This window comes from Bombina bombina, chromosome 4 (assembly GCF_027579735.1).
Source record: "Bombina bombina isolate aBomBom1 chromosome 4, aBomBom1.pri, whole genome shotgun sequence".
NCBI lineage: Eukaryota > Metazoa > Chordata > Amphibia > Anura > Bombinatoridae > Bombina > Bombina bombina.
Window position 1 is genome coordinate 1,172,557,332 of NC_069502.1, and position 72,089 is coordinate 1,172,629,420.

At 40.8% G+C, this 72,089-nt stretch overlaps 1 protein-coding gene across 1 annotated transcript; it reads right to left on the reverse strand.

Annotated features, from left to right (window-relative positions):
- Window positions 1-13,912: 13,912 nt before the first annotated feature.
- On the reverse strand, window positions 13,913-38,255 carry YPEL5 (yippee like 5). Its single transcript, XM_053712640.1, has 3 exons — window positions 38,119-38,255; window positions 18,787-18,963; window positions 13,913-14,811 (listed from the first exon to the last, which is right to left on the reverse strand). The coding sequence occupies exons 2-3, from the start codon at window positions 18,925-18,927 to the stop codon at window positions 14,587-14,589; spliced, it is 366 nt and encodes a 121-aa protein (XP_053568615.1). The 5' UTR covers window positions 18,928-18,963; window positions 38,119-38,255; the 3' UTR covers window positions 13,913-14,586.
- Between the last annotated feature and the right edge of the window lie 33,834 nt (window positions 38,256-72,089).

Genomic DNA, 72,089 nt, shown 5'->3' on the forward strand with positions numbered 1-72,089 from the left:
AGCTGAAGTCTCAAGCTGCAAAAACTACTGCACGATTTAGGCCTGAAATTAGGCCCCTCCCAACCTGTACTCACTGTGTACTCACAGTGAGAGGGCCATAAAAAAAAAAAACTATCCCTAGGCACAATCTAGCCAGCCATGTGGAAAAAACTGGGCCCCAATAAAGTTTTATCACCAATATGTAGAAAAAAACGTTTAAACACTTCCAGCAAACGTTATCTTATTTTCAGAAATGTGAGAAAGTAATAAGAGTTTCCATCAACTTCATTGGTTCCTCTGCTGGGTCGACTCCGACGCTGTCTGCTGAGTGACGTCTGCCTTAGCGTACCGAGTTTACGCTTGTCTGACGGGCGACTTTTGGTTCCGTCCTGTTTGTCTGGGTACACGTTTGTACCGCCGCTCTTGTGAGTAACATTCTGTGTGGGGGGTCCGCTGTTTTTGTTCTCCTCTGTTGCTCAAGACGATACTTGTCCCATGAGGCGCCTCTTCTATCTGTCATCCACAGGTTCCCGACGTAATAAGAATATTACCTTTTACAGCAAGCATGATACTAGTCGTTATTAAATCACTGTAATCAGGCTTACCTTAAATAAATCCGTTATTAACAGCATTTTCTAGCATATTCATTTCTCTAGAAAAATTTAAACTGCACATACCTCATAGCAGGAGACCCTGCACGCCATTCCCCCAGCTGAAGTTACCTCATCTCTTCAGTTATATGTGAGAACAGCAATGGATCTTAGTTACAACCTGCTAAGATCATCAAAAACCACAGGCAGACTCTTCTTCAACTTTCTGCCTGAGGCTAAAACAGTACAACTCCGGTACCATTTGAAAATAATAAACTTTTGATTGAAGATAAACTACATAAATTCACCACATCTCTCTAGCTACTTCCTATATTGTCGAGAGCTGCAAGAGAATGACTAGTAGTGGCAGTTAGGGGAGGAGCTATATAGACAGCTCTGCTGTGGGTGATCCTCTTGCAGCTTCCTGTTGGGAAGGAGAATATCCCACAAGTAATGGATGATCCGTGGACTGGATACACCTTACAAGAGAAAATAAAATGCAATAACACTTACTTTGCATTTGAAATGAACAGTACAATATTTTCTGACAAAGTTCAAAGTTAAAAGGGACATTAAACACTTTAAGATGGTAATATAAAATTATAAAACTGTATATATAAAATAAAATACACATAAATATATGTGTGTATTTAAAAAAAATTCAACTGCAATATATTTTCATTATTTATTTTGATCCTTTTTTCTGTAATTTCTTCTGAAATTGTGAGCTTTTCAGTTCCTGTAAGAAATGAAAGTGCAGAACACTGTCATATTACACACAGCCATTGGCTGCACACTCTAGTGACCTGTTTATAACTTACTCTAATTGTTCACAGCAGAGAAAAGAACCTGTTATAAAATGGCAGCTCCCATTGTTTTATAGACACTAAAACTTTACACTTATTTTGTCAATACAGGTGGCCCTCGGTTTGTGCCGGTTCAATTTCCGCCGTTTCAGAATAACGCCCTTTTTTCAGTCATGTGACTACTATTGAAAAGCACTGAGAAGCAGTGAATTGATTAAAATAAGGACAGGCCAGTAGGAGGAGCTGTCCGCTTGTGTTACAGCAAAGATATGCAAACCAAGCAGGTCTGAAATTAATCAGTGTACACAGACCAGACCTATCGAGCAGCTTTCAAAGGAACAAGATCTAGCAGCCATGAGGGAAACTTTACATCTTCCTGCCCAGCTGCTTGAAGGTCAGGGTGCCTAAAAAAATCAGTCCAGACTGGAATGCATAGAATATCTGCAGACTGGATATTAACTAACAGTGTATGCTACTGTTTAAATGCAGAGACCTTACTGCTTTGTTTGCAGAAAAATGCAAGTAGAAAAAAATTTTTGTTCATTAAACTTAGTTTGATTATATATTCTGTGTTGTGTGAATATTTGATACCGTTTATAATGTTGTTTATCATTTATAGTCTTCATTTCAAAGCTTTAAAAATAATGTATTATAGGTTATTTATGTCAATTTTGAGAGGGGCCTGGAACCTAACTCCCTCACTTCCCATTGACTTACATTATAAACTGGGTTTCAATTTACAATGTTTTCTATTTACAACCATTCCTTCTGGAACCTGTATTTAAACAACTAATGAAGCTTTAAAAAATAAATATACATGTTATTCTCAGACTAATCTTTTCTTTGAATACATCATTCTATCTAGCATTTATTTAGTGTTTAATGTCCCTTTAATCCAGTTTTCCCTCTCCCAGTATCATGACAGCCAATCACACAATGCATCTACATATATACTGTGCACTTTTGCACACGAGTAGTAGGAGCTGGAGCTTAACTGATAATTTAATTTCCCTCTGTATGAGGAGAGTCCATGGCATTACTCCTTACTGTTGGGAAATACTGAACCTGGCCACCAGGAGGAGGCAAAGACACCCCAGCCAAAGGCTTAAATACTCCCCCTACTTCCCTCATATCCCAGTCATTCTGCCAAGGGAACAAGGAACAGTAGGAGAAATATCAGGGTATAAATGGTGCCGGAAGAGAAAAACAAATTTTGGTCCATCCATCGGAGTATACGGGCGGAGGCCGTGGACTTTCATACAGGGGGAAATCAGGTAAGCATCATTCCATACTGTTGGGAAAACTATACCCAAACTCTAGAGGACACAATGATAATGGAAGGGGTAAAGAAAAATGCAGACCCTAATCTGAGGGCACTACAGCCTGTAAAACCTTTCTCCCAAAAGCTGCTTCAGCTGAAGCAAAAACATCAAATTTGTAGAACTTTGAATAAGTATGTAAGGAGGACCAGGTAACTGCCTTACATATCTGATCCATAGATGCCTCGTTCTTAAAGGCCCAAGAGGAAGCCACCGCATAAGTGGAATGAGCCGTAATCCTCTGAGGAGGTCTAAGACCCGCTGACTCAAAAGATAAGCGTATAACACTCTCCAACCAAAAAGATAAGGAAGTTGAAGAGGCCTTCAGGCCCTTACGCTTCACAGAGTAGATAACAAAGGAGGAAGAAGTTTGTCTAAAATCCTTAGTAGTTTGAAGATAAAACTTCAAAGCGCGAACCACATCCAGATTATGAAGTAAAAGTTCCTTCGAAGAAGAATTAGGAAATAAGGAAGGAACCACAATCTCCTGATTGATGTTTCGATCAGACACCACCTTAGGTAGAAAACCCAAGCAGGTATGAAGAACAGCCTCATCAGTGTGGAACATCAGATAAGGAGGCTCACATTGCAAAGCCATTTCAGAAACTCTGTGTGCTGACACAATAGCCAATAGGAAAAGAACCTTCCAGGACAACAATTCAATGTCAACTGAATGCATAGGTTCACATGCAGCCCGTTGTAAAAACTTAAGTACAAGATTCAAACTCCAAGGAGGAGCGTTAGATCTAAACACAGGTCTGATCCTAATCAAAGCTTTAACGAAAGATTGTATGTCAGGGAGCTCTGCGAGCCACTTGTGCAGTAAAACAGAAAGGGCCGAAATCTGTCCCCCTCAGGGAACTGGCAGAAAGGCCCTTCTCCAGACCCTCCTGGAGAAAAGTAAGAATCCTGGCAGTCCTGACCTTATGCCAGACGAAACCACGCTCTTCACACCAGAACAAGTCATCTCTCTACACCTTATGGTATATGCGACCAGTAACAGGCTTACGAGCTTGAATGAGTGCGTCAATAACCCTCTCAGAGAAACCTCTCTTGGCTAAGACTAAGCGTTCAATCTTCACACAGTCAGCCTCAGAGAATCTAGATTTTGATGAACAAAAAGACCCTGTTCCAGCAGATCCCTGTGACCAGGAAACCTCCATGGAGGAGATGAGGATATCCCCACCAGGTTCACGAACCACATCCTTTGCGGCCAAGATGGAGCAATCGGAATCACTGATACTTGCTCCTGCTTTATGCGGGCCAATACAAGAGGGAGAAGTGGCAACGGCGGAAAAAAATTAAAATGAGATTGAATGCATCTATTAGCTCCGCCTGAGTATCCCTGGACCGCGACCCATATCTGGGTAGCTTGGAATTGAGCTGGGACGCCATGAGATCTACGGAGTCTCCCATCTGTTGCAAATCTCTGCAAATACCTCGGGGTGGAGAGACCATTCCCCTGGATGAAAGGATTGTCTGTGGAGGAAATCCGCTTCCCAGTTGTCCACACCCGGAATGTGTATCGCTGACAGTGAGCAGTTGTGGGCCTCCGCCCATTCCAGACCGAGATACTTCCCTCATTGCTAGGGAGCTCCTCGTTCCCCCCCCTAAAAGGTTGATGTAAGCCACCGAAGTTATGTTGTCCGATTGGAATCTGATAAACTGGGACAAACCCAGTAGTGGCCAAGCCTTTAGAGCATTGAAGATCGCTCGAAGTTCCAAAATGTTGATCGGGAGGAGGGATTCCTCTCGAGACCACAGGCCCTGTGCCTTCCTGGCACCCCAATCAGCTCCCTATCCTGATAGGCTTGCGTCCGTAGTCACAATCTCCCAGGATGGTCTCAAGAAGGATGTCCCTTGAGACAGGTGATCTGGACACAGCCACCAGGAGAGCGATTCTCTCGACCGGCTGCCCAGAAAAATCTGTTGAGACAGACCCAAATGATCGCCGGCCCACTGTCCCAGCATGCACAGCTGAAGTGGTCTGAGATGGAACCTGGCACAAGGAATGGATGTCCATATAAGACACCATGAGACCAAATCAACTCCATACACCAAGCCACAGAGGGCCTCAAGGAGGTCTGGAGGGCAAGACAGCTTGCAACGTCTCTGGTCTGTAAGAAAAATCCTCATGGATATGGAATCTATTACAGTACCCAGGCATTTTACCCTGGTACTGGGAGTAAGAGAACTATTTTCTAAGTTTATCTTCCATCCATGAGATCGAAAAAGTAGAAAATCCTTTGAATGGACCTCTACCAGGCAACAGGAGGGTGCTTGAACCATGTCGTCGTCCAAGTATGGTGCCAATGCTATACCTCTAGTTCTGGCCACTGCCAGTAGAGACCCCAGAACCTTCGTAAAAACTCTTGCAAGTAGCTATACCAAATGGAAGTGCAATAAACTGGAAGTGTTGGTCCAGAAATGCAAACCTTAGGAACTTGAAGTGTTCTTTGTGTATAGGAATGTGAAGGTAAGCATCCTTCAGATCTATCGTGGTCATGAACAGACCTTCCTGAACTAAGGGAAGGATGGACCTTATGGTCTCCATCTTCATCTCCAATAAAGATTTGTTTAAACACTTTAGGTCCAGAATTGGGCGGAAGGTTCCCTCCTTTTTTCGGGACCACAAACGGGTTTAAATAGTATCCCAGACCTCTTTCTGCAAGAAGAACCGGTACAATGACTCCCAGGGAGGAAAGATCCCTCACGTACCCCAGAAAGGCTTCTCTTTTTTCTGGCCTTGAAGACAGGTTTGACAAGCGGAATGAGCCCCTGGGTGGATGAGACTTGAAACCTATCTTGTATCCCTGAGCGATAACCTCCAGGACCTATGGGTCTTGCACGTCCAAACCAAGAGTCTGCAAAAAGCGATAGTCTGCCCCCTACCAGATCCATAGCCGGATCGGGGGCCGCCCCTTCATGCCGACTTTGTCTCGGCGGACTTCTTGTTTTGTTTGGACTTATTCCAGGACTGAGCCGGCTTCCAAGTTCCCTTGGATTGATCGGGCTTTGCAGAGGGCTGCTGACGTTGGGATTTATCTGAACGAAAGGAACGAAAAATTAGGACCTTGTCCTTTAGGTTTGTTCTTTTTATCCTGTGTGTAAAGAAAGATAATTGAGTCCAGTCCACCTCAATCAATTCAGATAAGGAGTAGCACCAGTAGGTAGCCGCTCCCGCAACCGCCGGCTGAAATAAATATCCTGTATGTTGAAACATCTTTCTTAACAGAGTTTCTATTTTCTTATCCATGGACTCCTTAAACGACGAACTATGATCAAGCAGGATAGTAGTACGCTTAGCAAGCGTGGAGATAGCGCCATCCACCTTGGGGGTGGAACCCCACAACTCCAATAGAGAGTCCGGAACCAGGAATAATTTCTTAAAGGAAGAAGGGGAAAAAAGAAGAACCAAGTCTTTCCTATTCATTCTCAATAATGTTCGACATCTTTACGGGAACCGGGAAGGTCTGGTCTGTGGTACAACCCTGTCCTTGTAGACCTTATCTAATTTAGGAATTAAAGGTTCCTCAGGCAATTTAGGCTCTGTGACCTCTAAAGTAGCCAAAACTTCCTTTAGTAGAAAGCATAAATGTTCAAACCTATATCTGAAGTCCGCAGCTGGAGGCTTAGCGTCAGCCGATTCCGACCCAGAAAGAGCATCATCTGAAGTATCAGAGGCGTCTTCATCAGCGGATAATCTAGTATCAGATAAATCCAACAAGCTAGTAGATGACCCCTGGGAAGGATAGCAATATTTGACCTTTCGCTTGTGCTTAGCAGGGCGAGGTAAAGCACAGAAGGGTGCAGACACTGCCGTTTGCAACTGCTCAGCAAAATATGGCGGTAAAAGGGCCCCTCCAGATGGAGGATTAGGAGTGCTACGGGAAGCTGCAAGTGTTTTAGGAGATGACTGTAGGGTGCACACCTCATGGGACAGAGACTCCTCAGAGATGGACGGCTCAGTGGTACTAAACATATTAACCTTCTTTGACATTTTTACATTATCAAGGCACGTGGAACTTAATTGAGCAGGCAGGTATACCATGGCCTCCTCACAATATAGACAGGTATTAGAGGGTAATACCTGTCTATATTGACACCTTTATACCCCCAATGGCTGAGGCACTCACCACCTCATCCTATGACCCAGGCCCAACAGAGAAAAAATGATTTGTCTCCTGTAAACTGCACAGTCAGAAAAGAGGAAACCCGGTCACGTGGTGCGCAATGCAGGACCGCCCCTGCTATAGGAAAAAGCATGCCAAGCCTTCCAGGCTGCACAGCTTACCAAAACGAAAGTAAAACCTGTACGTTCCAACATCTGCCTGAGCCTCATCTCACACATGTTGCAGCATAATCATAATAAAATTAGGTGATTAAATCCCCCTGTTCAATAATCCCTCTCCGGAGATATTAACCCTTGATTACACAGAGATAAAAGGAGCCACACTGTGACCCTGTCTTCTTGCGCTAGCGCTATCATATGTATATAAAAAACAAAATTTATGCTTACCTGATAAATTTCTCTCTTTTGCGATGTACCGAATCCACGGATTCATCCTTACTTGTGGGATATTATCCTTCCTAACAGGAAGTGGCAAAGAGAGCACCACAGCAGAGCTGTCTATATAGCTCCCCCCTTCACTCCACCCCCCAGTCATTCGACCGAAGGCCAAGGAAGAAAAAGGAGAAACTATAAAGGTGGATTAGGATATAGAGAAGGAACAACAATCTCTTGATTGATATTCCTTTTAGTAACCACCTTAGGGAGAAACCCAGGTTTGGTACGCAAGACCACCTTATCAGCATGGAAAACAAGATAAGGCGAGTCACATTGTAATGCAGATAATTCAGAAACCCTTCGAGCTGAAGAGATAGCAACTAGAAACAGAACTTTCCAAGATAGAATATTAATATCTATGGAATGCATGGGTTCAAACGGAACCCCCTGAAGAACATTAAGAACTAAATTTAGACTCCAAGGCGGAGCAACAGTTTTAAACACAGGCTTGATTCTAACTAAAGCCTGACAAAAAGCCTGAACGTCTGAGACATCTGCCAGACGCTTGTGCAATAGAATGGACAGAGCAGATATCTGTCCTTTTAAGGAACTAGCCGACAATCCTTTCTCCAATCCTTCTTGAAGAAAGGACAAAATCCTAGGAATCCTGATCTTACTCCATGAGTAGCCTTTGGATTTGCACCAAAAAAGATATTTACGCCATATCTTATGATAGATTTTCCTGGTGACAGGCTTTCGAGCCTGAATCTATGACCGACTCAGAGAAACCCCGCTTTGATAAAATCAAACGTTCAATCTCCAAGCAGTCAGTTGCAGAGAAATTAAATTTGGATGCTTGAACGGACCTTGAATCAGAAGGTCCTGTCACAGTGGCAGAGTCCATGGTGGCAGAGATGACATGTCCACCAATTCTGCATACCAAGTCCTGCGTGGCCACGCAGGCGCTATCAAAATCACTGAAGCTCTCTCCTGTTTGATTCTGGCAATCAGACGTGGAAGGAGAGAGAAAGGTGGAAACACATAAGCCAGGTTGAACGACCAGGGAACTGCTACAGCATCTCTAAGCACTGCCTTAGGATCCCTGGACCTGGATCCGTAACAAGGAAGTTTGGCGTTCTGACGAGACACCATCAGATCCAATTCTGGTGTGCCCCATAGCCAAACCAGTTGAGCAAACACCTCCGGATGGAGCTCCCACTCCCCCGGATGAAAAGTCTGACGACTTGGAAAATCTGCCTCCCACTTCTCTACCCCTGGGATATAGATTGCTGATAGATGGCAAGAGTGAGTCTGTGCCCATCGGATTATCCTGGAAACTTCCATCATCGCCAAGGAACTCCTTGTTCCCCCCTGATGATTGATATAAGCTACAGTCGTGATGTTGTCCGACTGAAATCTAATGAATCCGGCCGAAGCCAGCTGAGGCCACGCCTGAAGAGCAATAAATAACACTCTTAATTCAGGAATATTTATCGGTAGGAGGGCCTCCTCCTGAGTCCACAAACCCTGTGCTTTCAGGGAATTCCAGACTGCACCCCAGCCCAGTAGGCTGGCGTCCGGCGTCACTATAACCCACGCTGGCCTGCGGAAACACATTCCCTGGGACAGGTGAACTTGTGACAGCCAAAGAAGAGAGAGAGTCTTGTCTCTTGATCCAGAGTTATCTGAGGAGATAAATCTGCATAATCCCCATTCCACTGTTTGAGCATGCATAGTTGCAGTGGTCTGAGATGCAAGCAAGAAAACTGAACTATGTCCATTGCCGCTACCATAAGTCCGATTACCTCCATACACTGAGCCACTGACGGCCGAGGAATGGAATTAAGAGCTCGGCAGGTGGTTAAAATCTTTGATTTTCTGACCTCGGTCAGAAAAATTCTCATGTCCACCGAATCTATCAGAGTTCCCAGGAATGGAACTCTTGTGAGAGGAATAAGAGAACTCTTTTTCACATTCACCTTCCACCCATGAGATCTTAGAAAGGCCAACACTAAGTCCGTGTGAGACTTGGCTAGTTGGAAAGTCGACGCTTGAATTAGGATGTTGTCTAGATAAGGCGCCACTGCTATGCCCCGCGGCCTTAGGACCGCCAGAAGGGACCCTAGCACCTTTGTGAAGATTCTTGGTGCCGTAGCCAACCCGAAGGGAAGAGCCACAAACTAATAATGCCTGTCCAGAAAGGCAAACCTGAGGAACTGGTGATGATCTTTGTGGATAGGAATGTGTAGATACGCATCCTTTAAGTCCACGGTGGTCATATATTGACCCTCCTGGATCATTGGTAAAATAGTCCGAATGGTCTCCATCTTGAAGGATGGAACTCTTAGGAATTGGTTTAGGATCTTGAGATCTAGAATTGGTCTGAAGGTTCCCTCTTTTTTGGGAACCACAAACAGATTGGAGTAGAAACCTTGTCCCTGTTCTGCTTTCGGAACTGGGCAGATCACTCCCATGGTAAAAAGGTCTTCTACACAGCGTAAGAACGCCTCTCTTTTTGTCTGGTTTACAGACAATTGAGAAAGATGGAATCTCCCCCTTGGAGGAGAATCTTTGAAATCTAGAAGATACCCCTGGGTTACAATTTCTATGGCCCAGGAGTCCTGAACGTCTCTTGCCCAGGCCTGAGCAAAGAGAGAGTCTGCCCCCTACTAGATCCAGTCCCGGATCGGGGGCTACCCCTTCATGCTGACTTAGTGGCAGCAGCAGGCTTTTTGGCCTGTTCACCCTTGTTCCAAGCCTGGTTAGGTCTCCAGGTTGGCTTGAGCAAAGTTCCCCTCTTGCTTTGCAGCAGGGGAAGAGGAAGCGGGACCACCCTTGAAGTTTCGAAAGGAACGAAAATTATTTTGTTTGGTCCTTGTCTTATTTGACTTATCTTGGGGAAGGGCATGACCCTTTCCCCCCAGTGATGTCTGAAATTATCTCTTTCAGTGCGGGCCCGAATAGGGTCTTACCTTTGAAAGGGATGGTCAAAAGCTTAGATTTTGATGACACATCAGCCAGACCAGGACTTAAGCCATAACGCTCTAAAATGGCAAAACCTGAATTCTTTACCGCTAACTTAGCGAGATGAAAAGCGGTGTCTGTAATAAAAGAATTAGCTAGCTTAAGAGCCTTAATTCTGTCCAGAATATCATCTAGTGGGGTCTCCACCTGAAGAGCCTCCTCTAGAGCCTCAAACCAAAAGGCAGCTGCAGTGGTTACAGGAACAATGCACGCTATAGGTTGAAGAAGCTTGATGAACAAAGATTTTCTTTAGGAGACCCTCTAATTTTTTATCCATAGGATCTATGAAAGCACAACTGTCTTCAATAGGTATAGTTGTACGCTTAGCCAGAGTAGAAATAGCTCCCTCCACCTTAGGGACCGTCTGCCATGTGTCCCGCATGGTGTCAGATATGGGAAACATTTTCTTAAAAACAGGAGGGGGAGCGCGAACGGAATACCTGGTCTATCCCACTCCTTAGTAACAATGTCCGAAATCCTCTTAGGAACCGGAAAAACATTGGTGTAAACAGAAACCTCTAAATATTTGTCCATTTTACACAATTTCTCTGGAACTACAATAGGGTCACAATCATCCAGAGTCGCTAAAACCTCCCTGAGCAATAAACGGAGGTGTTCTAGCTTAAATTTAAATGCCGTCACATCTGAATTTGTCTGAGGGAACATTCTTCCTGAATCCGAAATCTCTCCCTCAGATAGCAAATCTCTCATCCCTACCTCAGAACATTGTGAGGGAATATCGGATACGGCTACTAAAGCGTCAGAAGGCTCAGCATTTGTTCTAAACCAAGAGCTACTGCACTTCCCTTGCAGTTTAGATAAAACCTCTGTGAGGGTAGTATTCATAATTGAGGCCATATCTTGCAAGGTGAAAGAATTAGACGCACTAGAAGTACTTGGCGTCGCTTGTGCGGGCGTTACTGGTTGTGACACTTGGGGAGAACTAGATGGCAAAACCTGATTTCCTTCTGTCTGAGAATCATCCAATGCCAAACTCTTATAAGTCAAAATATGCGGTTTGCAATTTATAGACATATCAGTACAAGTGGAACACATTCTAAGAGGGGGTTCCACAATAGCTTCTAAACAAAATTGAGCAATGAGTTTCCTCAATGTTAGACATGTTGAACAGGCTAGTAATGAGACAAGCAAGCTTGGTAAAACACTTTATTTAATGGAAAAAAAACACAATTTTAAAAAAACAGTACTGTGCCTTTAAGAGAAAAAAAAAAAAAAAAGGCATACACAAACTGCAAAACTGCTTAAAATTACTCCAAACTTTCCGAAATTGTTACAGTATATCCATCAAGCTTTAGAAAGATTGCGCCACAAGTATTAAGGTAATTAACCCTCAAATGAGAAAACCGGATTGAAAAGTGTTTAAAACCCGGTAAAACCCTTGTCAGCACCCAGCCACAGCTCTGCTGCGGCGCCTACCTGCCATCAAGGATCAAGAATGTGGAAATAAAGCTTTGATTAGGCCCTTAGAAGTGCACCAGGACCCTTCTTTTGTAGCTTGCTGCTTGCCTATGTAAAACAAATGCGCAACTGAGGCACGAAAATAGGCCACGCCCCTCTCACTCGATGTTGCTGTAAACACAGTACTGCCAAACACACAAACGTTTGTCCCAATAAAACATACAAACTGAGTGCCCATAAGATTAGCCCTATATGCAAGCTAGTAATACCCCATCTAATTCTAGGATTACTGCTTTCCCTTCCCCTAATGGGGATACTGTCAGCCTTTCTGTAGTTATCCAAGTCTCTGCAGAAAATAATGACTGAACATACCTCATTGTTGTATAGCAAGAAACCGTTCCTCACACTGAAGTTTTCCTGTACTCCTCAGCTTCTGTGGGAACAGCAGTGGACCTTAGTTACAAATGCTAAGATCATCATCCTCCAGGCAGAAATCTTCATCTATGTCCTGCCTGAGAGTAAATAGTACAACACCGGTACCATTTAAAAATAACAAACTCTTGATTGAAGATAAAATAAAACAGTTTAACACCTCTTTCACTTTAACCTTCCTGCTTAGAGCCGGCAAAGAGAATGACTGGGGGTGGAGTTAAGGGGGGAGCTATATAGACAGCTCTGCTGTGGTGCTCTCTTTGCCACTTCCTGTTAGGAAGGATAATATCCCACAAGTAAGGATGAATCCGTGGACTCGGTACATCTTGCAAAAGAAAACAAAATCTTACCGGAATCTATGCCGTGGAACAGGAACACAGCCTCTCAAGTTTGACAGTCTTGTAGCATCACACCTGACATGGACTTGTGATGAAAAGCAGGCAGTGAAACTCATCAACACTTATTGCTTAGGAGCTGTTAATACAAGTCTGGATAGGTTCGCAAAAAGAGACTCTCCCTGCATCTCCAGACTCTAACTTTCATCAATACTCTCACTGAGAGGCTGACAAGACTACTTAAAATTCCAGTCCCATTTCGAAGGGCAGATACCCTTCATAAGGAACTACTCAGAATCTTCTGACACTTCTCTGCCAACCTCCTGTGACTAAAGGCAAAGAATGACTGGGATATGAGGGAAGTGTGGGGGGGGGGGGGGTATTTAAAGGGACAGTCTAGGCCAAAAAAAAAAAAAAACTTTCATGATTCAGATAGAGCATGTAATTTTAAACAATTTTCCAATTTACTTTTATCACCAATTTTGCTTTGTTCTCTTGGTATTTTTAGTTGAAAGCTTAACCTAGGAGGTTCATATGCTAATTTCTAAGACCTTGAAGCCCACCTCTTTCAGATTGCATTGTAACAGTTTTTCCCCACTAGAGGGTGTTAGTTCATGTATTTCATATAGATAACACTGTGCTTGTGCACGAGAAGTTATCTGGGAGCAGGCACTGATTGGCTAGACTGCAAGTCTGTCAAAAGAACTGAAAAAAGGGGCAGTTTGCAGAGGCTTAGATGCAAGATAATCACAGAGGTTAAAAGTATATTATTATAACTGTGTTAGTTATGCAAAACTGGGAAATGGGTAATAAAGGGATTATCTATCTTTTAAAACAATAAAAATTCTGGTGTAGACTGTCCCTTTCAGCCTTTGGCTGGGGTGTCTTTGCCTTCTCCTTGTGGCCAGGTTCAGTATTTCCCAACAGTAAGGAATGATGCCATGGACTCTCCTCATATTAAGAGGGAAAAGAATGGGCTTATTTTGATCATGAAAGTATATTGGAAAGATTTTTTTAAAATTGCATGCTTTATCTAAAGTGTGACACTTTTTTTTTTTACTTTTGTGGCCCTTTAAAAAGGAACATGAAACCCATTTTTTGTCTTTCATGATTCAGAAAGAGCATGTAAATTTTAAACAACTTTCTAATTTACTTCTATTATCTAATTTTCTTGATATACTTTGCTGAAAAGCATATCTAGATAGGCTCAGTAGCTGCTGAATGGTGGCACATAGATGCCTGGTGTGATTGGCTCACCCATGTGCATTGACATTTCTTCTACAAAGGATATCTAAAGACTGAAGCAAATGAGATAATAGAAGTAAATTATAATGTAGTTTAAAATTGTATTCCGACGCATGAAAGAATATAATGGTAAAAATACATCTACATACTATTCTAAGGCCAATCTTCGCTTTGAATACACCATAATGCCTAGCAGGTATTTACTATTAAACATCTCTTTAAAAGTATAAACAAGAGAAGAAAGACTGAGCACCAATCAGAGAAACATTGTTTTATTTACTATCACTACGTAGTACAACACTTACAGAAAACCAATTTGTTGTTACATTTCAAAATATATCATTTTTCTTTAAATCCACACCAGCTGTATATCAATTTAAACATGACAAAATCTTAATATGGTGGAATCTTTGGGTCAGATATATGAAAGCACAATGGATTCTGACTTTCCCAGCAACCCCTAAACGGATGAATGATGCTCGGGACAGCGCAAGCATCAACACACTGAACCTTTAGTATACAAAAGAAAAGTATTTCTTATGGAAATACGCAGGTATGTTAACTGAAGGAATCTTTGTTAGAAAATATTTTTGTCTGAAATCTAAATAAGGAAAAAAAAATAATGGAAAAAAAAATGTTTAAAAACAAATAAGGCATTTACAAACAAGGTGAAACAAATAAAGTTATTGTTATTTACAAAAAAAAAAAAAGACCCTTTAAATGTAGGTGTTTTTTGTATCTGCTATAAGACAGCATTGATGTCTTTTTTTCCAAGATGGATAACTCCTAAATAAAGTGACCGCTTACAAGCCTTCGGTCTTCTAACTCAATATTTTACTGAGGCTATTAAGGTAACAGTGTATGCAAATACATTTTTTTTCATGTTTTACATTTCAGTGTAAAATACAAAGAACCAGGTAACATGAGTTTTCAGGAGTTGTCTGATGGAACATGCTCTTCAAATCCTTCGCTCTCACGCACCAGTGCGCGCTCCAAGATGACTCTTCCTTCCTTGTAGCGCTGACTGTCTTCTGTGGCAAATTCGTAAATCCAGCCCAATTTACTGTTGCAGTTCTTACAACTAACATCGCGGACCATGTGACGGCCTGTAAGCATGACACGGTCTTGGACTTCACTGTATTGCAGGTTTACAACCTATCAGAAGATATTAAACATTATAGAAAACAATATTTGTGTGTCTGTCAATGACAAACGTGTTCTTTTAAGAAACCTTTTTTCTGTTTAGACAAATGATTAACAGAATTTTTAAGCATATTTTGATATTTTTCTGTTCTCATCCCTACTAAAAGTGAACACCACACACAGGCACATACACTACAGTACTAGAGTATATTGTTTATAGAAAGACATTTTTTTTTATTATTTTTTTTAAAAGTGACACATGCAAAAACAAATGATCTTATGTTAGATCAGGGGTCAACAAACCCAGGCGCTCCTGCCACCTTAAAATTAGGACCTGGTGCCCTGATTTAGAGTTCCAAAGAAACCTATGGGTGCACCACACTTCCTCTTGTTGTCTGCCATCGGCCGCACCTAAAATTTAGCTTGGTGCGGCTGGATCCTGTCTAGACCTTGCAGCTGTAAAATAGAAATCCAAGTTTTATGCAGCAATGTATTACTGAATTTTATCTAAATATATACGGTGAGCCAATGAAAAATGGCATATGTGACTGTGTAGCCACCAGCTTGGTGCCAGAAGTGCATTGCATTGCTGCTCCTGAGACAACCAGTGTTTGCTTTTCAACAAAGGATGCCAAATGAATGAAGTAAATGTGTTAACTGAAGTAAAAACAGAAAAGTCTGTTTTTATATCTGATCTATGAAAGTTTTTCACTTTCCTATTCCTTTAATGGATCAACTAGTGGCACATTAAGTGTTTACTTTTGTTTTCCAAATTATATAACATGAAATAATTCTGTGTTAAAACCTTATCTGCCATTTAGCAGCCCATTATATCAGTTTGTACCAGGGTGGTTTTGATTTAAATCACAATTTAAATCAATAGTCAGTAAGACCAATTTAAATCAATTTTAATCATGGTTTTCATTTTTAGGATAATGTTTCAGATTATTTGTCCAGTTACATCAGACCATGACTAATTTGGTTATATATCAGATATGCATAGATATATCGTTGAAATGTATTAAATTATTGGTAGGTGAACTATCTCCAGTTTAAAAGGTTAATTATTCATATTTGATAAACTTTTCAGTTGTACTTTATTGGAAGGAGAAAAAAACCATTAGCTTAATAATAATTTAAATATAGTTGTATTTAACTACAACAATAACATTATATTTCATTTTTAATGCTTGCTCCTCACACTTAGATCCTTGTGCAGATCTATTCCACTCCAAACAATCTTATATTCATTGAGCTTCTTGAAATTTAGTATGGGTTGATTATGTGTACACAGATTTGCAGGGGAACAAAGTCAAAATTAAACTTTCATGATTTGTAAAATATGCAATTTTTTTTTTTTTTTTTACCCAATTTGCATTGTTTCTTTTGCTATCCATTGTTGAAAAGCATACATAGGTAGGCTGATTTACAATGCAGTACTGTGAGCTAGCTGCTTGTCACCGTCTCACCCAATTTGTTCAGCTAGTCAGGATACCAAGAGAATGAAGTGCAGTCCATGCAAGACAGCCCAAGAATTTACAGGAACTGGAGGTTTTTTGCCAGGATGAATAGGCAACTTTACCATCTGAGAAGATAAAGAGCCTCATCCACAAAAGACTTCAAGCTGTCATTGATGTTAAAAGCGGGCAATACACGGTATTAAGAACTGGGGTATGTAAACCTTTGATCAGGGTCATTTGGGTAAGTTGCTGTTGTCATTATGATTTAAAAAGAGTAAACACATTTGATGAATGATAAATGGCTTCAGCCAAACACTAAACATGAGTGAAAGAAAAGTTTTTGTGTTATTTATATTCTCTGAAAAATGGCCAAGAAATCATAAATTCTGCCAGGGTATGGAAACTTATGAGCACAACTGTATGTGATAATATCATCAAGATAGAAAAAATGCCCAAAATAATTATACAGAAACCTTGTAACAAAACATGACCTTGTGAATGGATTAAAGGGACAGTCTAGGCCAAAATAAACTTTCATGATTCAGATAGAGCATGTAATTTAAAACAATTTTCCAATTTACTTTTATCACCAATTTTGCTTTGTTCTCTTGGTATTCTTAGTTGAAAGCTTAACCTAGGAGGTTCATATGCTAATTTCTTAGACCTTGAAGGTCACCTCTTTTCAGAATGTATTTTAACAGTTTTTCACCACTAGAGGGTGTTAGTTCATGTGTTTCATATAGATAACACTGTGCTCGTGCACGTGAAGTTATCTGGGAGCAGGTACTGATTGGCTAAACTGCAAGTCTGTCAAAAGAACTAAAATTAAGGGGCAGTTTGCAGAGGCTTAGATACAAGATAATCACAGAGGTTAAAAGTATATTACATAGAAACATGGAATTTGACGGTAGATAAGAACCAAAAAGGCCCATCAAGTCTACCCATATTACATGTTACTTTTTCCTTAGGATAGCCTTATGCATGTCCCAGGTATTTTTAAATTCCTTTACAGTCTTTGTGTTTACCACCTCAAATGGAAGTTCATTCCATGAATCCACCACCCACCACCCAGTTATTAATATAACTGTGTTGGTTAAGCAAAACTGGGGAATGGGTAATAAAAAGGGATTATCTATCTTTTAAAACAATACAATTCTGGTGTAGACTGTCCCTTTAATGGAATTTATTTACCCAAAAAAATTAAACATTACAGCCATGAATATACAGCATCTTGCTATATAATTAAAAACTAATCTATATTTCAGGATAAATAACCTTTAGATTATAATGTATCTTAAATAGAAATTATATTTCTCTCAAAAAGCATTTATCATATTTAAATAAATGAAAAATTCTAGTGCACCCTCAGTATTCCCACTTTGGGAACCACTGAGATAGAGCAAGCAGTTTAAAAATCTTTCCAATTTACTTCCGTTATCAAATTGACTTCATTCTCTTGGTATTCTTTGAGGAAGAGTAAACATGTAGGCTGATAGGAGTTTAGGAGCATGCATGCGTCTTGAAAACTACACGGCTGCATGGTTTGCAACAATGTAGAAAATTTCACAGTTTTATAGTACCATAAACACTTGAAGTTGTTTAGTGTCTGACAGCCTTTGTCTCTTGAAGAGCGAGGGCAAACAGCTGCAAATGAGAGTTAGCTTATGTACCTATAAGAGTATGTGATGCTAAACTGAACCCTGTGGATATTAAGTGTATTTTTAAAGGGGAGTTTGGTAAGGGCAGTTTTTGCTGCAATATCTCCTGACTGACTCACCAGCTGTAACCTCGTCTAAAGTGACACAACTTGTACTACATACAAACCCATTAGAAGAGCTAAAACTTAGTAAAATATAAAATGCTATAACAAAATGGCATTTATAGTACACTAGAAAGTCCCCTTAAAGGGACAGTAAAGTTCAAATTAAACCTTCATGATTCGGGATAGGGCATGTAATTTTAAACAACTTTCCAACTTACTTTTATCATCAAATGTGCTTTGTTCTCTTAGTATTCTAAGTTGATCTAAACCTAGGTAGGCTTATATGTTAATTTCTAAGACCTTCAAGGCCGCCTATTATCTAAATGGATATGGAAGTTTTTCACAGATAGAGGGTGTTCGTTCATGTGTTTCATATAAATAACATTTGCTCACGCACCTGGAGTTATTTAAGAGTCAGCACTAAATGCCTGAAATGCAAGTCTGTCAAATAATCTAAGATAAGGAGGCAGTCTGCAAAAGCTTAGATACAGGGTAATTAGAGAGGTAAAAAGTGCATTATTATAACGATGTTGGTTATGCAAAACTGGTGAATGGGTAATAAAGGGTGCATCTATCTTTTTAAACAATAACATTTTTGGTGTTTACTGTCCCTTTAAAGCACAGGGATGGATATGATAAAATATTGGAAACATGCCAGGTATTTATATAATGCAGCAAATGTAATAATGTGTTTGATTGACTGCTTTTTATACAGATGTTTAACCACAATTACTATTGTCCGGCTTGCTCGTAAGAAGGTTGTACCTTGTTGAAAAGGAATGCTCTCCCTGTAGCTCCCGTGAAGCGAGTGGATATGAGCTCAGAACGATTGGTCAAAATGGTATCACAGTTAGCACAGGAAAAAAGACGGGTACCGCCAATGTGATCCAGGAAAATTCTGCCCATCTCTCTGCTTCAGAACTTTGTGCAAATGCTAAAAGTCTGAGGGAAGAAACAAAATATCTAAATGTAAATATATACAATACATGTGTGGTCTATAACAAAGAATAGTAACACAAACCAAAACACTCAGACATTAGAAATAATAGGGAAGAAACAAAATATCTAACGTAAATATATACATTACATGTGTGGTCTATAGCAAAGAATAGTAAAGCAAAACACTCATACATTAGAAATAATAGGGTAGAAAAGCAATTCAGGGTTTTTTTAAATACGAAAATAAATGAAAAAAAAAAACAAAATGAAAAAAATTTAAGGAATACAAAGTGGTAAGTTAAAGTCACATACATAGATTTGACAACAGATGAGAATCAAAATTTGCATTGAGCCTGCCCATATACTAAAGTAGATGCCTAATAAAAAGGAAGATGGAAGTAAAAATTAAATGTTGTTGATTCAGATACAGTGTACAGCTTTAACAACTTCCCAATGCATTTATATTATCAGATTTACTTCTCTTGTTATCCTTTGTTGGAACTTGGTCCATTTCCATAAGGGCATACTTCGGGGTTGATTTATCAAAGGCTAGGCGAACTCTGTATGTGCTTCACCTGTAACTGCGCCCCAGCTCGCCTCTGGAGAAGCACACATGTGCGCCTGAATTTATAAAAAAAATAATGTAATTTTGCGCAATTAGTAAAAGGCGAGCTGGGGCGTAATAATGATAACATTTCGCCTGTTGGAAAACGCATTTACTTTTTTACTCCCTATTTATCACACCTATAAATATTTACGCTGCATGTCTTGATTATTAAAAAAGCGTTTTTTTGGCATCTATTTTGCGCATATTTATATTATATAAAATGTTTCCGTGCTGTTTTTGCCATATGCTGGTAATTTAAGATCGATATAGAGAGAAATATATATATATATATATATATATATATATATATATATATATATATATATATATATATATATATATATATATATATATATATATATATATATAAATAATCGATACAGTCCTGGGTGCAATAGAACTCCGTAGTATTATATTGAAATAAGCACTCACTGGACTTCAGCCAACTGTGTTCTTTATTGTGACGTTTCAGGACACAAACAATCCCTTCCTCTGAGGAAGGGACTGTTTGTGTCCCGAAACGTCACAAATAAAGAACACAGTTGGCTGAAGTCCAGTGAGTGCTTATTTCAATAATATAATATAAATAAAACTCTTGGTACCCGTATGTGCCTGTTTCTGGCAATAACAGTCTCTTCTTGGCGCAGAGCCTTTGAAAAATGAGTTAAAAGAAGAATTTACTGCATCACAAGATGTAAAAGCATGTATGATGATAATGGTGTTCGCCTCAGTCTGTATGGCGAAATATAAAACATGCACTTTAAGGAGAAATTTCAGTTCCCTATTGGCGCAAAGCAATGATAAATAAGAAACTGGCCTTATTTGTAGGTCGGGCTGTGAAATTACGCCCATTACTAATGTATATTGGTGCACTCGGGAGCGCGCTCGTGCGCCTAGGCAAATGCAAGCGGAGTGCGAAGAAGTTTCTTTCATGTTTGCGCAATTATAGGTGCAGATTGGTGCATAAGCGTTATTTTGCCCGCAATTACAGGATAATTGCTTTGATAAATCTACCCCAAAGTAGGCTCAGAAATGTGCACATATCAAGAAAGTGTGCATCAGTATTGTAAAAGCAAACTGTAGAGGGAGCTGTTGCGGGCAGTGTTGAGTAACAAAAAGGAAACACCAGCAGTATGCCTTCACTTACTACGAAGTGTTGAGATGTCTCCTGCCCAAAGATAGATGCACTCTCAGTTTGTGTTCAGTCATCTTTATTACACAGTGCTTCTAGCTATACAGCAATAGCTTAGTTTACCTTTAACATAAACTGGCTGAAGCTACTGCACTATAAAGCTCCATCAATTGGTAGCTTTGTATTAATTGCTACACACACTGCAGCAAGCATAGAGTGCTCAATACAAGTGTACAGTCCTAACCTCACGTCAATATGCTCTCAAGAAAAGAAACTAAGTTTCAGCCAAGGAGACCAAAAGACTGTATGCTCTATCTTAATCGGAAAAGTTTTACTTCGAGTACCAAGTCCCTTTATTTCTCAGAAAGGGCCTATGCATATTTCAGACATCCTTGCAAGTATTACACTTCATAATGCCACCTGGCTGACATTTTGTGTGTGTGTAGGACACTGTACAGTACAGGTGGCCCTGGGTTTACGCCGGTTCAATTTGCGCCGTTTCAGAATAACAACCTTTTTTTTTCCAGTCATGTGACTGCTATTGAAATGCATTGAAATCATTGCACTAATTAAAATAGCCAGTAGGTGGAGCTGTCCGCTTGTGTTTCAGCAAAGTTAAAGGGACAGTCTACACCAAAATTGTTCTTATTTGAAAAGATAGATAATTCTTTTATTACCCATTCCCCGTTTTTTCATAACCAACACAGTTATATTAATATACTTTTTACCTCTGTGATTACCTTGTATCTAAGCCTTTGCAGACAGCCTCCTTATCTAAGTGCCTTTGACAGACATGCAGTGTAGTCAATCAGTGAAGACTCCCAAATAACTTCACGGGAGTGAGCACAATGTTATCTATATGACACATGTGAACTAGCATAGTCTAACTGTGAAAAACTTTCAAAATGCTCTGAGCTAGGAGGCGGTTTTCAACTGTTTAGAAATCAGTTTGAGACTAGCTAGGTTTAACTTTTCAAAAATACCACCAAGGGAACAAAGCAAATTTGATGATAAAAGTAAATTGGAAAGTTGTTTAAAATTGCATGCCCTATCTGAATCATGAAAGTTTAGTTTTGAGTAGACTGTCCCTTTAAGCAAGCTTTACAGCCTGAAATGAATCTGTGTACACAGAGCAGACCAGACCTATCGAACAAGATCTAGCAGCCACTTCCCTATTATCTTCCTGTCCAGCTGCTTGATGTGAGGGTGCCTAACTGCCTATTAATCACTGTAGATTGAAATGCATAGAATAGATGCAGACCCAATATTATCTAACATGCTAACAGTGCAGAGAACTGATTGCAGAAAAATGCAAGTAAAAAAAAAAAAAAAACGTTTTTTGTTCATTAAACTTAGTTTGATGATGATGCAGTCTGTTGTGCGATTATTTTATTAGGTGCAGTTAGCAAATGTTTTTGTTCATTAAACTTAGTTTGATTATATTTTCTGTGTTGTGTGATTATTTTATTAGGTTATAATACTGTTTTAGCAAATGTTTTTGTTCATTTAACTTACTTTAATTATATATTCTGTGTTGTGTGATTATTTGATACTGTTTATAATGCCGTTTAGCATTTAAAGGGACAGTCTACCATAGAACTGGTATTGTTTTAAAAGATAGATAATCCCTTTATTATCCATTCCCCAGTTTTGCAAAACCAACACAGTTATATTAATATACTTTTTACCTCTGTGATTACCTTTTATCTAGGAACCTTCTTCAGCCCCCTGATCACATGAATGTGACTTGTTATTTTCTATTGTCTTGCATTTAGCAATGTTTTGTGCTAGATCTTAAATAACCCTCTGTGCCTGAACACAGTGTTATCTATATGGCCCACGTGTACTTTCTGTCTCTTTGCGTTGAAAAGAGATGTAAAAAGCATGCGATAAGAGGCAGCCCTCAAAGGCTTAGAAATTAGCATATGAGCCTACCTATGTTTAGTTTAAACTAAGAATACCAAGAGAAAAAAGCAAATTTGATGATAAAAGTAAATTGGAAAGTCAATTAAAATTAAAAGTTCTATCTGAATAATGAAAGTTTAATTTATACTAGACTGTCCCTTTAAAAGTCTTCATTTCAAAGCTTTAAAAATAATGTATTAGGTGTTACTTATGACAATTTTGAGAGGGGCCTGGAACCTAACTCCCTTACTTCCCATTGACTTACATTATAAACTGGGTTTCAATTTACAACCATTCCTTCTGGAACCTAACCCCGGCATAAACTGAGGGCAACCTGTACTTTATTTAGCACTGCTCCATGAAGAAACAAAAGTTGAAAAGACAAAGTACTCTCTCAAACAAGTAGGAACATTCTTTCATTTGGGATGTGATCTCTCACACTCCTAACCAGAAGGGTATCTCTGCTGCTGTCTTTTGATTACATAGCTCTTCTATAGCCAATAGTGCAGTACTGAAATCTTAAAATGGGAAAAAGCAGCTATTTTAAATGTCAAAATAAAGGTAAATGCACCATTTGTTATCAATTAAAGGCACTCCATCATCTAAAATGGATCATTAACACACAATGTCCCTTTAATGGTGTTTGAAAGATAAAAATGTTTAGAGAATGCTTTAAAGATACTGGGTCAAAAGACAAAAAACAAAGAACTAAGCAGCGTAGGTGATGAAATCAGGAGGATGAGAGGACTCTAAAACAGGCATTTGTTCCTCAGAAATACATGTCTAAACATCTCTAAATGACCTAGATGCAAAAATAAATTATAGGACAGATTCTATTAGAAGTAGGTTATAAAAACACGGTGAGCTCATGGTGTAAAGTGATGAGTCATACACACAGTTTTGCAGTATTATCAGTAAAGGAGGACGTCAAACTCATTAAAGCTGCTGTGTCACCAAAACACTAAAAAGCTGCTAACCCCCTAACAAAGTACAGCAGACATCTGAATAGCCAAAGCAGTGACATTGTTACAGAGAAGTGATACAATATATCTCGGTCACACAGAGCAGTTTAGGTAAACGGTCAGTTAGCAGCATTAGCAATACAGATTTTTTTTTTACATTTTTGTTTTAAATAAAACCAACAGTCTATAAACAGCAAAATACAGCGTATAGAATTAAAGGGACAGTCTAGTCAAAATTAAACTTTTATGATTCAGATAGGGCATGCAATTTTTAAACTTTCCAATTTACTTGTAGGCTCATATGCTACTTTCTAAGCACGTAAGAGCAGCCTCTTATCTCAGTGCATTTTGACAGTTTTTACAGCTAGACAGTGCTAGTTCATGCGTGTCATAGATAACATTGTGCTCACTCCCATGGAGTTATGTACGAGTCAGCACTGATTGACTAAACTGCATGTCTGTCAAAAGAACTGTAGGGGGCAGTCTGCAGAGGCTTAGATACAAGGTAATCACAGAGGTGAAAAGTATATTAATATAACCGTGTTGGTTACGCAAAACTGGGGAATGGGTAATAAAAGGGATTATTTTTTAAAACAAAAATTCTGGGAGTAGCTTGAAGAGTAATAAAATAACTTTGCAATATGCTTTTATTATTCCTATACTTTTGCTCTAAAAATTAAAGATTTTCTCACTCTCAAAACTTAAAATGCACCATGCTGACTTATCGAGGCTAACCCTGATACATATATGCAACTCATTGGGTTTAGCTTTTAACCACTGTAAAACAGTGTACTTTAAAACTAATATTATTACAATGGCTTACTGTCTGCAGACTCAATCCCAGAGTGACTCCTCCAAATAAAGGGTGAGTGGAGTTTTACTATTGATAAACAATTGAAGTAATAAGGATGTTACATTTATTATAAAAATGTTTAGAGCTGGATGATATATTATTCTACAACAACATAACAGAAATGTTTTGCAATTACAAGGTGTTTACTGCCCCTTTAAAGGGAATTTCAAGAGTAATAATAAATAGCACTATATTTTAGAGCATTATATTGTTAAACTAATGCAAGTTGGTATCCCCTTAGGTAGCCAATGATTGGCAGCTAAATGCGTATGCTGGTACCCACTGTTTTACTGGCTGTATATTGCACCGGATCAGCAATTGCAGAGGTTAAAAACCAACTAGCAGTGAAAATTACAGAATTGTATTATTCTAAAATGTCCCCTTCATTTTACAGCTCAAACCACATCAGATTTGCCTATAACATACATGACTATGAATTACACACAGGGCTTCAATAATATAAATATACATTGTCTGCATGAAATGACTTTACAGATGAGATTTAATAAAAAATATTGAATCTTATTAGCATTTAATACTTAACTGAATTGAAGTGTTATGGGGTAATTGGTGTAGTGCTATAGCCTCTAAAAGTAGATTTAGTTAAACTACATAGAACAAGGGCCCTTATTTATGATGCAATTAACTGCCAGTTTGTTTGTTGCGTCAAAATCCACACGTGTATTAAGCATGAACGTGAACACACAGTCATCCCCATTAAAACCATAAGACATTCGCTTCATTAATTGTATGAGATTGTTTGCATTCTCTTTATAGCCGTTTTTCATGTATCAATCATTCAATGAAGACGTTTCTGTATAGATCTGCATCTGAGATTTACATACGTTAGCTGTTAGTTGGTGAACAAATCAATAGGGGACCAGGACAGACATATTGAATATCAAAGATTGGGGCTGAGCCAGAACTGCCTAAAAAGTTAAAGTGACTGTAAGGTTTAATGAATAAGTGCCTGGTATCTAAAAATAATCTTAAAAACAGGGGCATTTTAATTAATTAAACTTTACAATGAAGCTTATTTTTAGCAGTACTTACCTTTGCATTATGGTAAAGATAACGCTGATCCTTCAACTGCAGCTCCTGCTTTCTTTCCTCCGGTTTCCTCCAGTCATTGTGTCCCACCTTTGGCATCTAGCTTGTGAGGAAACACTACGATTGGAGGAAGTCTGATGGTCATCGATATGCTAATGAAAGCAGAAGCGGGCGGAGGATCGGCGTTATGTTTACAATAAAGCAAAGGTAAATATTTAAAAAAATAAGCATCATTGTAAAGTTTAATGAATGAAAGTGCCACTGTTTTTAAGATTTTTTTTTTAGATACCGGACTGAAGCAGCCGGACGCATCTGTGGGGAGCTCCCGGGCTCTAATTTAACTTTTAGGGATTAAAATCAAACTATTGATTTAAAATATAAATTTCACTTCACCCTGAAATTCTCTGGAAGGATCTGATGATCTGACAAACTCACTATATGGGGGGGGTATGCTGCACAATACACCCCCCCCCCCCCCCATGAAACTGGGTTACGGAGCAGATATTTAATGCTGCTATAAAGACTTTTAATATACCCAACTGGTGTTTCTACACATCCCTAGTGTGAAAATCGAAGAAATAACTATTGCATTAGAGGAGATCCTACTGGACTTTGAGATAACATTTTGTGCCATGTTAGATGAGACTTTCCTACCCCAAAAAAAACTATAAATGCAGTGAGGGGGAAAACTGATGATAAATCTCCAACTTCATAAGCAAAAACCGAAACCGAGCTGCTTAATGAGCTGAATACTACAAGAATAGTACCCTCTCCAGACTCTGATAATTTTCTGGTGGGACAAGTTAAATACCGACCTGTATATTCAGGACCCAAAAGAGCCGGCTATGTGGAAAGTCCCATGACCGTTTTAGAGAGGTAGACTCTTGGAGCAGATGACGACGATCCCCCGAGGCCCATGTCCAGCAGAAACTTGCGCATCCAGTACTGATCAGGAATTGTTCCGCTAAATTACCAGTAACCTGGCTCCTCTGTTGCCGGCGACCCGATCCATGTGTCTCTATGGGGAGACAGGAGCTGTGCATGGACCATGGGGCCCTTGCGTGAAGTCCCTACACAAAGCATGCACGAGACCGCTCCGGCACAAAAACTAAGCAGCGCACATCTGGACTAGTGGTGTCAACCAGAGTCGGCATTGGCTAAACCTGGGGACAGTGCTATAAGCTTGACACAGGGTACACGGTTACTCACCCCTATCTACAGCTGGACTTTCATTTAACTGTCCTGCTACTCAATGCAAACCCCAAACAGACCTGTTATCCTACTTAGCCATTCTTGATTCAACACCTACTTAATAGTTGACTGCTGAACTAGTCTCATGTACATAGTGCTTTTATACTCCTGTCTGCTCTATTTTATGCATTGTTCGATAAGGGAAAGTATATATATATATATATATATATATATATATATATATATATATATATATATATATATATATATATATATATATATATATATATACATACACATACACACACTAAGCATCTTTAGTCTATAACCTATATAAAAAACCTATTCATAAACAGGTCAACATATGTGAGTCTCTCTCTCTCTCTCTATACATACACACACATATACATAAACACACACACACACACACGTTTTGTATGTATATTTCCACACAACTATTACAGCTAGGGATCTATTGGCTAACTATTTGCTTCAGATATGATGTCCCCCCCCCATACAAATGGTTCATAGCCTATAGTAATGGTGTCATTCCCCTCACGGGTAGCCTCTCAGTACTACCCTGTAGAGGTCTTACTTATACCTAATATATTTATATTCTACCAGTAGGGTCAGCGCTGGCTATGGAACACATAATTATAATTTGAACCAGGGATTTCAAATCTAAATGAGTTTTGCTTATTGATCGCTTAAATGTTATTTACAATAGAGTTTTGTTGACGATTCTTTCCGTTCTTATTTACTGTATATAAGTTTATAGGCCTCCTGATAAGTCTCGCTTCTCTTGGTCTTTATGATATAAGCAATTATCAAACATATTTATGAAGCCTATAGACATGTTATTTAAAGGGATGTTGGATATTATAGTCTTTATAAGTTCAAGTGATCTTGTTTTTCTTTCCTCTACCTGACATCTCCACAAGTTATAGGTATTTTCTTTATATAGACTCACAGAAGACCATTATTTACCGCTTTGGGATAAAACTGTATTTACTTTAATTATACATCTCCCTCTAAAAGTGCCAATATGTAAGGTAAGGTCCAAAAGTGACCTCTTGTGTCTTCTGAGGGAAACTAAGTTCTTACTTTAATTAAATAAAAATATATAGGTATTGTAGGTATATGCAGTGTTGTGTAATCTTATTTATAAATGTATGTACATTTAGATTTCTTGTGACTTGTATATGTGCACCGTATGAAGCCAATCAGATGTCACTGTATTTTTGTCTGTCATTTTAGAATTTTTTACCTCAATTAAAACTATATTATAAAAAATAAAAACCTTTACAATCACTTCAACATTAAACTTTCCCTACATAACATACTTGTGACTGTGTGTGGACCCGCGACACTCATGGTCAGGGAGAGAGTGCCGAGATTCTGTCTCAAACAGAAACTGATGTGGTACATGTTACAGAAGCATTAGTTATTCTGTTGTGAAGAGCTTATTTCCCAGCAGCAATGCCTGAACCAGCAAGCCAGCGCCTAAGAAGGGCTCCAAGAAAACTGTAACAAGTTTCATTTCATAAAGAGTTAACTCTTTTTTTTCCAGCTTTTAGAAACTATTGTCTAATCACCTCTGGAGCCAGACTGCTAATTGATAAGATGAACTTGTAAACTTGTTATCTTAAGTACTGTAATCCTATTGTGGCCTGTCAAAGGACAGTGCTCTCTATCTAAATGTGTGATGGGGGATTTTGTGCTTCCCCCCCTCTCCCCCTGGGAGTGCCCTGTGTGCATGTAACCTTAATAAAAAGCAGGCTGGGCATCCCAGTCCTGAGTTCTTGTTTGACCCTCAATCGCAGCGTTGACTCGTTTTTGTGGGCAGAAGGGTATCCTAGCTGTACTGCAGCTAAGGGAGATTATTCTATATTTGCGAGACTCATATAGAATACTATGGAAAGCAGCTTCTCCCCTCTTTAGCAATAGGGATCCAGGCTACTAAGCGGTCCATCTCTCAGCGAGACTAAGGGTAACCGTAACATTTGGCGGCAGCGGCGGGATTTTCCTGGATTTCCTAGGAGAGGTACAGAACGGATGGAGAGCGCTTACGAAAAATTGAAGCGTACAACCCTAAAGGATTTACTTGAAAGCAGAGGGGGGTACGCCAGCAACCGGCCGAGGAGAGAGCTGATCGCAGAATTGACCGAACTGGATCAGAGCTTCACAATGGCGGAAACACCGACCACGATTAGTGACGAAAAAACCAGGATTGTTCGGGAAAGGCTCTCATTATACGGGCCGAACCCCTCCATGGAATTGGTACAGCAGTTGATGGCGGAGGCGGACGAGGATATACGAGAGACTCGAGCCCACGAACTCAACCTAGCGAACGCACACCGCAATGCTGAAGCCCCGCAGGTAATCATCCCTGTCGAAAATGCTGGGAGGCCCAAGATACCCTATGCGGCATTTCGACCCTTCCTAGAGAGCAAGACAGGGATTGATGAATATTTGGCGGACTTCGAAAGGCAATGTGCCCTGCACCAGATTCCCAACAGAGAGTGGCCCACGATATTGTCTGGGAAACTATCCGGGCGAGCCCTGGAAGCCTTTCGTACTCTGGGTGCTGAGGAAGTGACACAGTATGAGCTAGTTAAGGAGACACTGTTGCGACGGTACGCTGTAACTCCGGACACGTATCGCCGACAGTTTCGGGGCACGGAAAAGAAGCCTAACGATACCCATATGGAATGGGCGCACCGAATGCGGAGAGCGGCAAATCACTGGCTGAGCGGAAGTAAAGCGGTGACTGGGGAGGAAATTTTACAATTGTTTCTCTTAGAACATTTTTATAATGGCATGGAACAGCAAGGGAAGGAATGGCTGCGAGACAGGCGGCCTTCTACCTTAGAAGAAGCAGCCAAATTGGCCGATGAACATTATGACTCCCGTCTTCACGAACCCATGAACTACCGAGCTCCAGCACGGGTCGAACCCAGAGAGGTTTACCGTGCACCCCCTCGTGCTGAATTCCGAGCCCCGGTGCCCACAGGGCCCGTCCGACACTCAGGACCACCCAATAACAGCTCTGAGCGTCCCAGACCGACTTGCCACCGATGCAAGCAACCAGGGCATTTCATGGCTAGCTGCCCCCTTAATACGCACCAGACACCCAGGAATTACAATTACCCCTCTGGGTCCTATCGTCCGGCCCGGGCCCTCTGTGTTAACCAAGAGGCCCCTATGGAGGGATATGTGGGGCCGCTTCACGAGGCAGACCCTGTATATGCTGCCTCAGATAACCGCCAGCACCATCGGCAGAGGGTATGGCTCGAGGGGCGATCTACCGAGGGATTGCGAGACACAGGGGCTACTATCACGCTGGTACAGAGTCATTTGGTGCCAGAGCACAAGCGATCCGGACAGACTGTGGCCGTTAGAGTGGCGGGGGGGGATGTGTACAAAATTCCAACAGCTAAAGTGCATCTTGATTGGGGAGCGGGAAAGGGGGCTGTGAACGTGGGCCTAATGGATAATTTACCTGCCGAAGTACTACTGGGCAACGATTTGGGCCCCATGACTTCTGCCTACGCTCCAGTATGCAACAACGAGGCGGACCCAGTGACTACACGGGCCCAAGCCCGGACGGAGCGAGAGCTCTCACCAGTGCGGGAGACACAGGTAAGACCTACCCCGACCTTGCCTGACAGGTTAGGCCCCATACCCTGGGACACCCCAGATGCCTTCGAGGCAGAGTCTAAGACTGACCCGACCTTACAAAAGTACCGGGAACGAGCAGAGACCGGAGGGGGCGGGGCAGATAACGAAACATTCTTATGGGAAAAAGGGAAACTATACCGCTGGACAGAGAAAAGGGGACAGCGTAGGCGATAGCTGGTAGTGCCCCACAAATACCGTCAAGAAATCCTCAAAATAGGCCACGACATCCCCTTAGCAGGCCACCTAGCCGTTACCCGTACCCTACACCGCATTACTCACACGTTCTTTTGGCCAGGGGTGCACGCTGACGTTAGAACTTACTGTAACACCTGCGATGTGTGTCAACGAGTAGGAAGGCGAGGCGATCACCCTAAAGCCCAGCTAGTAAATATGCCCATTGTAGAGGAACCCTTCAGCCGGGTTGCTATTGACCTAGTGGGACCACTGGCTACCCCTAGTCCCTCCGGTAAGCGATACATTCTTACCGTAGTGGACTACGCTACCAGGTACCCAGAGGCTGTCGCCCTATCCAACATACAAGCGGATACGGTAGCGAATGCACTAGTACAGGTGTTCTCCCGGGTAGGATTTCCAAAAGAAATCCTATCCGACCGAGGCACCCAATTTACGGCTGAATTGACCCAACAACTCTGGCAGGTTTGCAAAATTAAGTCCCTCCTAAGCTCCCCATACCACCCCCAGACGAACGGGCTGTGTGAGAGGTTCAATGGGACCCTCAAGCAAATGCTCAAGACGTTCACTCAGGAATACCGAGACTGGGAACGCTTCCTGCCGCACCTCCTATTTGCTTATCGGGAGGTGCCCCAGGAAACGACAGGGTTCTCTCCCTTCGAGTTGCTCTACGGAAGAAAGGTACGGGGACCCCTAAACCTGATCCGGGAGCACTGGGAGGGAGAGATGGAGGCTGACGGTGTCCCAATTGTGCCATACGTGCTGGAACTCAGGGACCGAATGGAGCAATTAGCCAAATCCGTGCGGGCTAATCTCCAGTTGGCCCAGAGAAGACAGAAAGTATGGTACGATCGGGGGGCCCGAAAGAGAATCTTCACCATAGGACAAAAGGTGTTAGTACTTAAGCCGGTGAAGACAGACAAATTGCAGGCGTCCTGGCAGGGTCCCTACCAGATCGTAGAGAAAAGGGGAGACACCACTTATGTGATAGCTAGCTGCCACGACAACAATCTTAGAAAGACATTCCATGTAAACATGCTCAAGGAATATTTTGAGCGACCAGAGAACGTGACGGCCGTATGTTGTTCCCCTCAGGAAGACCCCGACAGTTTACCCATTCCAGACCTATTAGAAAAGAGCCTCCCCACAGGTATAGTGGCGCAGGTTCAGATAGGGGACCGACTTAGCCCCACTGAAAGGGAGCAGCTCAACCAACTCCTCCAGTCCAAACACCTCACCTTCTCCCCGAAGCCAGGGTACACTACTTTAACCACCCACCAGGTAGATACTCCGGGACAAGCTCCCTTGCGCCAGGCTCCGTACCGAATCCCCGAAGCAGTTAGGACAGGAATGAAGGAGATCGATGAGATGCTCCAGCTCAGGGTAATTGAGCCCTCCGATAGTCCCTGGGCCTCCCCAGTTGTCTTGGTGCCCAAGAAAGATGGGACCACCCGGTTCTGCGTAGACTATCGGAGGCTCAATGAAAATACCGTGACGGACGCTTACCCTATGCCCAGGGTAGACGAGCTACTCGATCGTATAGCCAGGGGAAATTACCTGACCACTATTGACCTCTGCAAAGGTTACTGGCAGATTCCCCTGGCCCCGGAGGCTATCCCCAAGTCGGCATTCGTCACCCCATTCGGCTTATATCAGTTTAGGGTAATGCCGTTTGGGATGAAGAATGCCCCAGCTACATTCCAGCGCTTGGTGGATAGGCTCCTGGATGGCTTCCAGAGTTTTGCTTGCGCCTACCTGGACGACATAGCGATCCACAGTGAGTCCTGGGAGGACCACTTAGCTCATGTGGGAATGGTTCTGGATCAGATCCGGGCTGCTGGCCTGACTCTGAAGCCAGAAAAATGCCACTTTGGGATGGCCGAGGTACAGTACCTGGGTCACCGGGTGGGGTGTGGAAAGCAGCGACCAGAGCCGGCCAAAATAGAAGCTGTCGCCAATTGGCCCACCCCCATCACTAAGACTCAGGTCCTAGCCTTCCTGGGCACGGCAGGGTACTATAGACGGTTCGTACCAGACTACAGCACACTTGCCAAACCCCTGACTGACTTGACCAAGAAGAACTTACCTCGACAGGTCCTGTGGTCTCCCCACTGTGAAACGGCTTTCCAGGCTCTCAAAAATGCTCTAATTAACGCTCCTGTCTTGGCGGCCCCAGCCCTTAACAAACGTTTTATCGTCCATACAGATGCTTCCATGTTCGGGCTGGGAGCTGTCCTCAGCCAAGTAGGCGAAGATGGAGGGGAGCATCCAGTTGCCTACATCAGCCGGAAGCTCCTGCCCCGCGAAGTCAGCTATGCAGCGGTCGAAAAGGAGTGTTTGGCTTTGGTGTGGGCATTAAAGAAATTGACTCCCTATTTATATGGTCAGGAGTTCACTCTGGTCACCGACCATAACCCGTTGGTGTGGCTGAACCGGGTCTCTGGAGATAACGGCAGGCTATTACGTTGGAGCTTATCGTTGCAAACCTTCAATTTCACCATTACTTACAGACCTGGGAAACAGAATGGCAACGCCGACGGGTTGTCCAGACAAACCGACCTCAGCCCCGCATAACCAGCGGTCTGGACAGCCTTAGTCTGCCCCGAAAAGGGGTCAGACCGTGTCTGCCAGAGTGTTCCACAGAAAGGGAGCAATGTTACAGAAGCATTAGTTATTCTGTTGTGAAGAGCTTATTTCCCAGCAGCAATGCCTGAACCAGCAAGCCAGCGCCTAAGAAGGGCTCCAAGAAAACTGTAACAAGTTTCATTTCATAAAGAGTTAACTCTTTTTTTTCCAGCTTTTAGAAACTATTGTCTAATCACCTCTGGAGCCAGACTGCTAATTGATAAGATGAACTTGTAAACTTGTTATCTTAAGTACTGTAATCCTATTGTGGCCTGTCAAAGGACAGTGCTCTCTATCTAAATGTGTGATGGGGGATTTTGTGCTTCCCCCCCTCTCCCCCTGGGAGTGCCCTGTGTGCATGTAACCTTAATAAAAAGCAGGCTGGGCATCCCAGTCCTGAGTTCTTGTTTGACCCTCAATCGCAGCGTTGACTCGTTTTTGTGGGCAGAAGGGTATCCTAGCTGTACTGCAGCTAAGGGAGATTATTCTATATTTGCGAGACTCATATAGAATACTATGGAAAGCAGCTTCTCCCCTCTTTAGCAATAGGGATCCAGGCTACTAAGCGGTCCATCTCTCAGCGAGACTAAGGGTAACCGTAACAGTACAATAAGCTCTCTAACCATTAACAGCGCAGCCATAGGCCATCCCAGGAATACTGGAACGGCTTGCCTCTATATTTTTTGCCAATAGGTATTCGGCGTCCTTGTTAGAATAAACCAGCTGATATTTTCACTTCATCTTAATACAGATCTAAAAGCACTTTATACTGGTTTTGCAAGGTATGTCAGTCTACTGTCTAGCATATAATATTTGCACTAGTAAAACACACTAGTTAAGCAGAGCATGTTATTACTGCACATGTTAACCCCATAGGGCCGATTTATCAAAATGTCTGTCTGACATGATCCGCTCATCGGATCATGTCCGACAGACATCGCTGAATGCCAACAGCATACACTGTCGGCATTTAACATTGCAAAAGCAGTTCTGGTGAACTGCTTGTGCAATGCCACCCATTGCAGATTTGTGGCCAATCAGCCGCTCTAGCAAAACAGCGTCCTGACGTGGGCTGCCTTAGCAGCTCAGAACGGCGAACGCTTAAAACAAGTAAAAGAGCTTTCAGCATAAAGTTTTTATACTTTATGAATGAAAGTCCCCTTTATTTGTTACAATTGTCAATCATAGCATTTCACAAACGCTAGGATTGACTTTCACTTTAACAAATACAATTTAGAAGTTCAATAGTTCATGTGGTATGAAATTTAGTAAATTGATACATAATAGATACAAATACAGGCGACCCTCGTTTTACAACGGTCCGTTTCAGAATAACAACCTTTTTTTCTAGTCATGTGACTGCTATTGAAAAGCATTGAGAAGCAGTGCATTTATTAAAATAGGCAGTAGGTGGAGCTGTCCGCTTGTGTTGCAGCAAAGCAAGCTGAAATTAATCAGTTTAACCAGACCTGAGCTATCGAGCAGATTTCAAAGGAACAAGAGCTTCCTGTCTATAAATCAGTCCAGATTAGAATGCATAGAAAGAACTATTTGCAGAAAAATGCAAGTGAAGTCTGTGTTGTGTGATTATTTTATTAGGTTTATAATGCTGTTTAGCAAAAAATGTTGTTCATTTAACTTAGTTTAATTATATATTCTGTGTTGTGTGATTTTATTAGGTTTATAATGCTGTTTAGCATTTAAAGTCTTCATTTCAAAGCTTTAAAAATAATGTATTAGGTGTTACTTATGACAATTTTGAGAGGGGTTTGGAACCTAACTCCCTCACTTCCCATTGACTTACATTATAACCTGGGTTTCAATTTACAACGGTTTCGATTTACAACCATTCCTTCTGGAACCTAACCCCGGTCTAAACTGAGGGCTACCTGTATATCAATTCAATGTTTCTATTTTGAATATTACATAATTGGAATATTAAATTTAAAGAAAACATTAGAAATATTATTACAAATATATTGATACAAATTTTTCAAATACAAATATTGCATAATTTGAATCGAATGATGAGAAAAATTCAAATTGAATATTACATTTAAAGATAGCATTAGAAATACTATTACATTAAACAAATGTTAGAATGTTGTACAAACATTCGAAACAAACGTGTTTAAATTTGTTTAATTTTTCGAATGTTGCAAAACATTCGCCCATCCCTAATCAATCAATTTTGTTTTTAAAATACTTGCACTACAGATTTTCTGTATCAAAAGTTTGATCAGTTTTAAAGCATATTTACATTTTACAATAACTTATAAAATGTTACGAATGCAATTTTTTGCATTAATAAACCTAGACAACAATCCTGGGTCTATTTAGTGGGACTTTAACTATTTGTTTAGGCAAAAGCATGAATGTCTTTTATATTTTTTGTATTGGATACATTTAAAAAGCTTTATTAGGCTGTTAAAAAGATTGTTGTACTACTTACCACTGATATACTCAGGGTTCTCCCCAGGACCTTTTAAGTGCTAACATTTTCACCAAACAAATTGTCATTGCATAAAGTTATGTTAAATTATGCAATTTATGTGTGCTTTGGATAGCATATTACACTGCCCCCACTTACTTCATAATGCCACCCGGCTGGCAAAATTTTCTGCAAACACTGTATACTCTTATGTTTCTGAATAACTGGACTAGCATGGCTATCACTAAAATAATATATATATATATATACACACACACACACACACATAGCAAATTGCACACACAATGCCATTTTTAAAGCCTATTGCATAGCTGGGTAAAAATAAAAACTACAAAAAGGAGAAGACAGGACACAGATGACAACACAAAGCTGCAGCGGAACAGCTGCCTCCTGTTGCTGAATATAATAAACACATCCCATGCACCGCCCTCCTGAAGCTAACAGCTGATATGAGCAAGCTTCCTCCCACATGACCCTACCTCTGCAGCCAATCAGCTGGAGCCTGGGGGAAAGAAAAGACGCCCCTCCCTCCCAGGTGACACAACACAGAATCTGTTCAATGATAAACAAAAGAGAATACTGCACAAAGCAAAATAGTGCACAATGGTAACCAAAAGACTTCTGTCACATGCGTCTGGGCAATGAGAAAACAAAGACAGAGAATGGTACTAAATGATATTAATGACAAATATAAATACAAAACGAAACAGTACGTGCTGACAAATCTAACAGAATACATAAGGCTTTAGAACATAATGTCTAGGCCAGGAAATAATCTGTAGATTTACAAAGGTGTCAGGAGTAATATTTTATGAGCAGTGACCTCCTGGCTTAGTACTGGGTACAATTGACATGTCAGAGATACTTAAAGGGATATGAAACCCAAATGTAGCCACCAATCAGCAAGCGTTACCCAGGTGCGGAACAAAAAAATATATGGGCCGGCTCCTAAACTTACATTCCTGCCTTTACAAATAAAAAGACAAATTGATAATAGGATTAAATTGCATGTTCTATCTGAATCATTAAAGAAAAAAATTGGGTTTCGTATCCCTTTAAGCCAATCATCTTCACCATATGTGTTAACACTAGTACATACATAGGCCACACAAACACATATAAACCCGTGGGTGCCAAGGACTTCCCAGTTATCACTAAAGAGCTGCAGCAGTTTTGAGAAACAGTAACCTGAACAGCTCAGCTGCCAGACACATGAGTTTATCTTGTATATGCAGTCACTACACTAGGCAGCTGCCTATGTTGTCTTATAGGTAACCAGACCTTGTACATGTAGACACTACACTAGGCAGCTGCCCATGTTGTCTTATAGGTAACCAGGCCTTGTATATATAGACACTACACTAGGCAGCTGCCTAAGTTTTATAGGTAACCAGACACTACACTAGGCAGCTGCCTAAGTTGTTTTATAGGTAACCAGACCTTGTACATGTAGACACTACACTAGGCAGCTGCCTAAGTTGTTTTATAGGTAACCAGACCTTGTACATGTAGACACTACACTAGGCAGCTGCCCATGTTGTCTTATAGGTAACCAGGCCTTGTATATGTAGACACTACACTAGGCAGCTGCCTATGTTTTATAGGTAACCAGGCCTTGTATATATAGACACTACACTAGGCAGCTGCCTATGTTGTATAGGTAACCAGACCTTGTACATGTAGACACTACACTAGGCAGCTGCCTATGTTGTTTTATAGGTAACCAGACCTTGTACATGTAGACACTACACTAGGCAGCTGCCTATGTTATCTTATAGGTAACCAGACCTTGTACATGTAGACACTACACTAGGCAGCTGCCTATGTTGTTTTATAGGTAACCAGACCTTGTACATGTAGACACTACACTAGGCAGCTGCCTAAGTTTTATAGGTAACCAGACACTACACTAGGCAGCTGCCTATGTTTTATAGGTAACCAGACCTTGTACATGTAGACACTACACTAGGCAGCTGCCTATGTTGTTTTATAGGTAACCAGACCTTGTACATGTAGAATGGAAAACAAAAGGCACTGTGTGCCTATGAATAGTAAATAAACTGCCCCATATAGAACTCTTGTGAATACCAGTGTATGCCCATTCATTTAGTATGGCCAGTACCATCCCTGCTGTAAGGCGGTGTCATGTACCCACTATACTTCCATAAAAGGTGCAAAGTTAATTAACCCAACAGCTGCCGGGGAGTAACAACAGCACTGTAAGCCTCTCCGGCATCCAAGTGGTTAAGCAGCAAAACTGCAGCCCAGACCCGTTAATATCCCCGACTTCTGTTTAACCCCTTCATAGCCCTCTCGCTAAGGTTACAGCTGGGTGCGTGACGTCAGAGGCCCCATGACGTGTCCGTGTACGGTACAACCGGTCATCCTGTTGCTCTCCAGGCCTATGTCTGGCTGCTTATTAAGTGAATGAGCACAAAACACGGTGTAGCAATGAAAAGATAATATAGTACACCCTAGACCAGCGTATGCCCTCCTTCCCCCGGTTACCGAGTGTACGGTGGCCACAGGAAACTTAATGGTCCCCGAACTCTCCGTTGTGTCTCCGTGATCTGCCGAGTGCCGAACTCGTCTGACTCTGAGTAACTGCTAGTCAGACCCCGCCCCCTACCTTGCTGGAGCTGTCAATCATAAAACACAGGCCACGCCCTATCCTTGCTTCAGTAATCGCCCTGTAATACTTTTCCTGTACTGTTCAAGCAGTCAATCATCCAGCCAGAGACCACGCCCTTCTAGGACACTGCCGCAGCAATTGGGGCGGGGCTTTCTCTAGCGTCATCAAGCCCCGCCTCGCACTAAAATACCACAACATTCTAACCACATGGGCGTATTTACCCTTGCGCTGCCGCCTGACATATTTGTGTTTATATGCTCATGTGGTTAGAATATAATAGTGCCTGTGTATTCAATAATAAAGTAATAAATAAAAAAAAGAAATGTTTTTAGATAGTGCAGCTGATATATACTGTTTTCTTTATTGGAATTAATTATCTTCATTTCAGGTTTACACTTTTAATTAGGGAAGTGGTTAAACTAGAAGTAAAATATACTATGAAGTTACATTTTTCTCAGCAGTCTTGCTTGGTCTGTTCAGTTGATGGAAATAAACTGTTATTTCCATTAGCACTCCCATGTTTCTGCTGTATTTTGTCTTTTGCAAGTGGTTGAGGTCTTGTTTCTATAGCTATTTCTTGTGCTGTGACAGTGAGAGGCTTTAGTGGCCCTTGATGGGGAGCTGATTAATCATTTCCTATGTAAGTTTGAGGAGCATTAACATATTTCCCAATTCCAGATATCCCAACCTGCAAAAACCCATTTCAGGGATGTGGCTTCTCCCGCTACTGCGCCGCTGTTCTGGTAGGAGGGCGAATTTTGTAAAAGAGCCAACCATGTCACTTCCTGTGACGTTACATCAGCTGTTTCACAAATTTTGGACCTAATGCGCATGCGTGCCTGCATCATCACATACCTGGCCGCATACGTCATAGTAAAATATTTAGAGCTGTGAAATTATGGAACCCTTTCTAGAGGGCATGCGTGGGATTTTACTAAAAAAATGGTGGGTATATGGTGCGCAAATCTGCCCCTTGCAATACACACTAATCTGCTCCCATAAAGCAGATAATGCAAGAACTGGTACAAAGAAAAAGAGAGATGTGTGTATGCGCTAAACAGCTATGGGGATGATGAATAATCTATAAATATATATTAGTATATTTAGAGATATGAATTATGGAGGTATATATTATAAACACACTTTGTGTGGCATAAAAATATAGTGTAGGTGTTACAGAGTCAACCTGTGCGACTGATTTAAATCTAATATCCAAGCAACTAAAATGAATCAAATATCAAAGCAGTATGTATATCAAAGTAAAATTTATTTATCTTAATTAAAATAACAATGATATATTGTCTACTGATACTGTGATATTATGACCGGTCATATATAGTAACAAACTCTATGCTAAAACATAAAAAATAAGCTAAAAATAGCTGACTTTTAGTGCAGCTCAGTCTAAAATCTTATTGGGATAGTAGCCCTATATGAAAGAGTAAATCCACCTATGGAATCTTGGCTTATATAACATTGAAAGTTCCGTTTGGGAAAGAGGTAGATATCAAACTACCTAGGGATGAGATATTATTATGGCTCCGTTATAGGAGTAAACAGGTGTAAAAGTCCCGTATGGAGATATTGAAAGTTCCGTAATTGGCAGTTTCTGTGAAAATAAGTTGATACCTTCTTTTAGGAATACCCACTGACAACCACGCTGTAGGACCGCTACACCTCTATGGTGCCTACCTGCTCTTTAGTCAAGCTGAATCCTCCGTTAAGGTATGGCACAGGTGTCCGGCGCGGCTCACTACAGCTGGTGACGTCAGGAACGCTGGATGCGTGTCAAATGTAGGTCAAGATTTGATGGGAAGAAAATTAAGGGGATACTACCCATGCTATAGCTGTAAAGCTTGCCAACATAGCACAAAATGTAAAGATTACAAATCTTTCAATACGGGCAAGACATACAATATCAAAGAGACCATTAGATGCAGTGATAAGGGCATCATATACCTGATTCAGTGCACATGTGGCAAACAATATTTGGGAGAGACCTCCAGAGTTTTACGCACTAGAATTAGGGAACACCTCAATCTCATAAAAAAAGGTGACCAAGAAACTAGGCTGTATGAACACTTCAGGACAGCACACCACAATAACACCAACAACCTTAAATATTGGGGTATTTGCAAGATCGCAAAACCATGGAGAGGAGGAAATTTTGATCAATTACTCCTTAGAAAAGAAGCAGAACTTATTTTTGAATTAAAAACATTATTCCCACAAGGACTAAATTCGGAGCTAGATTTAAATCCATTCATTCTAGACTGCTAATCTTACAACTCCCCACCATTCCTACATTGTACACACCAGTACAATAGCCAAATAATAGCCTCAATGGAATTGTTTTTCAAATATTAAAACATAATACCTTCCCATATGTACCCTACTATAGATTTAATGATCCTTTTTAAGATTCTTTATACGATCACCTTACCTTTAGAGTCACAATTCATATAAGACATTTTAGTGAATATAATTGGGATCTACAATTATTATATACAATACACAGTCATACAATATTTAAAAACTTCTGAACCAATCAGGTCATACATATTTTTGAGACCAAAGACATTTATGGGACCTTTTATCTTACAAGATCAACTATTAAGTACTGACATCTAGGGTTAATAACGGTTTAACAACAATAATGTTGTATAATTTTTAACTCACATATGCTAATACTGATAGAAAAAGAAAAAGTTCTAATGAATATAGATGTAAGCTTTAACTATATCAGTCCCAATTTTAGATGATCTGTATAATGTATGCGTGAACGACGAGTTTGTATTATGCATATATTTACAGTATATAACTTTGTATACTATCTTTAGGATTCTATTACCAATCTTTAAAGAAACACTACTATGTGTACACTACGATGTTTATATTATACTAACTCCATTTATATGTTTTATAGAATATATCAATTTAGTAAAAGGAATTAATTTTTAATATACAGATTTTACACCATAAGAAATCATGTATATACACAAAAGCATCTATATACAAACTGCATTAAGAAAAAGCTCTATCCAATACAAAAAGAGAACCTAGATAATCCACCTTAAGTAAATCAACCTTTAAGCAAATCCACCTTAAGGAATCAACAATTTATCAATTAACTTATGACCAATCACAGATGAACTACACATTTATAAAGGATCTCAGAACCAGCTTAAACCATCTTGATAAAGCCATTCTATATGGTGAAACGCGTTGATGGACCCAGAAGAATAACTACAAAGTGAGAATATATAATCATCTACAAGGATTGCAAAGGATTCGTTGGGATTATTTGATCCACTTCTAATACTCTGCGCAGAGTTTTTTCATCGAGACCGGACCTACATTCGACACGCATCCAGCGTTCCTGACGTCACCAGCTGTAGTGAGCCGCGCCGGACACCTGTGCCATACCTTAACGAAGGATTCAGCTCGACTAAAGAGCAGGTAGGCACCATAGAGGTGTAGCGGTCCTACAGCGTGGTTGTCAGTGGGTATTCCTAAAAGAAGGTATCAACTTATTTTCACAGAAACTGCCAATTACGGAACTTTCAATATCTCCATACGGGACTTTTACACCTGTTTACTCCTATAACGGAGCCATAATAATATCTCATCCCTAGGTAGTTTGATATCTACCTCTTTCCCAAACGGAACTTTCAATGTTATATAAGCCAAGATTCCATAGGTGGATTTACTCTTTCATATAGGGCTACTATCCCAATAAGATTTTAGACTGAGCTGCACTAAAAGTCAGCTATTTTTAGCTTATTTTTTATGTTTTAGCATAGAGTTTGTTACTATATATGACCGGTCATAATATCACAGTATCAGTAGACAATATATCATTGTTATTTTAATTAAGATAAATAAATTTTACTTTGATATACATACTGCTTTGATATTTGATTCATTTTAGTTGCTTGGATATTAGATTTAAACCAGTCGCACAGGTTGACTCTGTAACACCTACACTATATTTTTATGCCACACAAAGTGTGTTTATAATATATACCTCCATAATTCATATCTCTAAATATACTAATATATATTTATAGATTATTCATCATCCCCATAGCTGTTTAGCGCATACACACATCTCTCTTTTTCTTTGTACCAATGCGTGGGATTTTGTATCACACATGGAAAGCTTTTTTTTCGGCTCCTCTGCAATATTCAGAACTTTTCCCCCCACTGCAACTACTCCCATTACTACTTATACTCTAAAGCTGAGTCTCCATGCTCGTGCATGAGAATCAGCCCCCCGCCCATGGCTATCGCCACTTGAAACACAGGGACATTGAAGGGAGACATTGAAAGGAGCCTGTGAAAAGCTGCATTGGATCAGCAGAAGAAGCAGTGACGATAACCGGGGGGCTGTTTCTCATGCATGAGCATGGAGACTCAGCTTTAGAGTATTAGTAGTAACGGGAGTAGTTACAGTAACGGGAGTAGTTACAGTGGGGGGCGGAGTTCCGAATATTGCAGAGGACCGAAGAAACAGCTTTCCATGAGCGCACCATTTGTGATATAAAATCCCATGCATGCGCTCTATAAAGGGTTCCGTAATTTCACAGCTCTACATATTTTACCAGTGACGTATGCGACTAGGTATGTGATGACGCTGGCACGCATGTGCATTAGGTCAAAAATTTGTGAAACAGCTGATGTAACGTCACAGGAAGTGACATGGTTCGCTCTTTTCCATAGTTCGCACTCTTACCAGAACACCGCCACCACCACCCCCTTACTTGGTAAGCTTTCAGATGAATGGTACCCCTTGTGGGTCCTCCTATAGGCAGGGCACTAAACCATCTGGAAAATTAAAGAACAAGGGGTCATGATCTCAAGCTGAAGGGCAGTAGATTCAGAAGTAATTTGAGGAATCCCTTCTTTACAGAAAGAGTGATTGATTTATGGAATAAACTTCCTCAAGAGGTATTAATAACAAACACTGTGGGGGACTTTAATAATGCCTGGGAAAAGCATAAATTTATGTGGCACATGGCAGGTTTCTAGGGGGAGATCCATGTAGGTTCTGTAGAATGTAATGCATTTCATTGGCCCTCACATGGGCATTATGAGTTAATGTACTTCTTGGAGCTGGCTGTTTGTGGACAAGTTGTTGCTCATCTGACAGTTGCCAACATTTGGGAAAAAACATTTCCAGGGAGACTTTCGGCACAGCCACACATGTTCATGATTTGCATAGCTCCGCCCACTCAAAATCCACCCCAAAACATGCACATAAAATACTAGTAGTATAATTTAGCCATACTGATTGCTTAAATGGATAGGACGGTCATAATTAAGCTTGCATGATTCAGATACAGCATATTATTCAATGTATTCTATTATTAAATTTACGTTGTGCATTTCGTATCTTTTGCTGAAAGGAATATGCACATATACTCAGCAACAGCAATGCACTACTGGGAAATAGCTAGTGATTGGTAACTAGAGTCATTTGTCTTTTGTCATTAGCTCACCAGATGTGCTTACCATCAGTAGTGCATTGCTGCTCTTGAGATAACATTAAAGGGACATTGTACACTAGATTTTTTTTGCATATATGTTTTGTAGATTATCCATTTATATAGCCAATCTGGGAGTGTTTTTGTAAAAAATGATAGTTTTGCTTAATTTTTAATAACATTGTGCTGATTTGATTTTAGTTATATGCAAGCAACACTGCAATAATAAAATGCTCTAACATATTTGAGCAGCCCTGGACTGTGCATAGGGCACACAGGGTATTTGCCTGGTGTGCTGGGGCCAGTTGTGGGCTGGTGCCTGTTGCCTTAGTCCCTGACGCGCCACGCCGCTCTAGCTGTTGCTAAGGAAGCGGCGCCTGCTGTCTGCTAGTTGCCTAGGGAGGAGTGGGCTCCTCTCTGTGTGCGGCGGTGACGTCATCGCCACACGCTTCCTCCTGCAGAAGCCGGTCTGGATCTCCTGTGGCGCGAATCCTGCGCCTATGTAAGTAACTTCACGCCTACCTATCACTGTCCAAGTATAGGTGTTACTTACTGTTCTCCTGGGTTGTGATTATTTGTATGCTGGAATGTTATATTGTTGCGGAACCTTGCCTGTCTGACCACTCTGCCTGTTTAACCCTTAAACTGCTGGATTTATATACTGCTGCTGAACCTTGCTTGTCTGACCACTCTGCCTGTTTAACCCTTAACTGCTGAACTGTTATATTGTTGCTGAACCTTGCCTGTCTGACCACTCTGCCTGTTTAACCCTTAAACTGTTGGATTGATATACTGCTGCTGAACCTTGCTTGTCTGACCACTCTGCCTGTTTAACCCTTAACTGCTGGATTGATTTACTGTTGCCAAACCCTGCCTGCCTGACCATCCTAGTGGTTTGCCTCTGGACTGCCATACTGTTGCAGATCCCTGCCTGCCTGACCATCCTAGTGGTTTACCCCTAAACTACCTTTCTCTGGTTTCCTGTCTGTTGCCGCCAAGGACTGTCCTGCCTGTGGTAAGTGCCACTTATCTCACTTTGCAAACCTTCTCTGCTCTGGGATATTCCCTATCATTCCGGCTCGACGCCGGGATAACAAGACTACTGACCGAGTTCAGTCTGATAGAGGAGTATCCCACGAGCATGACATTATACTTGGGCCATGGAGCCAGATGAGGTGGCATGAGCAGTTTATCTACAGGGACAGATATTGGGAACCCATACTACACAGTTGCAGAATATGGATTCCAAGCTAGAGGCTATTGCCGCTCAACTCTCCTTACTAGTTACAGCCAGGAATGCCGCTCCTGTTGTTGTAACGCCAGTCTCTACTCCTAGTACTATGGCTTCTTCCTCTGCTTCTGGAAGTATACCCTGGATACCATTGCCTGATAAATACGAAGGTACTACGGACTGCAGGGGTTTTCTTAACCAATGCAGGCTGCACTTCCGCAATAATCCTCACACCTTTCAGTCTCACCAGTCAAGGGTCACCTTTATCATTTCCTTACTGAAAGACAAGGCCCTAGCCTGGGTCTCTCCCCTTTTGGAACAGAATGCTCCACTCCTGCATGATGGTGATGATTTCATTTCTACATTATCTTCTGTCTTTGGGACTTCTGGCCGTACCTCTGCTGCAGAATTTTCTCTCCTGGACCTCTGCCAGGGCAATAGAACTGTGGCACAATTTGCCATCGAGTTTCGCACCTTGGCACTTGAAACCACTTGGGATGGCAGTGCTCTCAAGGCAGTCTTTAGGAGGGGTCTGCATGAACACATCAAAGATTAACTCACTTATCGTGATATTCCTTCTCCTTTGGATGACTTTATATTGCTTTGTATCAGTCTGGACTCTCGCTTCTATGAGAGACAAGCCGAAAGAGACAGAACCAGGAGGCTCCTTCCTTCCAGTCCTCCTATGCGTCCGGTTTTGGCAGTATCCTCTACCCCTTCAACAGCTCCAGTTACCCCAGTGCAGGAACCCATGGATCTCTCCTCCTTCAAACCCTCGGAATCTGAAAGACAGAGAAGAAGGAGATTGAGACTATGCTTTTATTGTGGGTCTAACACCCACCAACTAAAGGACTGTGACATTCGGCCGGGAAAAGCCAATGCTTAGGAGATAACACTGGGGTACCTCTAAGCATGATCACTACTAAATCCCCTCATTCCACTCGGATTTTGGTACCTGTAACCCTTACCTTCCTTCAGAATACTTTATTGATTCAGGGGCAGCTGGAAACTTTCTGGATCACCATTTTATGAGCCAAGCTGGCTTGCCGCTTCTGCAGAAAATACATTGTCTCAAAATAACTACTCTGGATGGCACCCCTCTTGGTTCAGGGTTGATCCATTTTGAGTCAGCACCCCTGACACTGACTGTGGGAGTCCTTCATACCGAACAGCTGCAGTTCAAGGTCATTCATTCCCTAGCACAGCCTGTCATCCTTGGTCTTCCTTGGCTTTGGGTACACAATCCACAGTTTGACTGGGCTGAAGGACAACTGGCCTTCTGGGGTACCTCCTGTTTCCACTCCTGCCTTGCTAAAGTCACTCCTCTGCCCCACATCCACATAGCCAGTATACAGACTCCTCCAAACCTTCCTGCAGTATATACAGACTTTGCAGATGTGTTTAAGAAAAAAGCAGCTGACGTGCTGCCACCCCACCGTCCTTATGATTGCAAGATCAACCTCTTTCCCGGAGCCCCACTTCCTAAAGGGAGGACTTATCCACTCTCCAAAGCTGAAGCCAAATCCATGGAGAAGTACATCCAAGAGAACCTAGCTAAAGGTTTCATTCGCCCTTCTTCCTCTCCTGCTGGGGCAGGCTTCTTTTTCGCCAGTAAGAAGGAAGGTGGGCTCAGACCCTGCATCGACTACAGGACCTTGAACAACATAACTATCAAAATTCGCTATCCCATTCCTTTGATCACCGAACTGTATGACTAGCTCCAGGATGTTCGCTTCTTCTCCAAGCTGGATTTACGTGGGGCATACAATTTGATTCGTATATTTCCAGGTCACAAATGGAAGACTGCCTTCAACACAAGATCAGGGCATTACGAATACCTTGTAATGCCCTTTGGGTTATGTAACGACCCCGCAGTCTTCCAGGCATTTGTCAACGATGTCTTCCGTGACCACCTCAATCGCACTGTCATCGTCTACCTTGATGACATCCTTATCTTCTCTTCCACTCATGAAGAGCTTCATAAGCACGTGAGACAGGTACTTCAACATCTCAGGGACAATTCTTTAGTAGCAAACTAGAAAAATGTCAGTTTGACCAAGTTCAGATCCATTTCCTTGGCTATGTCATCTCGAAAGAAGGTTTTGCCATGGATCCTGCTAAACTCAACGCAGTTTTAGAGTGGCCCCAACCTACTTCATTAAAGGAATTGCAGAGATTCTTGGGGTTCTCCAATTATTACCGCAAGTTTATAAATAACTTTTCCCAAACAGTCGCTCCACTCACTGAACTGACAAAACGGAACAAAGACTGTAAACATTGGCCTCCTGAAGCCATAAATGCCTTCTCTCGTCTGAAAAAAGCCTTTTGTTCTGCTCCTGTGCTCCACCATCCTGATCCTGACCTACAGTTCACTTTAGAGGTTGATGCATCCGAAATAGGGGCTGGAGCAGTTCTAACCCAAAGGGATCCTTTAACCTCCAAGTCGCACCCTGTAGCCGTTGTCTCTAAACGTTTTACTCCTGCAGAGAGGAATTATGATGTGGGTAATCATGAACTCTTAGCCATTAAGATGGCCTTGATGGAATGGCGTCATTGGTTGGAAGGCACCGCTAATCCCATTCAGATTCTCACCGACCAGAAGAATCTGACTTACCTAGAGACTGCTCATCAACTCAATCCTCGACAGGCCAGGTGGGCCATGTTCTTTTCCCGCTGTAACTTTGTGGTTGTGACAGACCCTTCTGTCAGTACTGAAAGAGTTAACTTTGTTCAGATTTAAGAAGCTATTTTCTAAAGACAAGGTTGCTAGCCTCAGCTATTGTGTACTGTAATTAAGTTTTAGTGATAAACATTCACATTGTTTAATCACATAAAGAGCAGGCTTCCAAGTGATAACAATTGTTTATCTGCTTAAGTAATGTAATTCTATTGTATCATGTCAAAGGGCATTTTCCCTCTATCTAATGTACAATATTCTTTCAACCCCCCATCTGGGGTCAGACCTGCATAAATGCTGGGCATATAGCCTTCAATAAAGTGCACTCTGTTTTAACCTTCAATGTGGAGCCTGGTCTCATGTTTGAGGGGGGAATTAGCTGGGTTGTGAGTTGCTGATCCCATATTCAGGACATCTTTCATCTGGTATTAACCCTTGATATCTGCTGGTACCGTAACAATTGGTGGCAAGCGACGGGATGATCCTTATCGCCCAGAAGAGCAACTACACAAGCCAGTAACCTCAGGAAGAGGGGGATTATTACAATACTGACCAAGATGGAAGGAGTACCAGGGACTGAAGGAACCAATGGGCCCAGCATCGGGCGGTTAAAATAAGACTGGCACATTATGGCCCCAACCCATCTGCGGAAATTATCGACCTGGTCATAGCAGCTGTGGAGGCCAACCTACTTCGCCAAAGCGGCGCTGCAGCAGCCCAAGTCACAGCAACCCCAGTGGAAAAGAGAAAAGTAAATTTTGCAGCTTTTAAAAACTTCCTGGAAACAGAAGGAGAGATTGATGGGTACCTTGCGGATTTTTAGAGACAATGTGCACTACACAAGGTACCCGCAGAGGACTGGGTCATGATATTATCCGGAAAATTATCCGGCCGGCCCAGCAAGGCTTTTCGGGCCATTCCAGAGGAGGAAGCCGAGGATTATAATGCTGTAAAAGAGGCTCTGCTCTCCAGGTATGCGGTTACACCGGAGGCATACAGGAGACGGTTCAGAGACACTGTTAAGCTAGCTGGTGATTCCTACGTTGAGTGGGCATGTAAGGTGCACCGCACAGCAGCTCACTGGATAGCGGGGTGCCAGGCCATATCTGGGGAAGAGGTGCTGCAGCTATTCCTGTTGTAACATTGCTTCGACAAGTTACCCGCAGGAGTTCGAGAGTGGGTTCAGGACCGTAAACCCTCCACCCTGCATGAAGCGGCTCGCTTGGCAGATGAGTATACGGATGCCCGCAAACTGGACACTGCTACCACTAAGCCCCCTGCCAGAGTGGAGTACCGACCCACAGTCACCCCAGCAGCTACCAGTTACCAACCCCCGGTGCACCGCTCTACCACACGGCCTCCAGCCACGAACTATCCTCAGAGAGCCCGGTTCAATTCACGGGGCTACTCACAGCCTATTCGGTGCTTTGGATGTAAGCAACTTGGGCACAAAAGACCAGAGTGTCCCCTAAATGCAGTGAACAAAGCACAGTCCTGGAGAAGACCTGCCGGCGGAATCCCACGTAACCCTCAGCCTGCGGCCCACTGCGTAGAGGTGGAAGAATGCTGGGGCATCCTACATGAAGCAGACCTTGTGCAAGCTGCCCACCGGAATAACCAGCAACTGGTTAAAGTGAATGGGAAGGAGGTCAGTGGTCTACGGGATACTGGTGCTACCATGACCTTGCTTCAAAAGAACTTGGTGTCTGAGAAACAGCACACTGGAGACACTGTGACTGTGAGGGTAGCAGGGGGCGCTGTGTTCCGCCTATCTGTTGCCAGGGTACATTTGGATTGGGGAGTGGGCGCTAGACCTGTGAATGTGGGGGTCATGAAGGACTTACCAGCTGATGTTCTCCTTGGAAATAACTTGGCCCCCCTTGTTTCTGCCTACGCTCCTATGGGTCCTGCTGATGTTAACCCTGTGACTACCCGTGTCCTGATCCGTGCAGCAGAGACTGACCCACCTGATGCTAAGCCCCAGGACGCTGAGCTCAGTAAATCTCTATCCGCTATTGATACGTGGAAGTCCCGTTACAATGCGCTGATGAAGGAGAAGAGTCAAGTAGAGGATGAAATGGTCACGATAAACAATCACGTAACAGTGCTAGCGGGTGAGAAGAGGAGCGCAGAGGAAAAAGCACGTTTAGAACGGGAATCTCTGCTAGACAAGCTGCACCGACAGATTGCAGAAAACACCAGCTTGAGAGTGGAACATGAAACATTAAAGACAAACTTAGCGACACTGGAGGAGAAGCTGACGCTGGCTCATAGTGAGGTGCAGCAACTCAAGGGCACCCTATGTCAGTATGAAGGGATTGTGGATACCTATAAAGAGCAGGTACAAAAATCACGTAAAGAAGCCGATGATATTTTGAAGGACTGTTTAGCCCTAGTCTGGGCACTGAAGAATTTGAACCCTTATTTATACGGACAGGGATTCTCTCTCATAACGGGAATACAGATGGATTGTCCCGGCAAACTGACATGCCTACCACCTCCTAGTCCGGTCATCCCCAGGTTGACCCGCCAAAGGGTCAAGCCGGGTCTGCCGTAGTGTTCCACTAGGAGGGAGCTATGTGACAGACCCTTCTGTCAGTACTGAAAGAGTTAACTTTGTTCAGCTTTAAGAAGCTATTTTCTAAAGACAAGGTTGCTAGCCTCAGCTATTGTGTACTGTAATTAAGTTTTAGTGATAAACATTCACATTGTTTAATCACATCCAGAGAGCAGACTTCCAAGTGATAAGAAAGACTCAATTGTTTATCTGCTTAAGTAATGTAATTCTATTGTATCATGTCAAAGGGCGTTTTCCCTCTATCTAATGTACAATATTCTTTCAACCCCCCATCTGGGGTCAGACCTGCATAAATGCTGGGCATATAGCCTTCAATAAAGTGCACTCTGTTTTAACCTTCAATGTGGAGCCTGGTCTCATGTTTGAGGGGGGAATTAGCCTGGTTGTGAGTTGCTGATCCCATATTCAGGACATCTTTCATCTGGTATTAACCCTTGGTATCCTGTTGGTACCGTAACAGTGGTCTCGTCAGTTTCCTCACTCAAGTGATTCCTCTGAAGCTCCTATTGAACATATCATTCCCCCCTCCTGTGTGGTTGCTCAATTGAATACCTCCCTTCTTCAAAGATTGCAACGTGCCCAGTCCAATAAACCTCCTGAAGCCCCCGTGGATTCCGATATCTTTTTTGTACCTCTGAACCTACGCACTCCCATACTGTCCTGGGCTCATGACAGTAAACTCTCAGGACATCTTGGTTTGACAAGGACTTTTAAGCGTCTTTCCCAACACGCATGGTGGCCTACCATGAAGGATGATGCTCAGGATTATGTAAAAGCCTGTATTACTTGTGCTGCCAACAAAACTCCCCGATCCTTGCCTCCCGGCTTGCTCCAACCATTGTCCATTCCCAAACAACCATGGACCCACATAACAATGGACTTCATTGTGGACCTTCCTCCTATGACCACCATACAGTTATCTGGGTTGTGGTGGATCGCTTTTCCAGACTGGCTCATTTTTGTACCCCTAACAAAACTGCCTTCTGCCCAAGAATTATCGTCTGTTTTCCTTCTGCATGTGGTACGACTTCATGGCATTCCTGTGAATATTGTTTCTGACAGAGGTCCACAATTAATTTCTACCTTTTGGAGAGCCTTTTGTAAGTTGATTGGAACCATGGTTTCCTTGTCTTCTGGCTATGATTCTCAGACCAATGGTCTAACTGAGAGAGTAAACCAGGATCTTGAGGCTTATCTTATAGACTTTGTCAACGCTCTCCATACCAACTGGCCCGAGTTGTTACCCCTAGCGGAGCTGGCTAGAAGCACTCATTGGCACTCTTCTTTTCGATGTTCTCCATTTCAAGCCGCAGCCGGGTATTAACCTTGTGTCTTCCCTCTTTCTGCTCAATTCAATGGGGTTCCTGCTGCAGACCAACATGTTACTGAACTCACCACTCATTGGCATCATATTCGCTCTCAGCTACGTTCAGCTGTCTCTAGATATAAGAAGTTTGCTGATCGTCATAGAGCTTCTGTACTTGCCCTCTCAGAGGGTGAACGTGTTTGGGTCTCTACTTGACAGATTCGTCTAGGTCAACCCTGTCACAAATTGGGGCCTAGGTTTATTGGTCTTTACAAAGTCCTGAAAAGACTGTCTCCTGTTGCCTACAAAGTGGCCTTGACCAAAACTCTGCGCATACACCCAGTCTTCCATATCTCAATACTCAAGCCTTACATCAGGAACAGATATACCCAGCTCCGAGCTCCTCCTCCTCCGCTCCTGGTCCATGGTGACCCTGAATATGAGGTTGCTAAGATCCTGGACTCCAGATACAGGCGCAGACAACTGCAGTATTTGGTACATTGAAAGGGTTACTCTGTGGCGGATCGTTCCTGGGTTCCTGTCCGTGATGTGCATGCTCCATCATTGGTCACTAGATTCAATGCTGCTCATCCTTTGAGGCCAACTCAGGTTCCCAGAGGGAACCTTTGAGAGGGGGGCTATGTCGCACCGCTCTAGCTGTTGCTAGGGACATGGCACCTGCTGTCTGCTCGTTGCCTAGGGGGGAGTCGGCTCATCGGCGCACACTTCCTCCTGCAGAAGCCGGTCTGGATCTCCTGTAGCGCAAATCCTGCGCCTATGTAAGTAACTTCACTCCTACCTATCACTGCCCAAGTATAGGTGTTACTTACTGTTCTCCTGGGTTGTGATTATTTGTATGCGGGACTGTTATATTGTGGAAGAACCTTGCCTGTCTGACCACTCTGCCTGTTTAACCCTTAATTTGCTGGATTGATATACTGCTGCTGAACCTTGCTTGTCTGACCACTCTGCCTAATTAACCCTTAACTGCTGGATTGATTTACTGTTGCCAAACCCTGCCTACCCATTCTAGTGGTTTACCTCTGGATTGCTTTACTGTTGGCGATCCCTGCCTGACCATCCTAGTGGTTCACTTCTGAACTACCTTTCTCTGGTTTCCTGTCTGTTGCCACCAAGGACTGTCCTGCCTGTGGTAAGTGCCACTTATCTCACTTTGCAAACCTTCTCTGCTCTTCTCTTGACGCCGGGATAATAAGACTACTGGCCGAGTTCGGACTGATAGAGGAGTATCCTACAAGTATTACAGTCCCTCCCATCCACCAGCATTATTATTTGTGCATGATGCGGGGGCCAGCCCTGCCCGGCCTCTCACTGCCTTGCTCTGTCTGATGTCTGTGAGCCAAGTCAGGCTCGGTCTCACCCTGCTCAGGTGCCTGTAACTGACTACACAGGCTGATGAGTAATAAGCGGTTATTCTTGATTCAAATGTGAACTTCAATAGCGTCCATTTTTTAATACATTTCACTTTTTTTACTATTTTTACTATTTAATTGCAACCAATTTAGAAAATGCAGTGATAAATGATGTTGCGAATTTTAAATGTTATTGTAATTAAAACTAGTAAAATATACTCGTCCGTTTTGGGGTATTGTTAAATAAAGTAGGAGATGGGAGAGGGCTGCTTGTCCTTAAAATGCTTGTGCCTATTTTTATTTCAAGTCCGGCCCTGTATTAGAGCATTTTGTTTTGCACTGTATAGTCCTTTAATGCATGTTAAATCATCAAGTTCCTCATCACCCTGTTACCGCCTCTGAAGCACATCATTCCCAAAGAATACCTTTACAGCAAGTACTAAAGTAAGTAAGCAAAGGTTAAATGATTAACCCTTCAGGTTCAGCATCTCTATAGTCGGACACCACAAAGTACCTGAGTTTATATAAATGTTAGACACTGCTATTATTTTAAGGTTTCATCCTGTTAACTACAGTCTTAATGCTGCCAGAATGGAGAACAATATATACATGCTTCTCATTCTATTTGCCATTGTTTTTATAGTTTCTTTAACAGAAAACAATATGTAAAATTAGGAGGTTTCATTTCAGACCCTGTTTTTTTTCTTAATACTGGTGTTTTCCGCAGTGGATGAATGGCCATTTTTATATTTTTGTTTCTACACTAATTAGCAATTCTTTTGTTGCCATTAGTTGTAACTCATTTGTGTGAGTTTATTTGTGCTCTTATCCCACTATGGGTACCTAATGTATTTAAATAAGATTTTTTTGGCACTCTAAGTAATTTCAAATTTGTGTAGTCCTCAATACTGCATTGTATGTCAGCTAATATATTGCAGCTGTTTTCCATGAATGTTATTCATATGCAAGAGCAGTAGATGTCAGTACTATTTCCTGCTGTATAGTGCTTTAGCCACCCAGGTATCTGTTTGACAAAGAATAATAACATGGGAACAAAGCAAATTTGATAATATAAGTAAACTGGAACCTTTTATAAAATTGCATGTTCTATCTGAATCACAAAAGAAAATGATTTTCTAATTTTTGTTCTTTTTCCTTCCATTACTAGAAGTTTATTGCATTTACTTGCACAGATTGTATATATATATATACCAGCATGCTGCATAAACAGTTGCTTAACAGACCTCATAGAATGGATGAATGCTAGCTGTCTCAAAGTGAACCCGGACAAAACAGAGTTACTCTTGGTGAGGGGACCCCGGGCATCAAAAATATCCCACGATAACTAAGCTGGCCTGGAGCTTGGAGGCTCTGAACTCGTTAGTTCAGCAAAGGTACGAAACCTCGGAGTGCTGATTGACGCTGGACTATCTTATAAACAGCAGATTTCCTCCGTAATATAATCTGCCTACTTTCATCTGAAAAACATAGCCAGGATACAACACTTAATTCCACCGGATGATATGCCAACATTAATCCATGCATTTGTATCCTCTAGGCTAGATTACTGCAATGCACTGTACTTGGGCCTTCCAAAAAAAGAACTCCATCGCCTTCAGACGGTACAAAACGCAGCAGCCAGACTATTGACCAATCAAACTCGCTCCTGCCACATAACACCTGTTCTCCACTCCCTGCATTGGCTTCCAATTAAATGGCGAACATATTTTAAAATTGGCCTGCTGACCTTCAAAGCCTTAAACAACCAAGGCCCACAGTACCTGAAAGAGCTCCTGACACCCTACATCCCATCCCGTTCACTTAGGTCAGCCAACACATCCCTCCTCTCAGTGCCAAGAATAAGGACAAACTCAGGCTCCAAAGCATTCTGCCACGCTGCGCCTACTTTCTGGAACTCTTTACCGTGCGCAATCAGAGAGGCACCGTCCTTACAGACTTTTAAAAAAAAAGCTAAAGACCCACCTCTTCCATCAGGCATTCAGTCCGCTTATCTGACCTTCAGAAACTCCTAACTTTTATGTCTTATGTTGGTACAGTATATTTGTAAAGTGCTTTGAGTCTCACAGGGAGAAAAGTGCTATATAAATCGCAAATTAGTATTATTATTATTATATATATATATATATGATATTGATAATACTAACATTTTTTTTTAATTTTGACACTTTGTTGCAACCCGAACACCAAGAAAAAATCCTTGTATTTTTTTAATTCTTGATGACTAAAATGATTCTATTTTATTCCATATGTATTCCATATCTCCAAATGAATACAAACACACAGGAAACTGTTAAAAGAAGGCAACAAAAAGGTACATGGTGTAAAAAAAGTAGAAGTTACAAATGACCTCAATATGCATAGCTTAGAGGAGAAAATTAAAAGAGGTGATGATATGATAGAAACTCTTTATTATATAAATGGACTTAATACAGTTGAGGGTGTAAGTTTTTTTTTTTTGTTTTTTTTTTACAAAAAGAGCAACATCAGAACAAGTAATCATGATCTCAAGTTGAAGGGTAGCAGGCTCAAGAGTAGTTTGTTGAGCACTTCTTTACATAAAAGATGGTTGATTCATGGAATAAACTTCTATTAGAGATGGTATCTATTATTATTATTATTATTATTATTATTATTTATTTATCTATATTAAATTCTGTAGTGCTGGGTACAAAAGTAGGAGTAAGATGCAAATACATAACAGACCAAACAAAATGTGTAGGTGCAGGAGGAGCAGAGTTCTGCTCGGAAAAGCTTATAGCCTACAGGTTGAGGGCACAGACGCATAAGGTTTAGGGTAGCATCTCACATGTAGTTGCAGCAATAAGTCAGGGCAGTTCAAGTGTTATTTTGGTTAGGATGAAAAGCAGTTTTAGGAAATCTGTTTAACCTCCTATAGGTGGGTTTTCCAAAAGCACCTGAATATATACAAGCTTGGAGAAAGTCCGATGGAGTTGGGTAGAGAGTTTCAAAGGACAGCAGCAGTACACGAGAAGTCTTGCAGGCAAGAGAAGGTAGAATAAAATATAGGATTGGAGAGATATAAGTCAGAGGTTGAGCAAAGAGTGTGGGTTGGGCAGTATTTTGAGATGAGTGAGAAAATACAGTTGGAGACAGTCCAATGAAGTTGGGTAGAGAGTTCCAAAGGACAGGAGCATTTTGAGATGAGTGAGGAAATATAGTTGGGAGTGAGTGCTTGATAGCTTAGGGTTCATATTCTGCATTATATTCTAAAGTTGAAGGGAGTAAGTGTAGAGATTAGCAGAGCAGAGCAGCTGTAGTATATTTCTAGTTAGGTGAATGAGTCTATCTGAGGCATTAATAATAGATCGGAAGGGGGAGAGGGTTTATTTGGGAAGGCAATTTAGGAGTAAATTGCAATAGTCAATATGTGATAAAATTAGGGAATGGATTAGTATTTTTGTAGTTTCTTGGATAAGGAAAGAGCGAATTCTGGAAATGTTGTGTAGGTATGCATGACAGCATTTGGTAAGTGATTGTATATGTAAAGTAAATGGGAGGTCAGTGCCGAGTGCGACACCAAGACATGGGATGAGGTGTTGAGAATATGGTCTCCTACAGTAAGAAAAATGTCAGAGTCTAGAAGAGGGTGAAATAAAATAGCTCAGTTTTAGACAGGTTGAATTGGAGGTAGTGTAAAGACATCCAAGAGGAAATTGCAGAGAGGCAGCTGTTAATCTGGCTGATTAAAGATGGATGATATCAGGAGAGGAAAGATAGATTTGGGTATCATCAGCATATAAGGGGTAATGGAACCCTATGGAGCATATTAGTCTTCCAAGGAAGGCTGTATAGATTGCAAAAACCAGGGAAACAAAGACAGAGGCTTGTGGTACTCCTATTGAGAGAGGCTAAAAATCAGAACATTTTCTGTTAAAGAACACACTATCTGAGCAGTTTTGCAGATAGGTAGCAAACCAGGAGAGGGCTGTGTCTCGGATGCCAAAAGAATGTAGAGTTTGTAAGAGGAAAGAATAGTCAACTGTGTCAAAACAGAGGATAGATCTAGAAGAAAAAGTAAGGGGGTTCAAAACAGTTCTTTGCTTTAGTGGATAGCAGATCATTTGATACTTTAGTGTGAACAGTTTCTGTAAAGTGTTCTGTTGGAGAGGATGAAATAAAGTGGTAGTTGAGAGAAATTGAGTTAGGAGATTATAGACTAATCTTTCTAATAATGTTGAGGCAATGGGAAGTTAGGAGACTGGCCGATAGAAGGGGTGGTGTGGTCAGGCTATGGCTTTTTTTAGGATTGGTTTGATTAACGCATGTTTGAAAGGGTTAGAAAATAAACCAGTAGTGAGAGACTTGTTAAAAACATGAGTTAGAGCAGGGATTAAAGTGCCACAAAATAATGTCAGTTATATTCATAGTATAGAAGAGTCAACAAAGTTAAAACAATGTTCTGAAGGAAAATGTTAAAAAAATAACTTTGCCATGAGCAGGCTGATCACCCTCTATCAGTGTCCTGTTGCAGAACTTGTGGGATCAAATATTATAAGTGTGCATGAGAGGTTCCATGATAAATGTACATGTGTATTGTGAGTGCATGTGTGCAAATGAAGCTTTGATGGTCAGGAACTTTGCAGGTCTCGAACTTTGCCATATTATATATGTGCACTGCTTCAGTCCGGTGTCATGTGACATTATACTGTTTTCCCACACTGCACTATCGCCGAATGCAACACGGAATAACAAATATGTTAATTCTCTAGGGGGAGCCGGAGTGGAAGGAATAGGCATAAATTAAGGGGTTAATGAAGGCTTCAACCAATTGAACTGGTACATTTTTATTTGTCATACTCTGTAATTCTGCATTTATGACACATTATTTTATGTCCCTTTAAAAAAGCAGAGACAGAGAAGGACGAAGTCCTAAAGTAATGAGGTTGTGGACAAGTTGTGAGATGAGAAGATAGAAGTGTGAAGACCTCGTCCTTTGTGACAGGAGAAAAGTAACAGAGATTTTTATTATTAGAAGGGATGGATAGAAAGGCTGGCTTTGAGATGTAGGGCAGAGATGTTCTTTCTAATTGTGCCAAGTTTATTTTTTAAATTAGTCAACGATACATTGATCAAAAATATTATGAGAATTTGTTGGACTAAATTATATACCTTTATCCAACACTCTTATCTCATCATCTGCTAATTTATGAGAAGATACATTGGGGCATATTTATCAAGCTCCGAATGGAGCTTGATGCTCCGTGTTTCTGGCGAGCCTGCAGGCTCGCCAGAAACAGCAGTTATGAAGCAGCGGTCACAAAGACGGCTGCTCCATAACCTTTCCGCCTGCTCTGAGCAGGTGGACAGACATCACCGGAAATCAACCCGATCAAATACGATCGGGTTGATTGACACCCCCCTGCTGGCGGCTGCCAGTCTGCAGGGGGCGGCGTTGCACCAGCAGTTCTTGTGAGCTTCTGGTGCAATGCTGAATACGGCGAGCGTATTGCTCGCCGTATTCAACGAGATCTGGCGGATCTGATCCGCACTATCGGATCAGGTCCGCCAGACCTTGATAAATAGGGGCCATTGTATATCCCTCTACTTAGTTTTTGTAATCTTTTTTTTTTTGACTGTTGTGCCACTTCCTCAAACCCTCTTTTCTTAGGGTTTGAGTGGTTAAAGGTTCTCAGTAACCTGCTATTTTCTTTTGGGACCAAGACGGTTGCCTCTCTGTTCTAAAAAAACTCCCTATTTGGATTGTGTATGTGTTAGTAGATGGGGAAGGTGCTTCAATTTCATCAACTACTGATTCCCTTAGGATTTCAAACCGATTATTTGACCTATAATGATTGTGATTTGTTTTATACATAGAGTTGTTTCCAGATATTTGTGAATAGAAATCTCCTCTTTGACCCCAATTTTTATTTTCTCTGGGAATAGTGAGGCTTAGTTTCATTTCTCAAAGTTCTATTTGTATTCTAATTTAAAAAAAATAATATTTTTAACAGTAACCCATTCATTTTGGTTCACACCACTGTTTTTTTATTCTTTCCATTGGCTTTCTGAATTTTGTTAGGTCTATTATAAGTGTATACTCCACCTTTCAAGTTATCCTTGTTATCCCTTTCTATTTTTCGATTTTTTTGCTTGAGATAGTGTCTATTTTCTTTATGACCATTTCATTTAATTGGTCATATTCAGGTGATGTCTTAAATGTATTCATGTTTTTTTAATTATATCAATCACTTCACTTTTTCTACTAGTCCCTCTATGTGATATTAGAATTTGTATTAGTTTAAAGGAACACTCATTAAAGGGATACTAAACCCACATTTTTTTCTTTCAGGATTCAAATTGAGCATGCAATTTTAAGCAACTTTCTAATTTACTCCAATTATCAAATTTTCTTTGTTCTCTTGCCATCTTTATTTTAAAAGCAGGGATGTAAAGCTTAGAAGCCAGCCAATATGCAAGCATAACCCAGTTTCTGAACCAAAAATAGGCTTTCTCTTAAGCTTTATATTGCTGATTTTTAAATAAAGATAGCAAGAGAATAAAGCAAAATTGATAATAGGAATATTATATTAGAAAGTTGTTTAAAACTGCATGCTCTATCTGAATCGTTAAAGAAAAAATGTGGGTTTAGTATCCCTTTAAGCGCTTCTTCCTATTTGAGCAATACATTTTCATCGTTCTTAAACAAACAATTTTTAAAAAGCCTCAAACCTCATGGGATTTGATTTTTTTCCACACATTTTTAAGCCTATCTATATCCCAACAATGTCTACATTCTATGGCCTAGATTTGGAGTTTGGCGGTAGCCGTGAAAACCAGCGTTAGAGGCTCCTAACGCTGGTTTTAGGCTACTGCCGGTATTTGGAGTCATTCAAAAAAGGGTCTAACGCTCACTTTTCAGCCGTGACTTTTCCATACCGCAGATCCCCTTACGTCATTTGCGTATCCTATCTTTTCAATGGGATCTTTCTAACTCCGGTATTTAGAGTCGTGTCTGAAGTGAGCGTTAGAAATCTAACGACAAAACTCCAGCCGCAGCAAAAAGCCAGGAGTTAAGAGCTTTCTGGGCTAACGCCGGTTCATAAAGCTCTTAACTACTGTGCTCTAAAGTACACTAACACCCATAAACTACCTATGTACCCCTAAACCGAGGTCCCCCCACATCGCCGCCACTCGATTAAATTTTTTTAACCCCTAATCTGCCGACCGCCACCTACGTTATACTTATGTACCCCTAATCTGCTGCCCCTAACACCGCCGACCCCTATATTATATTTATTAACCCCTAACCTGCCCCCCACAACGTCGCCTCCACCTGCCTGCACTTATTAACCCCTAATCTGCCGAGCGGACCGCACCGCTATTATTATAAAGTTATTAACCCCTAATCCGCCTCACTAACCCTATAATAAATAGTATTAACCCCTAATCTGCCCTCCCTAACATCGCCGACACCTAACTTCAATTATTAACCCCTAATCTGCCGACTGGAGCTCACCGCTATTCTAATAAATGTATTAACCCCTAAAGCTAAGTCTAACCCTAACACTAACACCCCCCTAAATTAAATATAATTTTAATCTAACAAAATTAATTAACTCTTATTAAATAAATTATTCCTATTTAAAGCTAAATACTTACCTGTAAAATAAATCCTAATATAGCTACAATATAAATTATAATTATATTATAGCTATTTTAGGATTAATATTTATTTTACAGGTAACTTTGTAATTATTTTAACCAGGTACAATAGCTATTAAATAGTTAAGAACTATTTAATAGCTAAAATAGTTAAAATAATTACAAATTTACCTGTAAAATAAATCCTAACCTAAGTTACAATTAAACCTAACACTACACTATCAATAAATTAATTAAATAAAATACCTATAATTATCTACAATTAAACCTAACACTACACTATCAATAAATAAATTAAATACAATTCCTACAAATAAATACAATGAAATAAACTAACTAAAGTACAAAAAATAAAAAAGAACTAAGTTACAAAAAATAAAAAAATATTTACAAACATTAGAAATATATTACAACAATTTTAAACTAATTACACCTACTCTAAGCCCCCTAATAAAATAACAAAGCCCCCCAAAATAAAAAAAATGCCCTACCCTATTCTAAATTACAAAAGTTCAAAGCTCTTTTACCTTACCAGCCCTGAACAGGACCCTTTGCGGGGCATGCCCCAAGAAGTTCAGCTCTTTTGCCTGTAAAAAAACCCATACAATACCCCCCCCCAACATTACAACCCACCACCCACATACCCCTAATCTAACCCAAACCCCCCTTAAATAAACCTAACACTAAGCCCCTGAAGATCTCCCTACCTTGAGTCGTCTTCACCCAGCCAAGCCAAATTCTTCATCCAAGCGGAGCAAGAAGAGGTCCTCCATCCGGTAGAAGTCTTCATCCAAGCGGGGCAGAAGAGGTCTTCCATCCGATTGAACGACGAATGGCGGTTCCTTTAAATGAATCAGATTGAGCTCGCATTCTATTAGCTGATCGGAACAGCCAATAGAATGCGAGCTCAATCTGATTGGCTGATTGGATCAGCCAATCGGATTGAACTTGATTCTGATTGGCTGATTCCATCAGCCAATCAGAATATTCCTACCTTAATTCCGATTGGCTGATAGAATCCTATCAGCCAATCGGAATTCGAGGGACGCCATCTTGGATGACGTCATTTAAAGGAACCGTCATTCGTCGTTCAGTCGTCGGCCAGGATGGATGTTCCGCGTCGGAGGTCTTCAGGATGCTGCCGCTCCGCTCCGGATGGATGACGATAGAAGATGCCTCTTGGATGAAGACTTCAATCGGATGGAAGACCTCTTCTGCCCCGCTTGGATGAAGACTTCTACCGGATGGAGGACCTCTTCTTGCTTCGCTTGGATGAAGAATTTGGCTCGGCTGGGTGAAGACGACTCAAGGTAGGGAGATCTTCAGGGGCTTAGTGTTAGGTTTATTTAAGGGGGGTTTGTGTTAGATTAGGGGTATGTGGGTGGTGGGTTGTAATGTTGGGGGGGGGTATTGTATGTTTTTTTTTACAGGCAAAAGAGCTGAACTTCTTGGGGCATGCCCCGCAAAGGGCCCTGTTCAGGGCTGGTAAGGTAAAAGAGCTTTGAACTTTTGTAATTTAGAATAGGGTAGGGCATTTTTTTATTTTGGGGGGCTTTGTTATTTTATTAGGGGGCTTAGAGTAGGTGTAATTAGTTTAAAATTGTTGTAATATATTTTTAATGTTTGTAAATATTTTTTTATTTTTTGTAACTTAGTTCTTTTTTATTTTTTGTACTTTAGTTAGTTTATTTCATTGTATTTATTTATAGGAATTGTATTTAATTTATTTATTGATAGTGTAGTGTTAGGTTTAATTGTAGATAATTATAGGTATTTTATTTAATTAATTTATTGATAGTGTAGTGTTAGGTTTAATTGTAACTTAGGTTAGGATTTATTTTACAGGTAAATTTGTAATTATTTTAACTATTTTAGCTATTAAATAGTTCTTAACTATTTAATAGCTATTGTACCTGGTTAAAATAATTACAAAGTTACCTGTAAAATAAATATTAATCCTAAAATAGCTATAATATAATTATAATTTATATTGTAGCTATATTAGGATTTATTTTACAGGTAAGTATTTAGCTTTAAATAGGAATAATTTATTTAATAAGAGTTAATTAATTTCGTTAGATTAAAATTATATTTAATTTAGGGGGGTGTTAGGGTTAGGGTGAGACTTAGCTTTAGGGGTTAATACATTTATTAGAATAGCGGTGAGCTCCAGTCGGCAGATTAGGGGTTAATAATTGAAGTTAGGTGTCGGCGATGTTAGGGAGGGCAGATTAGGGGTTAATACTATTTATTATAGGGTTAGTGAGGCGGATTAGGGGTTAGGGGTGTTTAGACTCGGGGTACATGTTAGAGTGTTAGGTGCAGACGTAGGAAGTGTTTCCCCATAGGAAACAATGGGGCTGCGTTAGGAGCTGAACGCGGCTTTTTTGCAGGTGTTAGGTTTTTTTTCAGCTCAAACAGCCCCATTGTTTCCTATGGGGGAATCGTGCACGAGCACGTTTTTGAGGCTGGCCGCGTCCGTAAGCAACTCTGGTGTCGAGAGTTGAAGTTGCGTTAAATATGCTCTACGCTCCTTTTTTGGAGCCTAACGCAGCCTTTCTGTGGACTCTCAATACCAGAGTTATTTTAAAGGTGCGGCCAGAAAAAAGCCAGCGTTAGCTACGCTGGTCGTTACCGACAAAACTCTAAATGTAGCCGTAAGTTTGTAAATACCTCCAACTTAGCAAATAGGGAGTGAATAGATAGTTTGTATAGACTATCCTCTGTATAAGAAACAGGGTCAGAATGGTCAGTAATAGGCCTCATCAACAATCTTTTGTTGATTACAACATATTAGCTGCTCCCCTACACAAATATACTACATACCACTGATATACCACTGTATAGCGCTGCTATTACAGGTTTACAAAAAGCAGGCTTGCGAAGTCGATATGGTTGCGTTGAGCTCCATACCTCACCCAAATACAAGTGCTGCTTTGACGTGCTTGTGCATGAATTCCCCATAGACATCAATGGGGAGAGACGACAAAAAAAAAAGCCTAACACCTACAATCGCGGAATGAAAAGCTCTGTAATGCAGCCTCATTGATGTCTATGGGGAAAGAAAAAAATATGTTTAAACCTAACACCCTAACATAAACCCCGAGTCTAAACACCCCTAATCTGCTGCCCCTAACATCGCCGCCACCTACACTACATTATTAACTATTTACTAACTACCTAGTTAAAATGAATACAAATTTACCTGTAAAAAAAAACTTTACCTGCCTTTCAATAAAACCTAACATTACAATCAAATCAAATAATTTAAATTAATCAAATACAATTATCTAAATTACAAACAAAAACACACTAAATAAAAAACGAAATTATCAAAAAAAATTAAAAATGAATTACTCCTAATCTAATAGCCCTATCAAAATAAAAAAGCCCCCCAAACTAATAAAACCCCTAGCCTATACTAAACTGCCAATAGCCCTTTAAAGGGCCTTTTGCGGGGCATTGCCCCAAAGATAATTTACTTGGCAATAAAAATTAGTCCTCATCCAAGCAGGCAGAAGTCCTCAACAAAGCCAGCAGAAGTCTTCATCCAAACAGGCAGAAGTCTTCATCCAAGCAGGCAGAAGTCTTCATCCAGAAGGCATCTTCTATCTTCATCCATCCGGCGCGGAGCTGGTCCATCTTCAAGACATCCGGTGCGGAGCACCCTCATAGGGTCTCCGCCTTAAACTGAAGGTTCCCTTTAAGTGACGTCATCCAAGATGGCCTCCCTTACATTCTGATTGGCTGATAGAATTCTATCAGCCAATAGAAATCAAAGGGGAAAAAATTCTATTGGCTGATCCAATCAGCCAATAGGATTGAGCTTTAATCCTATTGGCTGATCCAATCAGCCAATAGGATTGAGCTTGCATTCTATTGGCTGATCCAATCAGCCAATAGGATTGAGCTTGCATTCTATTGGCTATTCCAATCAGCCAATAGAATGCAAGCTCAATCCTATTGGATGATTGGATCAGCCAATAGGATTAAAGCTCAATCCTATTAGCTGATTGGATCAGCCAATATGATTTTTTCCCCTTTAATTCCTATTGGCTGATAAAATTCTATCAGCCAATTGGAATGTAAGGGATGCCATCTTGGATGATGTCACTTAAAGGGAACCTTCAGTTTATGGTGGCGATCGTATGAAGAGGATGCTCCATGCCAGATGTCTTGAAGATGGACCCGCTCTGCGCCGGTTGTATGAAGATAGAAGATGCCGTCTGGATGAAGACTTCTGCCCGCTTGGATGAAGACTTCAGGCCGCTTCGATGAAGACTTCTGCCTGCTTGGATGAGGACTTCATTGGCTGGATGAGGATGGATGTCTGGTCTTCAAAAACTGTAAGTGAATCGTCGGGGGTTAGTGTTTTTTAAAGAGTTTATTGGGTGGGTTTTATTTTTAACTTTGGGTTTGGGCACCATAAAAGAGCTAAATGCGCTTTTAAGGGCAATGCCCATCCAAATGCCCTTTTCAGGGCACTGGTTAGCTTAGGTTTATTTAGATATTTAGAGTTTTATTTGGGGGATTTGGTTGTGTGGGTGGTGGGTTTTACTGTTGGGGGGTGGTTGTAATTTTTATTGCCAGGTAAAAAAAAGCTGTTATCTTTGGGGCAATGCCCCACAAAAGGCCCTTTTAAGGGCTATTGGTAGTTTAGTGTAGGCTAGGGGTTCTATTATTTTTTTTTTTGGGGGGGGGGGGGTTATTTTGATTGGGCTATTAGATTAGAAGTAATTCTTTTTTGTTGATAATTTCGTTTTTATTTTGTGTAATTTAGTGTTTAATTTTTTTGTAATTTAGATAATTGTATTTGATTAATTTATTTGATTTAATTGTAATGTTAGGTTTTATTGTAAGGTGGGTTAGTTTTTATTTTACAGGTAAATTTGTATTTATTTTAACTAGGTAGTTAGTAAATAGTTAATAACTATACAAACTTACCTGTGAAATAAACATAAAACCTAAGATAGCTATTAGTTATATTGTAGCTAGCTTAGGTTTTATTTTACAATTAAGTATGTATTTATTTTTAAATAGCAATTATTTAGGTAATAATTGTAAGGTTTATTTAGATTTATTTTAAATATATTTAAGTTAGGGGGTGTTAGGGATAGGGTTAGACTTATGCTTAGGGTTAAGTTAGGGTTAGGTTTAGTGGTTAATATATTTATGTAGTGATGTGGGAGGCCAGAGGTGTAGGGGTTAATAGATTAATTTAGTATATTTCATTGTGGGGGCTTGCGGTTTAGTGGTTAATAGGTTTATTATAGCGGCGGTGTGGGCGGATGGCAGATTATGGGTTAATAATATTTAAGTAGTGTTTGCGATGCGGGAGGGTGGCAGTTTACGGGTTAATAGGTTTATTATAGTGGCGATGATGTCGGGGAGCGGCAGATTAGGGGGTTAATAATTTTATTATAGTATTTGCGATGTGGGAGGGCCTCGGTTTAGGGGTTAATAGGTAGTTTATAGGTGTTAGTGTACTTTTTAACACTTTAGTTATGAGTTCTGTGCTACAGCTTTGTAACGTAAAACTCATAACTACTGACTTCAGATGGCGGTACGGATCTTGTCAGTATTGAGTGTACCGCTCACTTTTTGGCCTCCCAGGCAAACTCATAATACCGGCGCTATGGGAGTCCCATTGAAAAAGGACTTTTTTAAAAGTGCGGTACTGACGTTGTGTGAAGGCCAAAAAGGTGTGCGGTACACCTATACCTACAAGACTTAATAGCGGCGTTAGGGAAAAAGCAGCGTTATGAAGCATAACGATGCTTTTTCACTCATAACGCAAAACTCGTAATCTAGCTGATACAGAAATAGTTTTCTTAAAGCACACTATTGAAATAATGAATATAAAACACAGGTATAAAACCCTTTATTCAAACTGCTTGGGACCGGAAAAGTTTGGATTTCGGAATATTTGCATCTGTAAAATGGGACAGCTTAGAGAGGGGATGGAACCAAATGTAAAGAACAATCTCTTATGTAATTTAGGCAATATTTACACGTCATAATACACCTTATACATGCACCCTAAAGGTAATTTGTATAATTTTTAATACTTTTGTATACATAGTACCATCAGAAAGCTAATACAGTACTGTAATCAGAAAGGTAATATTTATTGTTTTAAATAAATATAGACTATTATTTGCATTTTAGAGTGGGAGGGATGACAGATCTTGAAATAAATAAATCCTGAATTATTTTGTCTCCCCAGCACACTATGGCCTAGATTTAGAGTTCGGCGGTAGCCGTCAAAACCAGCGTTAGAGGCTCCTAACGCTGGTTTTGGCCGCCCGCTGGTATTTGGAGTCAGTGATTAAAGGGTCTAACGCTCACTTTACAGCCGCAACTTTTCCATACCGCAGATCCCCCTACGCCATTTGCGTAGCCTATCTTTTCAATGGGATCTTTCTAACGCTGGTATTTAGAGTCGTTTCTGCAGTGAGCGTTAGAGCTCTAACGACAAGATTCCAGCCGCCTGAAAATAGCAGGAGTTAAGAGCTTTCTGGCTAACGCCGGTTTATAAAGCTCTTAACTACTGTACCCTAAAGTACACTAACACCCATAAACTACCTATGTACCCCTAAACCGAGGTCCCCCCACATCGCCGCCACTCGATTAAAAATTTTAACCCCTAATCTTCCGACCGCCACCTACGTTATACTTATGTACCCCTAATCTGCTGCCCCTAACCCCGCCGACCCCTATATTACATTTATTAACCCCTAATCTGCCCCCCACAACATCGCCGCCAGCTACTTAAAATAATTAACCCCTAATCTTCCGACCGCAAAGCGCCGCCACCTATGTTATCCCTATGTACCCCTAATCTGCTGCCCCTAACACCGCCGACCCCTATATTATATTTATTATCCCCTAATCTGCCCCCCTCAACGTCGCCGACACCTGCCTACACTTATTAACCCCTAATCTGCCGATCGGAGCTCACCGCTACTATAATAAAGTTATTAACCCCTAAAGCTAAGTCTAACCCTAACACTAACACCCCCCTAACTTAAATATAATTTTAATCTAACGAAATAAATTAACTCTTATTAAATAAATTAATCCTATTTAAAGCTAAATACTTACCTGTAAAATAAATCCTAATATAGCTACAATATAAATTATAATTATATTAGAGCTATTTTAGGATTAATATTTATTTTACAGGCAACTTGGTATTTATTTTAACTAGGTACAATAGCTATTAAATAGTTAAGAACTATTTAATAGTTACCTAGTTAAAATAATAACAAATTTACCTGTAAAATAAATCCTAACCTAAGATATAATTAAACCTAACACTACCCTATCAATAAAATAATTAAATAAACTACCTACAATTACCTACAATTAACCTAACACTACACTATCAATAAATTAAATAAACACAATTGCTACAAATAAATACAATTAAATAAACTAGCTAAAGTACAAAAAATAAAAAAGAACTAAGTTACAGAAAATAAAAAAATATTTACAAACATAAGAAAAATATTACAACAATTTTAAACTAATTACACCTACTCTAAGCCCCCTAATAAAATAACAAAGCCCCCCAAAATAATAAATTCCCTACCCTATTCTAAATTAAAACAGTTACAAGCTCTTTTACCTTACCAGCCCTGAACAGGGCCCTTTGCGGGGCATGCCCCAAGAAGTTCAGCTCTTTTGCCTGTTAAAAAAAACATACAATACCCCCCCCCCAACATTACAACCCACCACCCACATACCCCTAATCTAACCCAAACCCCCCTTAAATAAACCTAACACTAATCCCCTGAAGATCTTCCTACCTTGTCTTCACCATCCAGGTATCACCGATCCGTCCTGGCTCCAAGATCTTCATCCAACCCAAGGGGGGGTTGGCGATCCATAATCCGGTGCTGAAGAGGTCCAGAAGAGGGTCCAAAGTCTTCATCCTATCCGGCAAGAAGAGGACATCCGGACCGGCAAACATCTTCTCCAAGCGGCATCTTCTATCTTCTTCCATCCGGTGCGGAGCGGGTCCATCTTGAAGCAGGCGACGCGGATCCATCCTCTTCTTCCGATGTCTCCCGACGAATGACGGTTCCTTTAAGGGACGTCATCCAAGATGGCGTCCCTCGAATTCCGATTGGCTGATAGGATTCTATCAGCCAATCGGAATTAAGGTAGGAATTTTCTGATTGGCTGATGGAATCAGCCAATCAGAATCTAGTTCAATCCGATTGGCCGATCCAATCAGCCAATCAGATTGAGCTCGCATTCTATTGGCTGATCGGAACAGCCAATAGAATGCGAGCTCAATCTGATTGGCTGATTGGATCAGCCAATCGGATTGAACTTGATTCTGATTGGCTGATTCCATCAGCCAATCAGAAAATTCCTACCTTAATTCCGATTGGCTGATAGAATCCTATCAGCCAATCGGAATTCGAGGGACGCCATCTTGGATGACGTCCCTTAAAGGAACCGTCATTCGTCGGGAGACATCGGAAGAAGAGGATGGATCCGCGTCGCCTGCTTCAAGATGGACCCGCTCCGCACCGGATGGAAGAAGATAGAAGATGCCGCTTGGAGAAGATGTTTGCCGGTCCGGATGTCCTCTTCTTGCCGGATAGGAGGAAGACTTTGGACCCTCTTCTGGACTTCTTCAGTGGATGTCTAGCCCCCGCTTGGGTTGGATGAAGATATCGGAGCCAGGACGGATCGGTGAACCTGGTATGGTGAAGACAAGGTAGGAAGATCTTCAGGGGCTTAGTGTTAGGTTTATTTAAGGGTGGTTTGGGTTAGATTAGGGGTATGTGGGTGGTGGGTTGTAATGTTGGGGGGGGGGTATTGTATGTTTTCTTTTACAGGCAAAAGAGCTGAACTTCTTGGGGCATGCCCCGCAAAGGGCCCTGTTCAGGGCTGGTAAGGTAAAAGAGCTTGTAACTTTTTAAATTTAGAATAGGGTAGGGAATTATTTATTTTGGGGGGCTTTGTTATTTTATTAGGGGGCTTAGAGTAGGTGTAATTAGTTTAAAAATGTTGTAATATTTTTCTTATGTTTGTAAATATTTTTTTATTTTCTGTAACTTAGTTCTTTTTTATTTTTTGTACTTTAGCTAGTTTATTTAATTGTATTTATTTGTAGCAATTGTATTTAATTTATTTATTGATAGTGTAGTGTTAGGTTAATTGTAGGTAATTGTAGGTAGTTTATTTAATTATTTTATTGATAGGGTAGTGTTAGGTTTAATTATATCTTAGGTTAGGATTTATTTTACAGGTAATTTTGTATTTATTTTAACTAGGTAACTATTAAATAGGTATTAACTATTTAATAGCTATTGTACCTGGTTAAAATAAAAACCAAGTTGCCTGTAAAATAAATATTAATCCTAAAATAGCTAAAATATAATTATAATTTATATTGTAGCTATATTAGGATTTATTTTACAGGTAAGTATTTAGCTTTAAATAGGATTAATTTATTTAATAAGAGTTAATTTATTTCGTTATATGTAAATTATATTTAAGTTAGGGGGGTGTTAGTGTTAGGGTTAGACTTAGCTTTAGGGGTTAATACATTTATTAGAATAGCGGTGAGCTCCGATCGGAAGATTAGGGGTTAATAATTGAAGGTAGGTGTCGGCGATGTTAGGGAGGGCAGATTAGGGGTTAATACTATTTATGATAGGGTTAGTGAGACGGATTAGGGGTTAATAACTTTATTATAGTAGCGCTCAGGTCCGCTCGGCAGATTAGGGGTTAATAAGTGTAGGCAGGTGTCGGCGACGTTGTGGGGGGCAGATTAGGGGTTAATAAATATAACATAGGGGTCGGCGATGTTAGGGCAGCAGATTAGGGGTACATAGGGATAACGTAGGTTGCGGCGGTTTACGGAGCGGCAGATTAGGGGTTAAAACTGTAATGCAGGGGTCAGCGATAGCGGGGGCGGCAGATTAGGGGTTAATAAGTGTAAGGTTAGGGGTGTTTAGACTCGGGGTTCATGTTAGGGTGTTAGATGCAGACTTAGAAACTGTTTCCCCATAGGAAACAATGGGGCTGCGTTAGGAGCTGAACGCTGCTTTTTTGCAGGTGTTAGGTTTTTTTTCAGCTCAAACAGTCCCATTGTTTCCTATGGGAGAATCGTGCACGAGCACGTTTTTGAGGCTGGCCGCGTCCGTAAGCAACTCTGGTATCGAGAGTTGCATTTGCGGTAAAAATGCCCTACGCTCCTTTTTTGGAGCCTAACGCAGCATTTGTTTTAACTCTCGATACCAGAGTTAAATTTATGGTGCGGCCAGAAAAAAGCCCGCGGAGCGTTAACAGCCCTTTTACCGCCGAACTCTAAATCTAGGCCTATAGGTATTTTACCTTTTAAAACTAATTTAAAGGAAACAAATATATACTATTGAATTTTGTAAGTATATATTTGTTATATTTAAATTAGTGTGTGACTTAACAATCCTTGTAATACACATTCACTGTATACCATCTGTTTGTTTATATGGGTAAAGTCTAAAGAAAAAATACTCATTTCATCTATTTATAAGATATTTGCATCTGCAGCTGTTATTGAGCAGCGGCTGATGGGTGTTAAGTGTAGTAATACTGTCTAAAGTTCAAATTAGCTTGTAACAGCATTTAAAAAATACTGCATCAGGACAATAAAACATTATATATATATATATATATATATATATATATATATATATATATATATATATATATATATATATATATATATATATTATGGATTATTTACAATTTTTAGTACATCTATAATAATTATTTAGATTAATTATTAATATTTTCCAATATTTTATATTTAATAAATACATAACACATCTTGATACAACTCATGTCAGGTTAACGTGGTTAGATGATGACCACGTGCCGTCCTGCTCTGCTGGGGTGCTTTTGGAGATCATTACAGCCCCCTCTCACACTCTAGAGATCAGCATGGAAGAAGGAATAGAACTACAAATATTGGGAATGTCCCAAAACTTGCAGATCTCTGTACTGATGAAAAATACGGGTGTAATGAATTATTTACAGAACATATGTCTTCCCTTATAAGTATTGTACATATAGATATTAGAATATTACAACAGTCTACTTTACAGAATGTATTTTTTTCTCCACATGTTTGTGTGATTTAAAACTTTGGCAGGGGGGGAGAATGAGCTATATGAGTCATAGTTTACAGACAGTTCCTGTTTGCTTCCATGTGTTACTATGTCAAATAAAATTTGGAAGCTTGTTGCACCTGAACAACCTGTTTACAGTAAGTCACAATTAGTTGCTTACTATCTGTACCAGAATAATATGCATTTAATGGTAAAAGGCACAAGTTATATGAAGAATAAAAGCAGAACCTCTATTAAAATAATTTTCAAAAGAAAATTTCAAGCAAAATAAATCTATCACATAATTCCTTCTCTCACTTCCTCTCTCATTCTCCATCTCTCTGCCACCCTCTCTCATTCTTCCTCTCACTTACCCTCTATCTTACCCTCTCTCTATTGCATCCTCCACCTCTGTCTCTCTCCCTCTCTCTTACCCTC

Bases quoted from the DNA above. Each gene is read 5' to 3' on its own strand.
- YPEL5 (XM_053712640.1), bottom strand. From the start codon at position 18,927: ATGGGCAGAATTTTCCTGGATCACATTGGCGGTACCCGTCTTTTTTCC. The intron at 14,812-18,786 runs GTACAACCTTCT...ATCTTCTGATAG, and splicing joins GAGCATTCCTTTTCAACAAG to GTTGTAAACCTGCAATACAG.